The sequence below is a fragment of the Chlorocebus sabaeus genome, chromosome 16, assembly GCF_047675955.1.
Source record: "Chlorocebus sabaeus isolate Y175 chromosome 16, mChlSab1.0.hap1, whole genome shotgun sequence".
Classification (NCBI taxonomy): Eukaryota; Metazoa; Chordata; class Mammalia; order Primates; family Cercopithecidae; genus Chlorocebus; species Chlorocebus sabaeus.
The window spans coordinates 25,028,072-25,099,937 of record NC_132919.1 but is presented as its reverse complement, the minus strand read 5'-3'; the positions used below and the strand labels follow the sequence as shown (position 1 = coordinate 25,099,937).

The 71,866-nt window shown below is 46.1% G+C and overlaps 2 long non-coding RNA genes and 1 pseudogene across 2 annotated transcripts; 2 read left to right on the top strand and 1 right to left on the bottom strand.

The window, feature by feature from the left end:
- The window catches only part of LOC103242581 (TBC1 domain family member 3B-like), a 9,354-nt pseudogene extending 3,828 nt beyond the window's left edge, over window positions 1-5,526 (bottom strand).
- Window positions 5,527-22,851: 17,325 nt separating this feature from the next.
- Window positions 22,852-51,997, top strand: LOC140708757 (uncharacterized). The gene is made up of 3 exons (XR_012088969.1): window positions 22,852-23,087; window positions 51,683-51,745; window positions 51,931-51,997. It is a non-coding gene; the product is annotated as an uncharacterized lncRNA (long non-coding RNA).
- Window positions 51,998-60,334: 8,337 nt separating this feature from the next.
- Window positions 60,335-67,719, top strand: LOC140708756 (uncharacterized). The gene is made up of 2 exons (XR_012088968.1): window positions 60,335-60,490; window positions 67,659-67,719. It is a non-coding gene; the product is annotated as an uncharacterized lncRNA (long non-coding RNA).
- Window positions 67,720-71,866: the final 4,147 nt, after the last annotated feature.

Genomic DNA, 71,866 nt, shown 5'->3' with positions numbered 1-71,866 from the left:
CTGGGCTTGGTCGGCCCATTTGTGGGCACCAAGGGGAACTGGAGCCCGGGAGCTGGAGGGCAGGAGGACTCTCAGAGAGGAGACAGTCAGCTGCACAGAGAGCCGTAGGGCGTGGCAGCAGGACACAGAAGGTGGCCACGGGGAGGATGAGATGCCCTCCACTGATGGGGATGAAAGGCGTCTGACTTGGGCTTTGGGGGTCAGCCGCGAACTCCCATGGGACCCTCAGCAGAGACATCCTAAAGGCTCCCAACAAGCTGGCAACACAAGGAAGGTGCCTTGGCTGAAAGCTGAGATCATCTGGCCAGGGTGGCTGCCCCTGGGACTCACTGCATGAAGTCTTGGGGGCAGCTGTCCACCTACCCTGCAGGGAGTGCCTCTCCCTGGCCAGCAGCTGCACCAGTGCCCAGAATGCATCCTCCTCAGGCAGATAAAGGAGGAACAAGGCCGCGATGGGGCTCAGGTCCCTGCAGTAGCCCACCTCCTGCAAGAGCCAGAGTCACCGTGAAAGGACATCACCTGGGAGGACTGAGGTCACCTGGGAGGACTCATGTCATTGGAGAGGGCAGAGGTGACTGGGGAGGCTTCCTCTGAAGAAGAGGCTTCCTCGGGATGCAAATTCATTTCATGACAAGAGCCAAGTCCATCAGGCACTTCAGCACTTTGTCCAAAATGTCTCCTAAGGGCACCGTCCCACGTGTGACTCTGCCAAGCTCCTGGGCTTTGGGGCAGCCCCAGGAGGAGGGCATCATTTCTTGTTCTGAGAAGTGGTGGTCAGACCCAGGTGACACCAGGAGTCCAGGCCCCGACTCCTTTGTGTCTCAGCTTGACCCCTTGAGGCCACTCCCTTGCTTGGAGGTTTATGCCAGCAGTGAGCTGGAGTTCTACCTCCTATATCCTGGTGGGTCACAAATACTAACTTTAAAAGAAGCGACAGCACCCCACCAGACACTCACTCCTGTGAACAGGGAAATACTGCCCGGGAACATCACTGCCGGGAATACTCACCGGGTTATACTCCGAATATGCCAGGAGGATGTAGAATGGTTCCCGCTGCCTAGGAAACAGAGAAATGAGGCTTTTGTTTGTTTTGTGCAGATGCCGTTGGTTTCACTTTGTCCACAAAGCCTAACAACAAACCCCATTTCAGGTTCAGATGATTCACCAGATAAGCAGTGAGCTCTTTAGGTCCTTTGAGGAAATGTTTCAGTAAAATCCACATCTGTGACATGCAGATAGCCCAGTTGTACAGTGACTTGCCTGATCCTTTTCACTCTGAATGATTTTCTTTATTTGTTTTCAGTTTGCACACACGCCAGTTCAGTCTTTGGATGTACAGTTCCTCCACGGTTCTAAACCAATGGACAGAGTCTCCTGGCCACCGGTTCAGCCCCTCCTGGAGTGACTCCTTCATCTTCCAAGTCTCCAGGGTGGCCCCTATGCACCCGGCCTCTCCCCGATCTGTCAGCACCTAGCCACCCAGACTGCTTCTCAGTCTCTATGGTTTGGCCTTTTCCAGAATGACCCAGGAATGGGAATCCTACGTGGTAGCTTATTGTGTCTGGCTCCTTTCCCTCAGCAAAATGCATTTGGGATCCACCCATGTTCGTCCGACCATAACTGGCTCGTTCCCTTTTCTCACTGGGTCTTCCGTTTGGAGGGAGGACCAGCCTTGCTCTCCCCATTCCCGTGTTGAAGGCCATCCCTGAAGTCTCCGTGCATGAGTGACGATGAATTAAGTAGTGAACATCTTATTTGGATGTCAGTTTTCAAATCAGTGGGTTCAATATCTGAGACACTTTGGGGACACGTGATTGAAGTCCATTGAGCTTTGTGAGCCACTGCCCAACTGGCTGCCAAAGTGGCTGTGCCATGTCACGTTCCCAGCAGACAAGGATGACAGTTTCCAGGACCCCTAATTGCCCCAGCATTTGGTGATGTCAGTGTTACCTCGGGAGGCTCTAGGGCCCTCTGTCCTGCCACCCTCCCGTGAGTCCTACCGTGGGTCCCCGTGGGTCAGGGAGAGCACCTTTCACCATTGTGCATGATTTTGTTTGCTGCCTTCTGTCTCCTCAGGATCCTCCTGGGTTCTGGCCCTACATGTTCCAGTCTGGCCCAGGGCTTGGAATCAGGGAGGTGCTTATTTCATGGTGCCAGCTGCTCTCTGGGCCAGGAGAGCTCTTGGCAGCTCTGTCATCCCTCCTAGGTGACCCTGGCTTCTGCTCTGGGGAAGGCCCCATCCCTTTCATTCACTCCATGTCTGCTGTGATCCTGTGGCCCCCATAGGCTTACTTGGCTCCGTAGTGATCCCTGAAGAAGATGTGAGTCCTTAGTGTCGCGCTCATGTCCAGGTCGATCTGGTGGATGTGTTCAGATGACCTCTTGCCCTTCTCCTTCATGACCTGTAGGGCAGGGCCAAAAGGAGGAAGCAGCCTCAGAACAGATGGAAGACTCCCGGCCCCTAATGGCAGTCGGCCCACAGTCAGCACTCCGGGAAGGAAGGAAAGCAGGAAGGTTTCCTTCTGCACAAAGCTGCTTTTTAGCTTGTTACTAAAGCCGGGGAGGGTCACCGGAGCCGAGTTTGTCTGTGGTGACTATGTCACCGTCCGTGCCCAGGATGTGCATTTGACCATCCCACCCACCCCCCAGCCTGGGCTTGATGCTCCCTCCAGCTGGAGACCTGGGCTCCGGACACAACCTGTCCTGTTTGTTGTGCTCTGGCTGAATGTACCTTGTATGTTCTGGGATTTTTCGACTTGACTTCCTGTATGTTCAGGAGGACTGACCACACTTGGCCCCGGATGTTCATGGGAATGCCCTTATATACTCGATCTATCAGCTGTGGGCAGAAAACAACCTGGTGTCACAGGCCACGGGGCGACCCCAGTGAGGACCAGAGCCCGAGGATTCTGGAAATGGTTGGTTTTGACGCCTTGATTCCTCGTTAGAGGTGACATTAAGCTGGGACAGGGTCTCCCTTCCCAGGATTGAAAAAGTGGATGGACACTCAGAGTCGGGACTCTGATCTGAACACTTTCCTTCCTTTGGGTCACCAGGGCATCTCTAGCCTTGAGCTCTGGGTGGTCCCAGCCCTAGATTCAGATTCCCTCCCAGCAAGGTGATGCTTGCACGAATAGGCAGGCAAACCACCGACCAGGCCTGCAGTCCTCTGGGTGAGGACAGTGTGCCAACCGCCCTCTGAGAGGCTGATGGCGCCAGGCCACAGCCGTGGGTGCCCATCCCCTGTCTCTGCAGAGAGTGGTTCCAGGGGCCTCTCCCTCCACACATTACTTTTTTACTGTTCTTGTATGTCTCCCATTGTCGCAGCATTTCCATCCACTTGCTCTTTCATGTTATCTCCCGCCGCATTTGCTGTCAAATGAGAAATGTCAGATGAGAAATGTTGGCATTAGGGGAGCTGCCAGGCTTCCCAGAGCCGCCCATGAGTGCTGGGTCTTGGGCTCTGGAGCCCTGGTGGACCCAGGTGGAGGGAACCAGGGAAGGGCAGACCCTAAGGGCTGAGAGCCTTTGAGCAAATGAGCGCCAGTGGGCTGGCTTTGGGACCCCGGGACGTGCCATCCTCAGGCCACAGACACACCAGTCTTAGGTCAGGTCCCAGCCTCTGGGTGGGGTCCTGGCCACCCCCAGGCCACAACTGTGGTTCTCACTTTGGAATGTTATCAAACTGCCCAAGTTACCGCAACTTGGGGTCAGATCCAGCAGGGACTGCTGACACTCCCAGTGATAGCATGTTGTCCTCACCGGCCACCGCCCTGGCCAGCTGCCTCCTCTGCCTCACCGACCACCCACCCAGTCCCCACACACCTGAACCAGCCCCTCCATGCATCAGGTTCTTACCTTCACCTCCTGAGCAGTGGCAGGAGGCAGCTCTGTCTCACTGTAAGGCAACCCAGGCAGAACTGAGGACCTGCACAGGGCCTGGAGCTGCCCCAGACTGGGAGCCAACCCCCAGAAAGGACAGGCTCTGTCCCTATCCAGCTCAGGGCTCAGCCCAGGAGAAGACACAGGGAAGGGAGGACAAGGGCCTTCCTGTGGGGCTGACTCCCAGGAGGGGCAGGACCCGGGAGAAGAAGGAGTGCGGGGCCAGCCTGGCCGGGGTTACTGGGGCCCCTGGCGTGGGGGGCGGTCAGGCTGCACAATGGGGCTGCCCGTCCTGGACTGGAGGTGGTGCTTTCTGCTGGAGCTGAGAAAGGTCAGGCCTGAGATGGGATGGGGGCCGCCCAGGGTAGGTGACTGGGCCCTCACAGGAGTCCCTCAGGGAGTGACTGCATCACCCCACCGGGGTCAAGGGAGTCTGCCGTGAGACCTGCCCAGTGTACTCCTGGTGCACCAGGGGCCAATCCCACTTGACAGCCCCAAGGCCCTTGCAAGTTCTGACTCCCAGCATCCACCTGCCTCTCCCTGCACCTGACCCACACACCCTGAGTTTCAGAAGTGGCACGGCTCATCAGCTCCCACCCTACCTCCCCCCGGGATCCTCTGTCTCTCCATCCTATGATCCCTAAGGGATGGTCTCCTGGCTGGGCTCCTCTTACCTGGCCCCAGATCCCTTCCTAGCACCAGAACCAGGGTCTTTAGCCACAAGCCCTGCTGCCTCCCTGGCCTTAACATGAGATGCCCAGAACGGGGCCCTGCCCATCTTCTCCCCCATTCCCCTAGGGCCATAGCCCCCACTGTCTCCATGCCTTTCCATCTTCCTGATGGGGATGCTGAGGGCTCTAGCTCTAGGGAAATGAGGGAGGACAGGGGCAGGTGGGCCCTCAGAGACCTGCTGGACAACAGCCCTGAGGCTAGGCCAGGCGTCCCCTCACCCTGTGGCCACAACACATGGATCTCACTGGGGTTGTCTCCAAGTAGACATGGCCAGACCCTCAGGCTGCCCCGCTCCTCTTGTGCTGACTTGGGGACAGAACTGCTGAGAGTCCAGGGGCCTGACCTAGCCCAGTCTCCATTCCCACCCACTCCCTAGATGGGCCCCGCACCTCTGGCCTAACAACAACCTCGGGCTAGACCTGCAGGTGAGCCAGGGAGGAGTTCTGACCCTGGAAAGGAGGTTGACCCGACCCGGTGAGACAGTCCTGCCTCAGAAAGGCCTTTCTAAAAGCAAACCCATCCCTGAGCTGAGACGTGTGCTTTAGGGGTGAGGGGAGCACAGAGGACTCACTGCACAATCCCAAAGCGATCAATGCTGCTGTAGATTCCAACAGGCTCAGGCCCTATGTCCTCTGGCAGCCCAGCTCGGTGTCCCTGTAACCCAGAGGGAGGCTTGGTGAGAGGTCCAAGGTAAAGAGTGCAAGAGCCTGGGGGTAGTGGCCACCCATGCCCACCCTGTGCTCCTAGGGAGCCCAGGACCCTTTGACCAGGGTGCACTGGAAGAGGCCTCCCTCCAAGGAGCAGACCGACCTGTACCTTCTCATAGTTCATAATGATGTTCTCTCGCTCCTGTGCCCGCAAACTATCTGCATCCTCTGCGATTTCCATCCTGTGAGCCAAAAATCATCTAAAAGTTACATTGTACCCGAGAGCTTCAGAGAAAACCTGAACCACTCCCACCGGGCTCCCAGAAGCTGGCTGGCTGCGTAACCCCCATTCCACCACCACCCCCAGGTAAAAAGGGGCCAGACTCAGTGGGCCACACCTGCATGAGTCTCTGGAGTCTCAAGCCCCAAGCAAGGGTGGGCATCATCCCAAGGTCTTGAGGACAGTGCGACCTGGACAGAGAGTCCAGTTGTCCCCAAATGCCATGAAATGGGGATACACCTGCCCCAGCAGGTTGAATAGTGTCCACCTGCCAAGGGTGAAGGGCCGATGGTGGGCTATTCCAGGGATGTGGAGGCAGACTGGGGTCAGCGATCAGAGGTCTCTGTACAGTTGGCCTCCTGAGATGCTCAGGGACCACAGAGATGCCCAGTTTCCTACAGGGATCAAGATCTCTCCTGACTGCTCTGTTCTCCGCTCATCACTTTGGCTCCTGTGGCCCTTCAGTCTGAACTGTGAAGCCACTTTAGGAATAATGCCAGTTGAGCAGGAGGGTGTTTGGTTTGGGGGATGAAAATGATCTATTGTGCTAGGGGAAACCCTCACTTGGGGAGGGACTGTGGACTCCACCATTCTGAGCTGTCCCTACAGGAGGGGGCTTTATTTTCCTGGGTTACTGAGGAAGGACCGTGGGTCCTTGATCCTGGAGAACACCTAGATGGACAGTTCCTCCTGGGAACACTCGGGGCAAAAGGAGGGCGAGGCCTCGAGAGGACCAGACAGAGCAAGAAATACTTGGAGAGAACCCCAATGCCTGGATCCCTTTGAACAGAAGGGAAGATGGTCTCCCCCCAGCCAGTCCTCCAGGGTTCCTTCATTTTCCACAGCTGCCCAAGGGCAGAAGGTTCCTCCGAACAAGGGACCTTGTGTGTTCAGTGGGGCCCACAGCCACCATCAGGACCCAACTTAGAGCACAGAGGTGTTCTGAGGACCCTCCTATCTACCACACCTACAGTGGATCCATCCCAGTGACTCTGCCAGGACCAGGCTCTGCCCCGTCGGGATGGGAAAACTGGGAAGACTTGGGATCTAGGGCAGGGAGGTCACAGAGTTCAGGCCTGAATTCCAGCACAGTACACAGCAAGGGTGAGAGCAAAACCCAGGTTCATATCTGGATTCCCAGGCCGGTTACCGCCTCTCTGTCCCCAGACATCTCACCTGTCGAATGGGTACACTATGGAATGGCACTCACTCTATGAAGCCACCATGAGGACGAAAGAGCCAATCGTCTACACTGGTGAGTGCTCAGGGATGACCCTCCTCGGTAGCTGCCTGGAGGCCAACACTGCCCACAGCATAGCCACTGTCCCCAAGTCAGCCTGGAGGGAAGAGAGCAGGTCACACTCACCTGATTCTGATGAATCAGCTGGCCTGCGTTATGCCTCTCAGGTACAAAACCTTCGAGTCCACAAAACTGTTCCCAGATACCACTGTGCGTGTGTAGCTGATACCACTGTGCACGTGTAACTGCTGTGGAACACAGAGGCAGGCCTGAGAGTGGATTGGTACTAAGCACCAGCGACACTCTGAGGTGATGGCACGCATCACAGTGGGGCCTTGCCCGGGTCAGCAGGGCCCAGAGACAGGGTCCTCCGCTGCCTGAGGTGGCCACATGCCTGCCTGCAATGTGTTTGTGTGCACACGTGCACAAGTGTACATGGGTAAACACATCTGTACACGTGTGTGTGCCTTCTCTGGCCAGGCCTGGCTGCCCCACTCATGTGTGCACCCAGTTCCTCATCACTGTCATCCCCGAGGTCCAGGACCAGTATCAGAGCATCCACGGGTGTTCACTAACCTCAGCCCTCCTCGCCCAGGGTGGTGTGGGATACACATAAGGGTGGAGGGAAGTGACCACTACTGTTGAATCTCAGAATACAAATGCTAATACTATTACCTAATGGTCTTTTGCATGTCTCTAATGGTATCTCTTTTTTAATTTCTGATATTTTAACTGAGTATTTCTCTCCATGACCCTTGAATGTTCTAGCTAGAGGATCCTGTGGGGAAAGTACCAGGCACACAGTAGGGCCTCACTCTATTCCAGACATGTTATCTAAAATCTGGTTCATCTGTCCTTCCTGCCAGGGCCTAGGGGATGCCAAATTCCAGGGTCCAGAAAGAGCTTGGGATAAAATGAAGCTTCAAGGGGTGAACTTTGACCTGGGCTGAGTCTGCCTGTGCCATCCAAATGGAGTCTCAAGTCCCAAGATAGGGCGTCCAGATGCCCCAATGCAGGGACCTCTGATCGACACCTGCTCCCCTGTACTCATTAGCAATCTCATCCACCCTACTCTCAAAGCACACTTGGCCATCATAACCGCAAGCTCTGCATCTGTGGATTCAGCAACAGCAGATGGAAAATATTCAGAAAAGAAATTGGATGGTTATGTCTCTACTGAACATGTGCAGACTTTGTTCTTGTCATCATTCCCTAAAGAATACAGTATCACAACCGTTTATGTAGCATCTGCATTGTGTTACAGATCATAAATAATCTAGTAATGGCCTAACGTCTATGGGAGGATGTGCATAGCTTTTATGTAAATACTAGGCCATGTTATATCAGAGATTTGAGCATCCATGGATTTTGGCATCCCCGGGACCCTAGAACTAATCCTCCATGGATACCAAGGGATGACTATATAAACTCACTCAGGAAGGCTTCTTACTGGAGGAAGGACCCAGGTCAGTACAGGCGGGGACATCGTCCTTGGACTACTGTCCATCTGTTCATCCATTTATCCAGTGGCACTACCCTCTAGGACTGTCCCAGTGACAGCCCTAGCAAGTGGAGACATTAAAAAAGACTGACTCACGTTGTCCAGCTTTGAGGTCTTGGAAGAAGTTGCACCAGTGTGAGAATAGGGGGTCAGTTTCCTCCAGGATCCAAAGAGCATATCAGGGCCCCTCGGGGTGAGGAAAGGAGCGCGGCCTCTCCAGCAGCCACACGGGCTGCAGTAGGATGGGACTGGGGCTGGCCATGTGGATCACCTGGGCCTCATGAGGGCAAAAGAAAGACCAGGGGGTAGAACAGGAGCATGGGGTAGCTGGATGCCTAAGGAGAAGGCGCCTCAGGGAAGGGGTACTAGTTTGTTTTCACACTTCTGTAAATACTCAAGACTGGGTAATTTATAAAGGAAAGAGGTTTAATTGAGCTGCACTTTAGGGAACTTACAATCATGGCAGAAGGTAAAGGGGAAACAGGCACCTTCTTCACAAGGCGGCAGGAGGGAGTGAGTGGAGATCGAGGATGTGCCACACTTTGAAACCATCAGCTCTCCTGAGAATTCCCTCACTCTCAGGGGAGTAGCACGGGGGAAACTGTCCCCAGATCCAATCCCCTCCCACCAGGTTCCCCCCTTGACCTGGATTACAGGAGGATTACAATTCCAGATGAGTTTTGGGTGGGGACACAGAGCCAAACCTATCCGGGTCTCAGCCTGTCTTGCAGCTCCCAGGGCTGAGGCTGAGTACAGATCTGCTGGCCCTGCTCTACAGCACTGGGGGCTCTGCCTGTGCGCCCCCATCTGCTGCTTCCTGGGGGTGGTGGCTGCTTCCTCAAGAGGAGGTTGGATCTGCTCTCCTGCCCACCCCTCTCCAGGACCTTGTGGAGCCCTGGCCATGTCCTCCCAGGGTAAGGGCAGGAAACTGGGCTCCTTGCCCTTCTTGTTGCTTGGGTGACAATCCTGGGGTCTTTCTTAGGCCCCGTCACTCTTCCTGCTTCTAAATAGAGAGTATTTTGGCAAATCTTCCTGGCAGAGGCTGGGGGCTCATCCCTGTTATTTGTTCTATCTTGGTAAAGCCAGGTGAAGACATCTGGACAAGCAGATAGTAGAGTGGCCCCCAGGAAGGGTGGGGCGAGGGTGCTGGCCTTTGGGCTTGCCTGGACCCGGCTGGGAGGGGGCAAGGTTACTAGGAAGCAGGGTTGTGAGGGGTAAAATCAGGAGGCGGGAATAATGCTGGTGGAGGATGGGAGTGTGTCCTGGCTTGGGGTGGCGCATGAGAGCCAAGTTTTATCAGCGCACAGAGGAGTGGCTGACTCATGGACTAGAGGGTGTGGAACCCAGTGATTGCCCTTAGTTCCCGGATCCTGGGAGACCTCTGGAGCCTGGGTCTGGGGCAGCCTAGGGGTGGAGGTGGTGGGAGACAGGGGTAGGGGTGGGACAGGCCTTGCATGGTAGAGTGAAGGATAGGAAACCAGCCAGGGGCCAGTTTGCATTGGCGGTTCCCATCCCCACCCCCAACCCCAAGCCCACCCCTACCCCCACCCTGCTGCAGAGACCTGCCTGGGCTGCTATCCTCTGCTTTGGCCTCAGCAGATGGCACGATGGAAGCTGGCAGCCCCATGGGTGCGCCACTCAAGCCAGCTGTGACTTGCAGTTTCTGCTTCCTGGAGTGTGGGACACCCACCCAGGAGAGCACGGGCACACCCCATACCCCTCGTTTTGAGGATGCTGGGAGGTGGGGGACCAAGGGCCTGCAGCCCTGTGCTTGCGCTGTGACGGGTAGGCTAGGAGTCCTGTGTCCGCCCATCCACGGGGGTCCCCAGGAGCCTGAACAGTGGCAGGCAGAGAGATGAGGAGGGAGAGAGAAGTGGAAAAGAAGGAGAGAGAAAGAGAGACGGGAAGAAGGGAGTGAGAGAGAGAGAAAGGAAGAGAGATAGGGAGAGAGACAGAGGAGGTTGAGAGGAAAAGGAGCAAGAGAGATAGGGAGAGAGACACAAAAGGCAGAGAGACAGGGAGAGACGAGCATGAGTAGGGGGTCAGGTCACTGTTGATCTCAGTTCCCAGTGAAAACTGTAGCTCGCCGTCACCTCACTGCGCATGCAATGAAGTCTTCTGCCTGCTGCTTATAGCCCGAGAACCCCTTCTCCGGGAGAATAAAATCTTTGACCCTTGCCCTTTCTCACTGGAGTTTGCTTGTGTCTTCTGACGAACTGTGATGTCTCACCTATCGCCTTCCTGGGCTCAAGGATCCAGGAAAAGCTGACACCTCTTTTAGGGAGGCTGTGCAGCGCCTTCATCTCACGAGGCTCCCCAGGAAGTTTGCGAACTTGGCTTGAGCCCAAGCAACCGAGTATGTGCCGGGCCTCTGCTTCTGTCTTTCAGTAAGAGGGAGAACCAAGAAAGACACTGAAGCATGGTCTGCAGAGAAGGCACTTGTGCAAACACCAGGAGAATGAGGGGCCTGAGTTGTCTTCATTTCTCCTAAAAACACGCATTCCCTCCCTGGCCACCCTAGTGAGGGCATGAAGCACAGTGTGCGTGTGTGTCTGTGTGTGTGTGTGTCTGTGTGTGTGTGTGCGTGCGCGTGCATGCAGGTATATGCATGTGTATGTATGTTCGTGTGTGTGTGTGCAGGTATGTACATGTGAATATACTTATGTATGTGCATCTGTGTCTGTGCGTGCGTGTGTGTGCCTGTGTGTGTTTGTGTGTGTGTGCAGGTATGTACATGTGAATGTACTTATGTATGTACATCTGTGTGTGCGTGTGTGTGTGCAGGTATGTACATTTGAATGTATTTATGTATGTACCTCTGTGTGTGTGTGTGTGTGTGTGCAGGTATGTACATTTGAATGTATTTATGTATGTGCATCTGTGTGCATGTGTGTGGGGGGCACGTGTGTGTGTGTTGCAGGACTTTACAGTGGACAGGATGTGGGAGGACAGCTGCAGCTCCAAGCAGCAAGTCTTTCTGATAGAATGGTTAAGATTCCCTGGACCACAGAAAGAGTGTTTTCATTTGCACCCATTTTTATTAGTATTTAAACGTGTATTTTTTGTAGCATGTAAAGCTTAAGTTGCTTAACTATTCTTAGAAACATTTACACCAGTGGTCCCAAAACTTTTTGGCACCAGAAACCAGTTATCTTGAAGACAACTCTTCCACGGACCTGGGAGAAGGGGAAGGGATAATGCGGAGGTGATTCAAGCCCATTATATTTATTGTGTGCTTTATTTCTATTATTATTTCACTGTAATATACAATGAAATAATTACATGACTGGCCATAATATAGAATCAGTGGGAGCCCTGAACTTGTTTTCCTTTAACTACATGGTCCCATCTGGAGGTGATGGGAGACAATCACAGATCATCAGGCATTAGGTTCTCATAAGGAGCACGCAGTCTAGATCCCTGGCATGTGCAGTTCACAGTAGGGTTCATGCTCCTATGAGAATATAACGGCACTGATCATCTCACACGAGGCAGAGCTCATGGGGTAATGCGAGGGATGGGAAGCAGCTGTTTCTACAGATGAAGCTTTGATCACTGGCTGACTGCTCACCTCCTGCTATGTAGCCTGGTTCCTAACAGGTCAGGACCCCTGATTTACCCAGCAAGACACACATATTTTTATGTCAATTGAAATTATTCATCCTGCACCACCCAAAATTATCTTGCATACCTACACCCACCCAAGGGTCCCATAGTGCACTTTGGAAGCTGTAGACAGTAAGCCTGGAGCTCCGTTGCACGTTCCATCCCTTTACCATCTGTGGGCTAACAGGCTGTGTTAGTTTCCTAGGGCTGTTTTACAGGACCACAGACTGGGCACTCTCAACAACAGAATCTTATTGTCTCACAGTCCTGGAGGCCATGAGTCCGAGATCAAGCAGGATGGGTCCCTCTGAGGCTGTGCAGGAAGGCTCTGTTCCAGGCCTGTCTCTTGGCATGTGGGTGGCCGTCTTCTCCCTGTGACTCTTGGTTAAGGGTGACTCTGGCCAGGGCTCAGAAGAGGAGAGCTGGAGAGAATGTCGGTAGCATATGGAGGTGTTCGTGCGTAGTGTCTCATGCCTGGAATCTTAGCACTTTGGGAGGCCAAGATGGGAGGATCGCTTGAGGATGAGGCTTCAAGACCAACCTGGCCAACATAGGGAGACTCACTCTCTTAAAAAAATAAAAATATGAAAGGGAAAAGTCATTCACATGAAGTCTCAGATGGCAATGAAGAACATGTTATTGGAAACTGGAGGAAAGGTGATGCTTGTCATAAAGTGACAAAGAACTTGGCTGCATTGTGCTCCTAGTGTTTTCTGGAAGGCAGAGCTTGCGAACGGTGAACCTGAAATTTGGCAGAAGAAATATCTAAGCAAAGTATTGAAGGAGCAGCTTCATTCTCTTGAATGTTTCTAGGAAAATGAAAGAAAAGAGGAATGATTTAGAGACAGAACTTATAATCAAAAGAGAAGCAGAACTTAAACATTTGGGAAATTTTTAGCCTTCTCAGCCTGTCCATATTGAACAGATAAGGAAGTGTGTTTGGGAGAGAACACGAGGGTGTGGGTCAGGAGGCCTGCATGGATCAGGGCTGTGCTCTTCACCAGGACAATGGAAGAGAGACCCTGAAGGCAGTTTGTAGATCTCAGGCTGCACTCTCATCACAGGCCCGTGGTGCCAGGGCAGTGACAGCAGTACAGTTTCCAAGGAAGGCCCTGGGGCGCCCTGAGGACCTTGGGACTTGCTGCCGAGCACTCCCTGATGTCACTGGTCCCCACATTCTGGTGTGGCACTCCTTGACTGCTCCAAGTGTTGCTTAATGGGCTCCTGTCCAGGGGAGACATGATGTCACCCCTGCAGAGGACACAGGCAGAAAACTCTTTGGCAGCATCCATGTGGTGCTAATTCTGCAGGTGTACAGATTTTGCTTCTCCCTTATAGAAATGGTGGAGTCAATGAAGAAAGTAGCAGGGATGGATGTGGAGCTGACAGCTGAAGAAAGAAACCTCCTCTCTGTTACATGTAAGAATGTGATTGGAGCTAGAAGATCCTCCTGGAGAAGAATCAGCAGCCTTGAACAGAAAGAGGGAAACAAGGGAAGAGAAGACAAGCTAAAAATGATTCGGAAATACCGGCAAATGGTGAGACTGTTGTATAATAGTCCCTCCTTATCCGCAGTTTTAGTTACCAGTGGTACAGCACAATAAGATATTTTGAGAGAAAAAGAGACTATGTTCATATAACCTCTATTAGAGTATGTTATATTTGTTCTGGTATTCATCTTTCACTGTGCCTAATTTATAAATTAAACTTTACCATGAGTATGTATGTATAGAACAGAATATAGTATATATAAGGTTTGCTATTATCCATGGTTTCAGCATATTTACTCGGGGTCTCAGAATGGATCCCTCTCAGGTAAAAGGGAACTATTGTATTTTCAAGAAAAATGATGAGTGTTTTTGGTTAAATTTGTCTCGTTCTTTTTTGATTAAAAGACTCAAGTTTCTTTAATCCAATGTCATAGTTTTTAATCTTTGGGTTTTATGCAACAGAAATTATCTGGGGGAAGGAGGTTGTTGTTTCCTGAATATGTCCTAATTTTTGCCTTTTATTTTTATGGTTCTAGAAAATGTCTCTGAAAAGGGAGGCTTGTTTGAGTGTCTGGCTTAGTTGTCAGGCTTATGTCTGTTAGTAATTTGGCCATAGTCGTTGGCATTTGAGGTCACAGTCTAGTGCTCAGATGACTGTATATATAGTACACATTTTACATCTTGGTAGATTTTTGTCTTTTGCTCACGTGGATTAGGCTATAGAATATTTCAGGGCAGAGATGTGTAACTTTTTCTCCTGGAAGCTGCAGTAGTGGGCAAAAAAGTGAGACCCTGTCTCTAAAAGTAAAGTTGTAAGCTGGGATTGATGTTACCACTACCATGAAATATGTTGGGTCAAAGAATTTCGATGACCAATAGACAAGTTTTGTGTCCCAGTGGAATGAGGAAGTGAGAAAGTTGACAAAGCTGAAGAAAGAAGTCCATGAGTTACACTGTGAGACTTGGGCTAGCTAGGAAAGGGAAGCAGGAAGCAAAGACAGCAACTGATACGTTGGGAGAAGATGTGAAAAGTTCGAGTCTGCATGTGTTACATGAGATACATGCATAAAGAAGGAAGGAAGGAAGGACAGAAGGAAGGAAGGAAGGAAGCAAGGAAAAGGAAAAGATAAAGAAAAAGGAAGGAAGGGAGAGAGAAAGAAAAAGAAAGAGAGAAAGAAAGAAAAAAGCAAAAAAGAAAGAAAGAGTGTAGATGTCTTGATCAGTTCCTAAATAGAAACAACAAGAGAAAAGGAACTAAAAGAGGAAGCCATGGCCAAGAGTGGAGCATTACAATGTAAGACTTCTAGTATGGAGCAGCACAGTTAGGGGTATGGACAAGTGCAAGTCTTGGAGTAGAAAGCAAAGAACTCTGTTGACGGGAACGTGGCCACACCATACTTTGGTGTGATCTCAGGTATAGGATAGTTTGCCTGTAGATAGTCAATGAATGTGGGAGAAGGGCCTAGAGATCTATTGATGACAGAAACGGAGAAGTGGAATGTAGAATATCGGCTTTTGAGGAAGAAGGGTTTGGAGAAACAGGAGAGCAGTCATTGAGTATGTGAGGAGCTAGGAGAACATGGAAACCTTTCGTCTCCTACAGCAGTCTCTATTTGAAAAGCTATCAGGGAGATAGTTGATTCAGAAAACAGTTTTGCTTAGCTAAGATAAGGATGCAATTAGGGAAAAAAGACTGAGAGAATGTTTTACAGTGGAAAGGAGGTGCCAAGGACATGAGAGGAACCTAGAAAGGTTCAACAGTGGTGCCATGAGTTCATAGAAAATAGAAAGCAAGGGGCCGGGCATGGTGGCTCATGCCTGTAATCCCAGGACTTTGGGAGGCTGAGGCGGGCAGATCACAGGGACAGGAGATCGAGACAATCCTGGCTAACATGGTGAAACCCCGTCTCTACTAAAAATACAAAAAAAAAAAAAAAAAGGGAAAAAAAGCCGGGAATGCTGGTGGGCGCCTGTAGTCCTGGGTCCAGAATTGGTGGGTTCTTGGTCTCGCTGACTTCAAGAACAAAGCCGCAGACCCTCGCAGTGAGTGTTACAGTTCTTAAAGATGGTGTGTCCAGAGTTTGTGCCTTCCGATGTTTGGACGTGTTCGGAGTTTCTTCCTTTCGGTGGGTTAGTGGTCTCGCTGGCTTCAGGAGAAAAGCTAAGCTGCAGACCTTCCTGGTGACTGTTACAGCTCTTAAGGTGGCACATCTGGAGTTGTTCATTCCTTCTGGTGGGTTTGTGGTCTCGCTGGCCTCAGGAGTGAAGTTGCAGACCTTCAAGGTGAGTGTTACAGCTCATAGTGGACCCAGAATGGGCAGCAGCAAGATTTATTATAAAGAGCAAAATACAAAACTCGCACACTGCAAAACAGCACCCAAGAGGATTGCCATTGCGGGCGCTGGCAGCCTGCGTTTATTCCTGTATCTGGCCCCACCCACATTCTGCTGATTGTTCTATTTTACAGAGAGCTGATGGACCATTTTGACAGAGTGCTGATTGGTGCGTTTACAATCCTTTAGCTAGACACACAGTGCTAGACAGAAGTGTTCTCCAGTACCTATTGGTGTATTTACAAACCTTGAGCTAGACAGAGTACTCATCAGTGTATTTACAAACCCTGAGCTAGACACACAGTGCTAAGAGTGCTAGACAGAAAAGTTCTCCAAGTCCCCCTAGGTTAGCTAGATACAGAGTACTGATTGGTGTATTTACAAACCTTGAGCTAGACACAGAGCATTTACAATCCCTCAGCTAGACATAAAGGTTCTCCATGTCCCCACTAGACTCAGGAGCCCAGCTGGCTTCACCTAGTGGATCCCTCACTGGGGCTGCAAGCAGAGCGACCTGCCAGTCCCGCAGTGCACCTGCACTCCTCAGTCCTTGGGCAGTCCATGGGACCAAGCGGTGCGGCGCAGTGGGCAGCGCTCCTCTGGGAGGCTCGGGTCGCGCAGAAGCCCACGGAGGGGTGCAGGGAGGCTCGGGCATGGCAGGCTGCAGGTCCGGAGCCCCTGCCCCGTCGGGAGGCAGCTGAGGCCCGGAGAGAATTCAAGGGCAGCGCCGGCGGTCCGGCACTGCAGGGACCTGGTGCACCCTCTGCAGCTGTTGGCCCAGGTACTAAGCCCCTCACTGCCCGGTGCCGAGTGTGGGCACCGCCGAACCCACGCCCACAGGGAACTCGCGCTGGCCCGCGAGTGCCGGGCGCAGCCCCGGTTCCCGCCCGCGCCTGTCCCTCCACACCTCCCTGTAAGCAGAGGGAGCCGGCTCTGGCCTCGACCAGCCCAGAGTAGCTCCCACAGTGCAGTGGCAGGCTGAAGGGCTTCTCAAGCGCCACCAGAGTGGACGCCGAGGCCGAGGAGGCGCAGAGAGCGAGGGCTGCTAGCAGGTTGTCACCTCTCAGTCCCAGCTACTGGGCAGGCTGAGGCAGGAGAATGGCGTGAACCCTGGAGGTGGAGGTTGCAGTGAGCTGAGATTGCGCCATTGCACTCCAGCCTGAGGGACAAAGTGAGGCTCTGTCTCAAAAAAAAAAAAAAAAAAAAAGAAAAAAAAGAAAAGAAAAAAAAAAAATAGGAAGCACACTGAGAATGTGCATTTAGAGGTGGTGTACATTTTCAGCATTATAAATGAATTGAGATGAGTAGCAATGGTTTCTTTGGTCCATAGATTTTTGGTATCTTAACTAGTTTTGGATCTCTTCCACTAAAGAGATTGCCTGTTGAACGTTGTTAGGAATGTAAGTATTGAAGGCAAACTGCTTGGGTTTGAATTTTGTTCTGTCCCTTGCACCCTGCCTGGGTTCAAATCCTAGCTCTGCTTAGTAAGTTCTTTTAAGGGGGTGATCTTCGAGCAAATGTCTTAGCTCCTGTTTTCCCAAGTAAATGGACACAACAGTTGCTACCTTGTGAAAGATTCACGTAATTGACCAGCATTTACTAAGTAGCATCAGTGTTTAGTTTTAGTCATTGGTGATTCTGGATTTGGAGTGTGAGGCGGTGCTGGGGTGGGGGGTGGTGTGTGTGTGTGTAGCACTTAATTGCATGCGGAAAGGAAAAGATACTTTTGACGGCGGAGAGGCAGCTTTTCTCTGCTTTTGTATCAAAAGGGAGGAAGGGAGTTTGGAGACGGAAAGGAATTCTGTTCAATACTAAGCTCTCTTCCTCAAAATCAGAGGTACATAGAATGTATAATAATTTACAGAATTTCTAGACTTCAGCAATCTGATTTTTTTAAATTTATTTTTATTTTTTCAGGTCGAGACTGAACTGAAGTTAATCTGTGGCGACGTGCTGGATGTACGTGACAAACACCTCATTCCAGCAGCTACCACTGGCAAGTCCAAGGTTTTCTATTATGAAATATAGGTTCTATACTAGAAAGGAAAATGTAAGATTAAAAGTTGGCCTTTTTAGAATCATGACTTTCTATTATGTTGGTTTCCAATTTTTATTTAAAAATAATTGTTTAATGTTAGAAGGATAGTTGATGTTGGAATAAAAAGATGGTTAGGCTATTATAAAAACGAATTAGCTTTTGCTTTAGTTATTTATATTCTTTTGCTTTCATGGGACCTATCTCATTTCCCTCCCCCAAACGGCCACACATTGCACAGTCCTGGCTGAATGTTTCGTGTAGAAATTTTATGTTATGATTCATACACTTGTGGCATTTCTTGGAACCACTTGCTTGTTTAATTCTAGTCTATCGAGTGATAATTTTATTGATACTTGGAAGCTCCTCAGTTAATTTCTGTGGGATTTTTGGTTATATTTAATAAGAAAAATAATAGGAAATATCTAAGAAAAAAAGAAACAAAGCCAATTATTCTTGAGAGTGTTTAAAATTTTGAAGTACACTTGTTAGTTCTTAGTATACAACCTACATTTCATAATAGAAAACCTTGGACTTGCCAGTGGTAGCTGCTGGAATGAGGTGTTTGTCCAGTGCATCCAGAATGTCGCCACAGATTAACTGTAGCTCAGTCTAAACCTGAAAAAATAAAAATAAATTTTAAAAAATCAAATTGTTGAAGTCAAGAAATTCTGCAAGTTATTACACATTCTATGTACCTCTGATTTTGAGGAAGAGAGCTTAATATTGAACAGAATTCGTATGCCTTTCCAAAACTCCCTTCTTCCCTTTTGACACAAAAGCAGAGAAAAGTGGCCTCTCCCTTATCAAAAGTATCTTTTCCTTTCTGCATGCAATTAAGTGCTAAACACACACACACCATCCCCCACCCCAAACCTCTCACAGTCCAAATACAGAATCACCAATGACTAAAACTGAACACTGATGTTACTTGGTAAATGCTGGTCAATTACATGAATCCTTCCACAAGGTAGCAACTGTTGTGTCCATTTACTTGGGAAAACAGGAGCTAAGACATTTGCTCAAAGATCATCACCTTAAAAGAACTTACTAAGCAGAGCTAGGATTTGAACCCAGGCAGGGTGCAAGGGACAGAACAAAATTCAAACCCAGGCAGTTTGCCTTCAGTGCTAACATTCCTAACAACGTTCAACAGGCAATCTCTTCAGTGGAAGAGATCTAAAACTAGTTAAGATACCAAAAATCTATGGACCCAAGTAACTATTGCCACTCATTTCTGTTCATTTATAATGCTGGAAATGTACACACCACTTCTAAAGGCATATACCCAGTTTGTTGCTTTTTTTTTTTTTTTGAGAGGGAGTCTCACTCTATTGCCCAGGCTGGAGTGCAGTGGCAGGACCTTGGCTCACTGCAAGCTCCACCTCCCGGGTTCACACCATTCTCCTGCCTCAGCCTCCAGAATAGCTGGGACTACAGGCACCCGCCACCATGCCCTGCTCATTTTTTGTTTTTTTAGTAGAGATGGGGTTTCAACGTGTTAGCCAGAATCATCTCAATATCCTGACCTCATGATCTCGGCCTCCCAAAGTGATGGGATTACAGGCGTGAGCCACCGCGGCCTGCCTTTGTTTTGTTTTGTTTTCGTTTTGTTTCGTTTCCCCGTTATTATTATTATTTTTTTGAGACGGAGTCTTGCACTGTTGCCCAGGCTGGAGTGCACCATCCCCACTCACTGCAAGCTCCGCCTCCTGGGTTGAGGCTACTATCTTGCCTCAGCCTCTATAGTAGTTGGGACTATAGGCACCTGCCACCATATCCCGCTAATTTTTTTTTTTTTTTTTGTATTTTTAGTACAGACAGGGTTTCTCTTCACCTCGTGATCCGCCCGCCTCGACCACCAAAAGTACTGGAATTACGGGCATGCGCCACCACACCTTGCCAATAGACTCTATTTTTTTTTTTTAATTATTTTTTGTAGAGATGAGGTCTTACTTCGTTGCTTAGGCTGGTCTTGAACTCCTGACCTTAAGTGGTCCTTCCATTTTGGCCTCCCAAAGTGCTGTGATTATATGTGTGAGGCACTGCACCCGGCCTCAGTAGGCTTTTATGGCTTATGCCTTCTGTCCTTTTAAAACTATTTCAACTTAATTTTCTACTCTAATTGTTTGTTGTAGTTTTTATATATATGTAAGTGTATATATATTTGTAGGGTGTGTAAATGTAGTGTGCGTATATATGTAGTATCTGTGTGTATGTGTGTGTGTGTATATAATGTGTGTGTGTGTGTGTATATATATACCTATATATATATATACCTGTGTGTATATATATACCTATATATATATATACCTATATATATACACACACACACACAGACACACACATTTTTTGTTTTTTTGAGATAGGGTCCATTCTGTCACCCAGGCTGGAGTGCAGTGGTACAATCATGGCTCACTGCAACGTTGACCTTCTGGGCTCAATTGATCTGCCCGCCTCAGCCTGCTGAACAGCTGGGAGAACAGGTGTGCCACCACCACATCCAACTAATTTTTTTTTTTTTTTTTTTTTTGTAGAGGTGGGATTTTGTCATATTGCCCAGGCTGGTCTTGAACCCCTTGGCTCAAGCGATCTGCCTACCTCAGCCTCCCAAAGTGTTAATATTACAGGTGTGATCCGCTGTGCCCGGCCTATATTACTATGTCGTATGCTGCAGAACCTCTTTTGGAAATAAACTGGGATATAAATAATACTCAAGTGCGACTTTCAGGAACTTATTCTTCATAGTAAGACAATGCCATTGAAACTTACTGTGTTTCATAAGAAGGGGTAGTACTGGCTCTACATTTATTTTTGCTTTTACATTCTGAGAATGGGAGGGAGAGGGATCCACAATAAATTTTGAGTACCATTGCTTTTGAACAATAATAGCTGATTAGCCTAATTCCTTTCAGAAGGGAAATCAGCATGCATGACATCATTTCTTGCCACTTAAATTAAAATTCTAAATTCGTGAGTTTGGCTCTTTAAGAGAAACCAGACCTACTTGACTGCAGTCATCCTAGCTGGCCATAAGACAGGAAGTAAAGGGCCAGGCGCGGTGACTCACGCCTGTAATCCCAGCACTCTGGGAGGCTGAGGCGGGCAAATCACAAGGTCAGGAAAACGAGACCATCCTGGCTAACAAGGTGAAACCCCGTCTCTACTAAAAATCCAAAAGACTTAGCCGGGCGTGGTGGCGGGCACCTGTAATCCCAGCTACTAAGGAGACTGAGGCAGGAGAATGAACCCAGGAGGCGGAGCTTGCAGTGAGCCGAGATCGCCCCACTGTGCTCCAGCCTGGGCAACAGAGCGAGACTCCACCTCAAAAAAAAAAAAAAGGACAGGAAGTAAACAGGTACAGGCAGATGTTAAAAGCTTTGCTTCATTCTTGTGTTGAGAGGACCTTTTTGATTTTTTCTCCCTCTCCCCAGGTTAATAATCCCAGCATCTTTGTGTTTTCATTCATGTAAGATTTTAAAAATTGTGGCAGGAGTTTTTTGTTTTGTTTTGTTTTGTTTCTTTTAGGTGGAGTTTCGTTCTTGTTGCCCAGACTGGGGTGCAATGGCACGATCTTGGTTTACCACAACCTCTGCCTCCTGAGTTCAAGTAATTCTCCTGCCTCAGCCTCCCCAGTAGCTGGGATTACAGGCATGCGCCGCCACTCCTGGCTAATTTTTTACTTTTAGTAGAGATGGGGTTTCTCCATGTTGGTCAGGCTGGTGTCAAACTCCTGACCTCAGGTAATCTACCCGCCTCGGCCTCCCAGAGTTCTGGGATTACAGGCATGAGCCACCATGCCTGGCCCGTGGCAGGAGTTTAAAAGTTAAAATGTACTTTATTTATTTGTTTATTTTATTTTATTTTTTTTGAGATGGAGTCTGGCTCTGTTGCCCAATTTCAACTCACTGCAAGCTCCGCCTCCCGGGTTGTCACCGTTCTCCCACCTCAGCCTCCCGAGGAGCTGGGACTACAGTTGCCCGCCACCATGCCCGGCTAATTTTTTGTATTATTTTAGTAGAGACGGGGTTTCACCATGTTAGCCAGGAGGGTCTTGATCTCCTGACCTCGTTATCCGCCTGCCTTGGCCTCCCAAAGTGCTGGGATTACAGGTGTGAGCCACTGTGCCTGGCCACAAGTATCTATTTCTACCAAACACAGTTCAGTTCTCTGAGAAAGATTTCACAGTAACGTGTAACATGGAACAGAAAAGTGCAGAATGTAGCCACTTTTTTGTGACTATTGCCGTTGGAAAAACTTTTTTTTTTTGAAGATGGACTTTCGCTCTTCTCGCCCAGGCTGGAGTACAGAGGTGTAATTTCAGCTCACCGCAACCTCTGCCTCCCAGGTTCAAGCGATTCTCCTGCCTTAGCCTCCCATTTAGCTGGGACAACAGGTATGTACCACCACACCAGGGTATTGTTTTGTATTTTTAGTAGAGCTGGGCTTTCACCGTGTTGGCCAGGCTGGTCTTGAACTCCTGACCTCAGGTGATCTGCCCGCCTTGGCCTTCTAAAGTGCTGGTATTACAGTTGTGAGCCACTGTGCCTGCCCGTAAAAACTTTATTTTGACATAATTTCATACTTAAACAGTTTCAAGAGTAGTATAAAGAATTCCTATGCCAGGCTCAGTGGCTCATGCCTATAATCTCAGCACTTTGGGAGACCAAGGTGCGTGGATCATGAATGAGGTCAAGAGTTTGAGACCAGTCTGGCCAACATAGTGAAACCCCGTCTCTACTAAAAATAGAAAAATTAGCCGAGCATGGTGGTGTGCTCCTGTAATCCCAGCTACTCAGGAGTCCTTATTTTATAAATGGAGAAACTGAAGCATAAAATCACATAGCTCACTTGTTATCACACAACAAGTTAATGGTGGAAACACAGGCTTCCTTCCAGGACACTGCTACTTCCTCTGTCCTGTTGCTTAAAAACTGCACTTCTGCCAGGCACAGTGGTGCATGCCTGTAGCCCAAGCTACTCAGGAGGCTGAGGTGGAAGGATCATTGGAGCCAAGGATTATTAATAGAATCTAGCCTTGACAACATAGTGAGACCCTGTCTGTAAAACAAAATGAAGGTCTTTAGCAGTTAGCCTATTTCACAGCATACATTTCTGATCTCCATGCATAACTAATTCAGGAAATAGATAATACTGTTATTTAAAATTTGTTTCTTATATGCTAATATTTTTCACTCCCTGCTAATATCTTTCACTTGTCTTCTACTCTTAGCCCCCACTCACTGGGGAGAATAGAAAGAAAACAACTGACAACATCCTCAGATGTAAACTCAATTTGCCTCCCTACCTCACACAAGAAGCCAGAGATCTGCTTAAAAAGGTAAGGTTCTTAAATGGTCACCAACACTATAAGATTCAATGACTAGGATTTAACTAGATAGAATTTAATGTATATTTTGAATAATACATATTGAACAAAAAAAGTCTTCAGTTTTTGAAGGCGAAGTACAGATTTATCTAACGACTTTCTTTTCATATTGGTTTTTATAATTCTTTTTTTTTTTTTCTTTTTCTTTTGCGACAGAGTCTCACTCTGTCACCCAGGCTGGAGTGCAGTGGCGCGATCTTGGCTCACTGCAACCTCAGCCCCCCAGGTTCAAGCGATTCTCCTGCCTCAGCCTCTCAAGTAGCTGGGATTACAGGCGCCCGCCAGCATGCCTGGCTAATTTTTGTATTTTTAATAGAGACAGGGTTCCACCATATTGGTCAGACTGGTCTGGAATTCCTGACCACAGGTGATCCACCTGCCTTGGCCTCCCAAAGTGCTGGGATTACAGACCCTTAAACAACTATTCAGTAGTAATTAGTAAACTATATTTTCTTTTCTTTCTGAGACAGAGTCTTGCCCTGTCATCCAGGCTGGAGTGCAATGGCATGATCTTGGCTCACTGCAACCTCCGCCTCCCAGGTTCCAGTGATTGTCCTGCCTCAGTCTCCCTAGTAACTGGGATTACAGGTGTGCACCACCATGCCGGGCTAATTTTTGTATTTTTAGTAGAGAAGGGGTTTCACCATGTTGGCCAGGCTGGTCTCGAACTCCCAACCTCAGGTGAACCAACTGCCTCAGCCTCCCAAAGTGCTGGGATTACAGGCATGAGCCACCGTGCCCGGCCAATAAACTATATTTTCTCAAGACAAACTAGACAAGCAAAGTCTAAAAAGGAAAAAAATCAGTTTGACTAAGGTTCTTTATCCAGGTTTTTTTTTCCTCTTTCAAGCTGCTTCTCGTCTGGGAGCTGGGCCTGGGGACTCTGGAGAAGTTCAAGTAGGGATTGACATGTTTGGTGTTTTGTGGGGAAGATAGTGCTAGTTTTATGTATTTCTCAGGGTTATATGTAGTTGCTTATAAGTTTAGCTTATTTTGTGACTTGTAACTTCAAAAAGGTGATTAATTTCTCAATCCAGCAAAGTCTATTCCCCTCAACTTTTCGTTCCGCTTTTTTTCCCCTAGGCTCATCCATTCTTTAGACACATTAACTGGGAAGAACTTCTGGCTGGAAAGGTGGAGCCCCCGCTTTAAACCTCTGTTGGTAAGTATACATGAAAGCATATAATTGGGTGCAGGGGCTCATACCTGTAATCCCAAAACTTTAAAGGGCCCAGGTGGGAGGATTGTTTGACGCCAGGAGTTCAAGACCAGCATGGGCAACATAACAAGACTCCATCTCTACAAAACATTTAAAAGTTAGCTGGGCCGGGCACGGTGGCTCACGCCTGTAATCCCAGCACTTTGGGAGGCCGAGGCGGGCGGATCACGAGGTCAGGAGATCAAGACAATCCTGGCAAACACTGTGAAACCCAGTCTCTATTAAAAATACAAAAAATTAGCCGGGCGTGGTGGCAGGCGCCTATAGTCCCAGCTACTCGGGAGACTGAGGCAGGAGAATGGCATGAACCGGCGAGGCGGAGCTTGCAGTAAGCGGAGATCGGGCCACTGCACTCCAGCCTGGGCGACAGAGCGAGACTCCGTCTCAAAAAAAAAAAAAGTTAGCTGGGTGTGGTGGCATGTGCCTGTGAGTCCCAGCTACTTGAGAGGCTGAGGCAGGAGGATCGCTTGAGACTTTTTTAGAATAAGAAAAATCGCGGCCGGGCGAGGTGGCTCACGCCTGTAATCCCGGCACTTTGGGAGGCCGAGGCGGGCAGATCACAAGGTCAGGAGATCGAGACCATTCTGGCTAACATGGTGAAACCCCGAATCTACTAAAAATACAAAAAATTAGCCGAGTTTGGTGGCGGGCACCTGTAGTCCCAGCTACTCGGGAGACTGAGGCAGGAGAATGGCGTGAACCCGGGAGGCGGAGCTTGTAGTGAGCTGAGATCAGGCCACTGCACTCCAGCCTGGGCGACAGAGGGAAACTCCGTCTCAAAAAAAAAAAAAAAAAAAAAGAAAAAAAAGAAAAAAAAGGAAAAATCTCAGAGCAGACAGAAACATTATTTTCATTAGCAGCTCAGAGATCTCTGGTTTATCCTCTCTTCAGCATCTTTTCTTTTATTTTTTATTTATTTTATTTTATTTTGAGAAGGGGTCTCACTCTGTCACCCAGGAACCCAGCATGGAGTGCAGTAGCACGATCACAGTTCAACGCAGCCTTGACCTCCCCAGAATCAGGTGATTCTCTCACCTTAGCTTCCGGAATAGCTGCAACTACAGACACCTGTCACCATGCCTGGCTAATTTTTTGCAGAAACAGGGTTTCACCATGTCACCCAACTCCTGGACTGAAGTGATCCACCCACCTCAGCCTCTCAAAGTGCTGGGATTACAGGTGTGAGCTTCTGCACCCAGCCAAGCATCTTTTATTTTTGTACTGTTTTTTAAAGAACTAAAGCCAGTGGCAGTTGACTGTACGAGCTATTTTTAAGTCAGTTTCCTAAGACAATTAAGTATTTCAGGTAGTTGGGACTTTTCTTTTTTTGGTTTATTTTATTTTGCTTAATTTAACCATTTTAAATATGATTTTCTGGTAATTCTTTCTTCAAACTATAGAATATATGTGAATTCGTTTGCTAGGCTTGCTGCAACAAAGTACCACAAACTGGGTGGCTGAGACAACAGAAATTTATTATCTCATAGATCTGGAGACTAGAAATTCTACATCATGTTGTCAGAGTTGGTTTCTTTGACGACTGTGAGGAACTGTATGTTCCTTGCCTCTCCCCTGGCTTCTGGTGGTTTGCTGGTAATCTTTTTCAATCTTTGGCTTGTAGGTGCATCTCCCGGATCTCTGTCTTCATGTTCACATGGTGTTCTACCTGTGTGCATATCTGTGGCCAAATTTTCCCTTTTTGTAAGGATACCAGGCATACTGGATTAGGGTTTCTTTCTACTCCAGTAGAACCTCATCTTCACTAATTCCGTCTGCAATAACCCTTTCCAAATAAGGTCACATTCTGAGGAGCTAGAGGTTAGAATTTCAACATAGGAAATTTTTTGGGGGGTGGGTAAGGCACACGCTTCAACCCATAGCAATATGTTTATGAGTAAATGAGTTAGTGTGTTATTGTCTTTCTCCCACCTCAGAATCTGAGAAAATACAGTTTCTTTTTCCATTCCTTGGGATGTAGGTGGAGAAGGAGGAGGATGATGATGGTGATTATTTTTTGGTCATGGAGCATAATGTGACCCACTTTAAAAAGCAACAGACTATTGTAAGGAGGATAACTGTCATACACCTACCGCCCAGCTTAAAAAATGATTAGGTCATCTTGTTTAAACATAACTGCCGTCCCAGCATCACACCTCAGAAGTTGACAGTTTGCCCAGGTATTTTTTTTTTTCTATTTTTGAGATAGGATATTTCTCTGTTGCCCAGGCTGGAGTGCGGTGGCATGATCATGGCTCATGGCAGCCTCAACCTCCCAGGCTCAAGGGATCCTCCCGCATAGCTGGGACCACCGGGGTGTGTCACCACACCCAGCTAGTTTTTTGAATTTTTCTAGAGATGAGGTTTCTCTGTGTTGCCCCACCTAATTTTGTTGTTGTTGTTCCATTCTTTTTTTTTGTCCTGTTTGTAAGGATTTAATCAAGGTCTGTATATAACTTGGTTACTATGTCTCTTAGGTCTCTTGTCATTTACAGATTCCCCTTGTGATTTACTGATGAAACCGGGTCATTTGTCCTGTAGAATTCTCAAATTTTGATTTTGCTGATATTATCCCCATAGTTTCACTGACCATGTTCATCTGTTCCCTGAATTTCCAAAAACTGATAGTTACATTTAGGTGGTTGATCTGATTCAGATTAAACTCTCAGTATTACATGCTTTGATCAGGAGGCATAATGTGTAGTTGTGTGTGTGTGTGTCTGTGTGTGTGTGATGTTAGTGGTCACTGATCATTGCCTGTGTCAGCATTTCACTACCAGGGTAATTTGGTAATGTCTGGAGACACACTGATTGTCACAGTGTGGGGGAGTGAACGCCATAGGTACCTTCAGGGGTAAGAGTCGGCACAGCACAGCCCCCTACAGCAAAGTATTAATAGGCCTAAAAAGTCAGTAGCACTGAGGTTGAGAAACTCTGGCCTACTTTTATAATTTCATCAGGTGTTTATGAAATGGTCTTATTCTAACTGTTATTTCTTCTTTCTTTGTTAGCTGGAATTCTTTCATAAAGAGAAAGTCTTTGATTAGTTAGTTACTCAAGGTGTACTTCATACAGGAAAGGCAGGATGTATGTTTGATTCTTTCCTAGTTTTCAAAATAATGAATTAGTTCCCTAGCATCTCCCAAAATTGACCAATGAACTTTGTGTGTGTGATTTTTTCTTTTTTAGTACATTATAAACTTACACGTTTCAACATATTTGTGTTTCATTTCATTGCAGTTGTTTTTACTTTATTTTTATTTATTCATTTATTGTTTTGAGGCAGGGTCTTACTCTGTCACCCAAGCTGTAGTGCAGTGGTATAATCTCTGCCCGCTGCAGCCTTGACTTCCCGGCCTCCAGCAATCCTCCCACCTCAGCCTCTTGAGTAGCGGGGACCACAGGTACACCACCATGCCCAGCTAATTTTTGTGTTTCTGGTAGAGACGGTGTTTTGGCATGTTCACCAGGCTGGTCTTCAACTCCTGAGCTCAAGAGCAGTCCACCTGCCTCTGCCTCCCAAAGTGCTGGGATGATGGGCGTGAGCCCCCGCACCTGGCAGTTGTCTTTATTGATGCTCAGTTTTTCCCTTTGTTGAATGCTGGCTGCAGTGAACGCTGGGTGCGTCTTCATGTTGGTTTCTGAGTTTTTTGACATGAGCACATGGGCTGGTGTTGTACCAGAGAGCAAAATAAGGAAACTGGTGTTCTATGCTTATCTTGTGCGTTTCCCCACACCTGGAATCAGCCGTTCCTCCAGGTAGTGCAGGTTCACAGTCTGGGCTCTGAGAGAATTATAAGGTCAGTGTGGTCACCTTTTAGTATGAAGTCAGATGTTCTAAATTATTATATACTTCCTACATTTGGACCAAGAGTCTAACCACATATTTTGGGAAAGAGAGAAGGAATTAAATAAATCAATCTCATGGTTAGCACTGAAGTGATAACTACACTTTCACAGGGAAATACAACTTATAACCCATGCAGAATAGAGAATTATTTTTGCTCCTTTAGATTTCTAAAGGAATGAAATAATCTGTGGGAAGAAACTTTAACTGGAGCATCTTACCAGTTAAACACATGAATTAAAAAATTTGTGTTTTAACTCTGCTTCAGTAGTTTTTCAGGTTTATTACAAACATGCAGTAGCCAACTGAACTAATTATCTCTACACAGGGATTTAGCCAGTGGACTAGGCACACTGAAGCTTTGTGAGAGGGGAAATTGGTATTGACATTTTTTCCAGCTTGTTTTGAGTTCCATATATTCACTTCTTTTTTTAATTGAGACAGACTCTCACACTGTCGCCTGGGCTGGTGTGCAGTGGCACAATCTGTGCTTGCTGCAACCTCTGTCTCTCAGGTTCAGGCAATTCTCCTGCCTCAGCCTGCCGAGTAGCTAGAATTACAGGCGCCCACCACCATTTTGTATTTTTAGTAGAGCTGGGGTTTCGCTATATAGGCCGGGCTGGTCTCGAACTCCTGACCTTGTGATCTGCCCGCCTCAGCCTCCCAGAGTGCTGGGATTACAGGCATGAGCCACCATGTCCAGTTGATATATTCACATTTTTAATAGGAAGAACTGTATACTAAAATCTATTCGAGTGCATGTTTAAGATTTGAAGATGTAATTTGACTCAGTACTTTCCACCTGCATTGTTTTCTTCATTCTGTGCCTGCTAAGACTAGTCTAATACTTCATTGTAGTTAACCCCTGTGAAAAGAGCTCCCAGAGCTTACGGTGCATTTGATTGATGTCATATGGACTATTTATTATTTTCTAAATTATTTTGTTTGTATAAAGCAATCTGAAGAGGATGTAAGTCAGTTTGATTCTGAGTCTACACATCAGACACCTGTCGACAGCCCAGATGATTCAACTCTCTGTGAAAGTGCCAATCAGGTCTTTCTGGTAAGTGAAAGAATTCCCATGTAGTCATGGGAAATTTTAAGTATGAGGATGGGCTCTTGGATAAGAAAATTCAGTTTGCGGCCGGGCACGGTGGCTCAAGCCTGTAATCCCAGCACTTTGGGATCACGAGGTTAGGAGATCGAGACCATCCTGGCTAACACGGTGAAACCCCGCCTCTACTAAAAAAAAATACAAAAAACTAACCGGGCGAGGTGGTGGGCGCCTGTAGTCCCAGCTACTCAGGAGGCTGAGGCAGGAGAATGGCGTAAACGTGGGAGGCGGAGCTTGCAGTGAGCTAAGATCCGACCACTGCACTCCAGCCTGGGCGACAGATCGAGACTCCGTCTCAAAAAAAAAAAAAAAAGAAAATTCAGTTTGCTTGCTTTGCAGTTCATGTAGGTAACCTGGCCCACTATTTTTTTTTTTTTTTAATAAGCCATGCTTTTGTAACTCATTGATACCTACAGAATTGATTTTCATAAGGCAACATTTTATTTTAGCAATTAGAGTGGAAGGTACAATTTTTGTAGAGTATGATTCCCTTTTTAGGTTGGGCCACAGACTTAAAATGGTGTTTGGCTTAGCGTCTCAACCAAAAATTAGTTATAGCAGTGGGGGAGAAAAACCTCACTAACTGCATGTGTTTTATTCCCGAAACGGCTATAGATTTTTGGTACTTCTTTTTTTTGAGACAGGGTCTCACCTTGTAGCCCAGGCTGGGTGTAGGGTGTAGTGGTGTGATCACAGTTCTCTGCAGCCTTGACCTCCCAGGCTCAAGTGACCCACCCATTTCAGCCTCGTGAGTACCTGGACTACAGGTGTGTGCCACATCCAGCTAAGTTTTTATTATTTTGTAGAGACAGAGTCTCACTATTTTACTCCTGGACTCAAGCTATCTTCCCGCCTCGGCTTCCCCAAGTGCCAAAATTATAGGGATGAGCCATCATTCCTGGCCGTAGTTTTGGTACTCTTAACATAAGTAGGGGATTTTTTTTTTTTTTTTTTTGATACAGAGTCTCGCTGTGTCACCAGGCTGGAGTGCAGTGGCATGATCTTAGCCCACTGCAACCTCTACCTCCTGGGTTCAAGTGATTCTTCTGCCTCAGCCTCCTGAGTAGCTGGGACTACAGACACGTGCCACCACGCCTAGTTAATTTTTGTATTTTTCGTAGAGGCGGGGGTTTCACCGTGTTGGCCAGGATGGTCTCGATATCTTGACCTCGTGATCCTCCCACCTTGGCCTCCCAAAGTGCTGGCATTACAGTCATAAGCCACCACACCCAGCCTATAGATTATTGTCTTTTAAGACTCTAGGTTTGGGGCAATTGGTTTCATTACAAGATTAACTGATACCCTAACTGACCAAGTATATGGGGCAGGTAAGAGGAATAGTCTAAGACAAACCTTCATTTTTCAGCATGGATAGATGGATAAATCAACATTGGGAAGCTATATTAGAATAAGTAACTTGATGGCATTACCAGAGGAATAGGGAATTTTTTTGAAAGACCAAGTTTAGACAGATATCAATAATTTGGGCTTGGAAATACTGAGTCTTAGGAGTTCCTGGGAAACATACAGGTGAAGATATCCAGTTGGCAATTTGATATAAGGATCTGGAGATAGAAGATTTGATGTAAAAGCTGTGGCTTTGAATAACATTGCTCATTTATGCGTTTTCAGAACCTTTTTTTGTAGATTCTTTGTAGACAGTGTTGTCTACAAATAGAAACAGCTTCTTCCTTTCTGATGCCTATGCCTTTTATTTCTTGCTTGATTGTATTAACTGTAACTGCCAATATGATGTTATTAATAAATTAAATGGGAATGGTGGCAGTAGACATCTGTGCCGTGTTCCTGATTTTAAGGGGAATACATTCAACCATTTACCATTAAGTATGTCAGCTCATTTGTTTGTTTCCTTTTTTTTTTCTTTTGTGAGATGGAGTCTGACTCTTGTCGTCCAGGCTGGAGTGCAGTGGTGCCATCTCAGCTCAATGCAACCTTTGCAACCTTCGTCCCCAGGGTTCTAGCAATTCTCCTGCCTCAGCCTCCCGAGTAGCTGGGAATACAGGCAGCTGCCACCACGCCCTGCTAATTTTTTTGTATTTTTAGTAGAGACGGGTTTCTGCATGTTGGCCAGGCTGGTCTCGAACTCCTGACCCCAGGTGATCCACCCGCCTTGGCCTCCCAAAGTGCTGGGATTACAGGCATGAGCCATTGTACCTGGGCTGTTTGTTTCCTTTTTTTTTAATTTTTTGAGATGGAGTCTCACTCTCTCATCCAGGCTAGAGTGCATTGGTGTGATCTTGGCTCACTGCAATTTCCACATCCCAGTTTCAAGCGATTCTCCTGCCTCAACCTCCCCAGTAGCTGGGATTACAGGTGTCTGCAAGCACACCTGGCTAATTTTGTATTTTTAGTAGAGATGGGGTTTCGCCCTGTTGGCCAGGTTGGCTGGTCTCGAACTCCTGAACTTGTGATCTGCCTGCTTTGGCCTCCCAAAGTGCTGGAATTACAGGCATGAGCCCCGCGCCCAGCCACACCTGAGTTTTTAAAAAGACCCGGGTGTTTATCCGGGATGTGAGCCCGTTTCCTTTTACTGTTTTTAACGTGACTGCTAAAAATTTTAAACTACACATATGGCTCACGTTATATTTCCACTGGACCTCACTGCTCTGAACTAACAGATGAGGACCATAACACTGGCTTTAAAAATTATGTAATATGGCCTGGCACAAGCCTATAAACCCAGAAATTTAGGGGAACTTGGCTGGGCACTGTGGCTCATGCCTGTAATCCCAGTACTTTGGAAGGCCGAGGCAGGCGGATCACTTGAGGTCAGGAGTTTGAAACCAGCCTGGCCAACATAGGGAAACCCCGTCTCTACTAAAAATGCAAAACAATTAGCCGGACCTGGTGGTGGACGCCTGTAATCCCAGCTACTTGGGAGGCTGAGGCAGGAGAATCGCCTGAACCTGGGAGGTGGAGATTGCAGGGATCCGAGATCGCGCCACTGCACTCCAGCCTGGGCAACAGAGCAAGACACTCCATCTCAAAATATAGATAGATAGATAGATAGATAGATAGATAGATAGATAGATAGATAGATAGATACATAGATAGATAGATAGATACATAGATAGATACATAGATAGATAGATAAAAAGGGGAACTTGGAATGGGAGCCATGCGGGAGTAGTGCTGGGTATGAGGCCTGTGTATCTTGTTCCAGGGCTGTCTTGAGTCATGGTCCACCCACATGGGCTGCTGTCATCTCATCAATGGCCAGGTTGTAGATTAACTGCCTTGAGGTAATCTCTGGAACTTAGCAGTTGGGTCTTCATGTCTCATGTGTTCCAAAATTAGCCCCATGAATTTCTAAATAAGTGCATAATTATCTAAGCGAGCACTGTGCACAAGAATGTCTATCTGGTGGGAAGGGAAACAAAGAGCTTTATTTATTTATTTATTTATTTATTTATTTATTTATTTATTTTCGAGACAGAGTCTCACTCTGTTGCCCAGGCTGGATTGCGACAGCATGAGCTCTGCTAATTTTTGTATATTTAGTAGAGATGGGGTTTCACCATGTTGGCCAGGCTGGTCTCAAACTCCTGACCTCAAATGATCCACCTGCCTCAGCCTCCCAAAGTTCTGGGATTACAGCCACCATGCCCCACCTAATATATCTTGAGTTGATTTTTGTATATGGTGTAAGGAAGCGTTCCAGTTTCAGTTTTCTTTACATGGCTAGCCAGTTCTCCCAGCACCACTTATTAAATAGAGAATACTCTCCTCATTGCTTGTTTCAGTCAGGTTTGTCAAAAATCAGATAGTTGGCTGGGCATGGTGGTTTATGCCTGTAATCCCAGCACTTTGGGAGGCTGAAGGGGGTGGATCACGAGTTCAGGAGATCGAGACCATCCTGGCTAACACGGTGAAACCCCATCTCCTGGGTTCAAATGATTCTCCTGCCTCAGCCTCCTGAGTAGCTGGAACTACAGGTGCCCACCACCATACCCAGCTAATTTTTGTATTTGTAGTAGAGACGGGGTTTCGCCATGTTGGCCAGGCTGGTCTTGGACTTCTGACATCAGGTGGTCTGTCACCTCGGCCTCCCAGTGTGCTGGGATTACATATGTGAGCCACCGCGCCTGGCCCAGGGCAGCTCTGAAGGACTCTCCAACCTATAGACGGTGCCATAGACTCAGTGGAAGCCTCTCCTCCAACTGCTTATAGTTTAACGTCTCCCCTTCATGAGCTTGCCTTCCTCACTTCTCATAGGTGTTGTTCTTTAGACAGAAGTTGCCAGATTTGACAAATATAAACACCAAACGCCCAGTGAAATTTGAATTTCAGATAAGTAAGAATAACTTTTAATATAAACATGTCCCACATATTGCGCTCTTCGTTTATCTGAAGTGCAAACTTAACGGGGCATGCTATAGTTTATCTGGCAACCCTATTCCTAAAGCACTCCCAAAGACATTTCCTACATGACTCAGAGTAAATCTCAGTCTCAGAGTCAGTTTCCCAGGGAACCTAATTTATGACAGTTGGTATCAGGAGTTCTCATGAGAAGCAGATGATGGGATTATGGAGCTGTTTCACACAACAGCTGACTTACAATAAACACCTGATCAAACCCGTGGCAAGAGGTTGTGGTGTGATTATTAAAACCTCCAGCCAGGTGCAGTAGCCCATGCCTGTAATCCCAGCACTTTAGGCGGGCAAGGCAGATGGATTGCTTGTGCTCAGGAGTTCAAGACCAGCCTGGGCAACATAGCAAAACCACATCTCTACCAAAAAAAAAAAAAAAAACTTGCCAGGCACAGTGGCTCATGCCCAGCATGATTATTAAAACCTCCAGCCAGGTGCAGTAGCCCATGTCTGTAATCCCAGCACTTTGGAAGGTCGAGGCGGGTGGATCACAAGGTTGGGAGTTCGAGAGCAGACTGACCAACATAGTGAAACCCCGTCTCTACTAAAACTATAAAAATTAGCCAGGTATGGTGGCACATACCTGTAATCTCAGGAGGCTGAGGCAGGAGAATCACTTGAATCCAGCGGGTGGAGGTTGCAGTGAGCCAAGATAACACCCCTTCACTCCAGCCTGGGCAAAAGAACAAGATTTCATCTCAAAAAAAAAAAAAAAAGAAAGAAAAGAAAAGAAAAAAAAAAAGGAATGCGTTGGCCAGATTAATGGCTAATAATAGCTACACAGCTGAAGCCATGTTAATCTGCTCTAACAAAAATACCATCGGTTGAAACCGGAAGGTGGAGGTTGCAGTGAGCCAAGATCGCACCACTGCACTCCAATCTGGGCAACAAGAGCAAAACTCTGTCTCAAAAAAAAAAAAAAAAAAAAAATTAGCCAGACATGGTGCCACACACCTGTAGTCCCAGCTACTCGGGAGGCTGAGGTGGATCACTTGAGCTTGGGAAGCAGAGGTTGCAGTGAGCCGAGATGATGCCACTGTACTCCAGCCTGGACAACAGAGCAAGACTGTCTCAGAGAAACAAGAAAACCAAACCAAACCAAAACAACAACAACAACAACAAACCTCCCAGCAGCAGGGAACTGGAATGGGAAACTGATGGCAGAGAATAGACTGGAGAGGAATTTGAGAGTTTCAAGGGCAACAGTAATTATATTAATATAAAGACTTGAGAATTGGATGGTTGTTTCTTCTGGCTCTTGCTGCATTGGAGGAAGACATGAAAGGCTGAGGGTGATTAATCGCCTGTAAGCTGAAGTGTGAAAACCAGAGGCCCTCCTTGGCAGCATGTAAAGAGACTCATCACCTGCAACGGGAGAGCAGAAAAGGCTGAGGAACAGGACCAGGCCTTCATTATAAGAGCAGCATAGTTCCAAAGAAGGCTGTGTTCTCTATCACGTTCAGGTCCAGTATACGCCAAAGGAGCTGCAGGACCTAGATCACAGATTCCAGCAGAAGCCAGGAAAGTACATCTGGCACTGTATCTTGAGGGTGGTGGATCAAGGAGCACTGAATAGATTTGGATAACAGAGTTTATCAATGTGGGACCAATAGCCCGTGATACAAAATTTAACAACTATTGAAGATCCCAGGAGATGGTGCTATTAAGCTGCCCGGTTGCCTCTCAAAGTTTGGGAAAAGCAACGGTCCATTGTAAGTGAGATAGAAATGCTAGAACTATCATGGACTATGGTGGAGGAAGGGATCAAAAGACTGAGTGCGGTGGGTACATTAGAGTGGATATTCTGCATAATGCCAGCCTACCATGGCATGGGAGGGTCTAGAGGGCACTCTGTTTACAAAGCAATAAGGAAAGCACTGACTGAGGGGCACTGGCATTGTTGGGAAACTCGCTGAGGCTGTTACATATGGGTCAGTGTTCATGGTAGCAAATGCTGCCACAGAACGGGCAGGATCCTGTCAGGGACTAGCATTTAACCCTCAGATGCAAGCTGGGCACACTTAGCACAATGAGTGACACCAGGGAGGATCAGATTCAAGGAGAGCTATGGAGAAAATTAATAAGAATATGAATTTTTGACTGGGCATGGTGGCTCACGCCTGTAATCCCAGCACTCTGGGAGACCAAAGTGGGCAGATCATGAGGTCAGGAGATCGAGACCATCCAGGCCAACATGGTGAAACCCTGTCTCTACTAAAAATACAGAAATTAGCTGGGTGTGGTGGCGCATGCCTGTAATCCAGCTACTCAAGAGGCTACGGTAAGAGAATCACTTGAACCTGGGAGGCAAAGGCTGCAGTGAGTCGAGATTGCATCACTGCACTCCATCCTGGCAACAGTGAGAATCCATCTCAAAAAAAATAATAAATTAATTAATTTTTAGCATTTAACAAAAATGCCATTTCAAATCAGTGGGGAAAAGATGTACTATTCAATAAAAGAAAAAATCCAGTGATGGAATCAGGTGATGGTGGAGCAATTGGAATGCCATCAGGATGTAAACTGGAGCCATGGTTCATATCACACTCCCAAATCACTCCAATGAATCAAACAGAAAAAGTGAAACAATAAAAGTGCCAGACGGAAACAAAAAAGAACATTATGTTCCCAGAGTAAGATCGATGGAGCAGCCAAAAAGCCAATTGTTCAATCTGCACAACCAGAAGAAATCAAAGATGGGTGATTAGGAGTTTGAGGGTAGTCATCCCAATAACCCAGAACCCAGAACCTGACTGAAGCAGAGAGTAGGTTTCCAGGAAGAAGTGCCACAGCAAATGTATATGATCGTGATTCCCCCAATCCTTCTCCAAAGAAACCAATGGCCATCTCCTCAGGAAAGGGTAATTCCCAGCCTTTTTGAGAGCTATTGGATATAAGGCCTGAGTTCACACTGATGCCTGGAGACCCAAAGCTTCATTGTGGTCTCCCTGTTAAAGTGGGAGCATATTTGGGCTAGGTAATAAATGGAGCCTTTGACCCAGGTCTGGTTCACAGGGGGTCCAAAGACCCACCTGATTTTCTGTCTCCAGATGTATAATGCCAATGTAATATGACATGGAAATACGTGGGCGTTGGAAGAACCGCCTCTGCTCCCCATCATTGCTGTCAGGGACTAGGATTTTGCCCTCCTTAAAAGCCATTAGTCTGTTATCGTTTCATGTTTGCTGTTGAATACAAGACTTTTGCGTCAGAGAGAAAGGACTTTATCAGACCACAGCAAGCAGTATCAGTGTCATGTCTGTATCTGTTCACCTTGCCCCCAGTTCCCACAGAGGCGATGCAGAGGATCCAGATTGATGCGTATACATAAAGTGGGTTGTGTTACAGGGGAAAAATCACTGAGTTTAGGGAATCCACCATTTTTTTTTCCTTCAACTTTTGTTTTAAGTTCCAGGGTACATGTGCAGGATGTGCAGGTTTGTTACAAAGGGAAACGCGTGCCATGGTTGTTTGCTGCCCAGATCTACCTGTCACCTAGGTATGAAGCCCAGCATCCATTAGTTGTTTTTCCTGATCCTCTCCCTCCCCAAAACCTCTCCAACAAGCCCCAGTGTGTGTGGTTCCCCACCATGTTTCCTGTGTTCTCATTATTCAACTTCCACTTAGGAATGAGAGCGTGCTATGTTTGGTTTTATGTTCCTGTGTTAGTTTTCTGAGGACAACAGTTTCCAGCTCCATCCATGTCCCTGCAAAGGACATGATTGCATTCCTTTTTATGGGAATCCACTGTTTCTTTTTCTTTCCCCTCCCTCCTTCACTTCCTTCTCTCTCTCTCTCTCTCTCTCTCTCTCTCTCTCTCTCTCTCTCTCTCTCTCTCTCTCTCTCTTTCTTTCTTTTCTTTCTTTCTTTTGAGACAGAGTCTCACTCTGTCACCCGGGCTGGAGTGCAGTGGCTCAATCTCAGCTCACTGCAACCTCTGCCTCCCAGGTTCAAGCGATTCTCCTGCCTCAGCCTCCTGAGTAGCTGGGATTACAGACACCCACCACCACACCCAGCTAATTTTTGTATTTTCGGTAGAGACGGGGTTTCACCATGTTGGTCAGGCTGGTCTCAAACTGCTAAACTCATGATCTGCCTGCCTCGGCCTCCCAAAGCACTGAGATTACAGGCATGAGCCACCGTGCCTGGCCGGCAATCCACTATTTTTATAAGCAGTATGCAAGTCTACTCTTTGTCCTGGAAGGAGATGTTAGCTCATCTCTCAAGGTTCATTGCTGTGTGTACAACCCTGAGAAATCTCCTAAGTAGAGAGAGGCAAGGTCTTGTCTTCCCAGCATATTAGTAAGAATGTGCCGGGATACTCAGAATCCAGGGTAGATGGCTTCTCCCAATAATTTCTTCTTTAGACTGTAAAATTGGGGCCATCATAGTGGAGAAGGCCAAGTAGAAACCTCTGAAACTACTCCCTCCTCCTCTATCCAAGACAGTAAATAAAAGACAGTATTACACTCCAGGGAACACAGCAGAGATTAAAGCCACCTTTGAAGACTTCACGAATGCAGGAGTAATGTTTTCCCCACTTAATTCTGACCTTAACCAGAACGCAATGGTCCATTGTAAGTGAAGTAGAAATGGTTGAAATGCAGGAACTTCAGTTCCTGAAGGATGTGGCAAACTCATCCTAGGAATAGCCCCAGTTGTGCTTGCTGGGTTACAAATGGTATTTTCATTAGAGCAGATTAACATGGCTTTAGGTGTGTGCCATTGTTAGCCATTAATCTGGCCAATGCATTTTTTTTTTTTTTTTTTTTGAGATGGAGTCTTGCTCTTTTGCCCAGACTGGAGTGAAGGGGGTGTGATCTTGGCTCACTACAACCTCTACCCTGCAGGTTCAAGTGATTCTCCTGCCTCAGCCTCCTGAGTAGGTGGGATTATAGGTGCCTGCTACCATGCCTCATCAATTTTTGTATTTTTACTAGAGACAGGGTGTTGCAGGAAGTCAGAGACCCCGAACAGAGGGACCTGCTGAAGCCGTGACAGTAGGACATTCATTGTGATGATCTCATGGACATTTATCACTTTCCCAATCAATACTCTTATAACGTCCTGTGCCTGTCTTTAATCTCTTAATCCCATCATCTTCATAAGCTGAGGATGTATGTCACTTCAGGACCCTGTGATGATTGTGTTAACTGCACAAATTGTTCATAAAGCATGTGTGTTTGAACAATATGAAATCTGGGCCCCTTGCAAAAAGAACAGGGAACAAGGGAGATAACCATTAGGTCTGATTGCCTGGGAGCCAGACGGAACAGAGCCATGTTTCTGTTATTACTGATAACGGGTAAGAGAAATATTGCTGAATTATTTTCCCAGTAAGGAATATTAATAATTAGCAGCCCTGGGAAAAGAATGCATTCCCAAGGCGGGTCTCTAAAATGGCCACCCTAGGAGTGTCTGCCTTATGCAGCTGTAGACAGGGATGAAACACGCCCTAGTCTCCTGCAGCGCCCCCAGGCTTGCTAGGATTAGGAAATTCCAGCCTGGCGAATTCTATTCAGACCGGTTCTCTGCTCTTGAACCCTGTTAAGATGTTTATCAATGACAATGCGTGCACAGCAGGATATGGAAGTTCATTAATGATTCTAGTTTCGCCTTGACCTTGTGATCTCGCCCTGACCTTCTGCCTTGTGATCTTCTGTTGCCCTTGAAGCGTGTGATCTCTGTGACCCACACCCTATTCGTACACTCCCTCCTCTTTGAAAATTGCTAATAAAAACTTGATGGTTTTACAGTTCAGGGGGCAACACAGAACCTGCCAACATGTGATGTCTCCCCTGGACAGCCAGCTTTAAAATTTCTCTCTTTTGTACTCTTTCCCTTTATTTCTCAGACCAGCTGGCACTTAGGGAAAATAGAAAGGAACTTACATTGAAATATTGGAGGCTGGATTCCCCTGATAATGGGGTTTTGTCATGTTGGCCAGGTTGGTCTTGAACTCCTGACCTCAGGCAATCGACCCACCTCAGCCTCCCAAATTGCTAGGATTATAGGCATGAGCCACCGCACCTGGCTGCATTCTTATCCATTCCTAACTGGAAGAAGTTTACATTCATGTGGGATGCACAACAGTACAGATTTACAGTCCTGCCCTGGGGTTGTGTTAACTCTCTTGCATTCTGTAGAAATACATTCTGAAAGGACCTTGACCATCTGAACACCCTGGAATATGACACTGGCCCACTATATCAATGACATGATGTTATTTGGACCAGATGAGCAAGAAATACAAATACTTGTTGGAGGCCTGGGTAAGACATGTGTTCCAGAGGGTTCTACAAAGATCCAGGGGCCTGCCACACTAGTGAAGTTTTAGTGGCTTCAGGCATAGTGGGGATATCTCCTTCCAAAGGAAAGGTCAAATTATTCCATCTTGCACTTCCCACCACTAAGAAGCAAGCATAATGCCTACCAGGCCTCTTTGGGCTCTGGTGGCAGCATATTCCCCACTTAGGAACACTGCTTTAAACCTGACCAAGTGACAAGGAAATCTACCAGCATTGTGTGAGGCCTAGGACAGGAAAGGGCTACATAGTGGTTTCAGGTTACAGTAGAAGCAGTCCTGCTTCTTGGGCCATGCAACCCATTCTATCATATGGTTTTAGAGGCGAGATCAGCCTGGCCAACATAGCGAAACCTCGTCTGTACTGAAAATACAAAAATTAGCCGGGTGTAGTGGCACACACTTTAATCTTAGCTACTTGGGAGGCTGAGACAGAATGGTTTGAACCCTGGAGGCGGAGGTTGCGGTGAGCTGAGATGGTGCCACTGCACTCCAGCCTGGGTGACAGAGCAAGACTCTGTCTCCAAAAAAAAAAAAAGAAAAAGAAAATGCATTGACCAGGCACAGTGGCTCACACCTGTAATCCCAGCACTTTGGGAGGCTGAGGCAGGTGGATCACAAGGTCAGGAGGTCGAGACCATCCTTGCTAACACAGTGAAACCCCGTCTCTACTAAATATGCAAAAAAAATAAGCCAGATTTTGTGGTGGGCGCCTGTAGTCCCAGCTGCTTGGGAAGCTGAGGCAGGAGAATGCCGTGAACCCAGGAGGCGGAGCTTGCAGTGAGCCAAGATCATGCCACTGCACTCCAGCCTAGGCAACAGAGCAAGACTCCATCTCAAAACAACAAAAAAAAGGAAGCAAACTGGGTATGTGCCTTTAGAGGTGATGTGTACGTTTTCAGCATTATAAATGAATAGAGATGAATGGCAAAAGTTTCTTTGGTCTATAGATTTGTGGTATCTTACCTAGTTTTGGATCTCTTCCACTAAAGGGATTGCCTGTTGAACGTTGTTAGGAATCTAAGCACTGAAAGCAAACTGCATGGGTTTGAATTTTGTTCTGTCCCTTGCACCCTGCCTGGGTTCAAATCCTAGCTCCTAGTAAGTGCTTTTAAGGGGATGATCTTTGAGAAAATGTCTTAGCTCCTATTTTCCCATGTAAATGGACACAATAGTTGCTACCTTGTGAAGGATTCATGTAATTGACCAGCGTTTACCAAGTAGCATCAGTGTTCAGTGGTTAGTCATTGGTGATTCTGGATTTGGACTGTGAGGGGGTGTTGGGGTGGGGGGTGGTGTGTGTGTGTTTAGCACATAATTGCATGCGGAAAGGAAAAATACTTTTGAAAACCAAGAGGCAGCTTTTCTCTGCTTTTGTGTCAAAAGGGAAGAAGGGAGTTGGGAGAGGGAAAGGAATTCTGTTCAATACTAAGCTCCCTTCCTCAAAATCAGAGGTAGATAGAATGTGTAATAATTTACAGAATTTCTAGACTTCAATAATCTGATTTTTTAAGTTTTATTTTTTATGTTTTCAGGTTGAGACTGAGGTAAAGTTAATCTGAGGCGACATTCTGGATGTACTGAACAGACACCTCATTCCAGCAGCTACCACTGGCAAGTCCAAGGTTTTCTATTATGAAATGTAGGTTCTACACTAACAATTAACAAATGTACTTCAATAATTTTAGAAACTCTCAGGAATAATTGACTTTGTTTCTTTTTTATTTCTGAGACATTTCATATTATTTTCCTTATTAAATATAACCAAAAATCCCACTGAAATTAAGTGAGGAGCCTCTAAATATCGACAAAATTATCACTTGATAGACTAGAATTAAACAAGCAAGGTGGTTCCAAGAAATGCCACAAGTGTATTAATCGTAAAATAAACTTTCTATATGAAACATTCAGTCAGCACTGTGCAATGTGTGGCCGTTAGGGGGAGGGGAATGAGATAGGTCCCATGAAAGCAAAACAATATAAGTAAAGCAAAAGCTAATGCATTTTTATAACAGCCTGATCATCTTTTTTATTCCAACATCAACCACCCTTCTAACATTAAACAATTATTTTTAAATAAAAGTTGGAAACCTATATAGAAGAAAGTCGTGATTCTAAAAAGGCCAACTTTTAATCTTATATTTTCCTTTCTACTATAGAACCTACATTTCGCAATAGAAAACCTTGCTGCTGGAGTGAGGTGTCTGGCCAGTGCATCCAAAACATCGCCACAGATTAACTTTAGCTGTCTCAACCTGAAAAAATAAATTGTAAAAAATCAGATTGCTGAAGTCTAGAAATTCTGTAAATTATTACACATTCTATCTACCTCTGGTTTTGTGGAAGAGAGCTTAGTATTCAAGAGAATTCCTATCCTTGCCCAAACTCCCTTCTTCTCTTTTGACACAAAAGCAGAGAAAAGCTCCCTCTGGGTTATCAAAAGTATCTTTTCTTTTCTGCCTGCAATTAAGTGCTACAGGCACACACCACCTCTCACCCCAGCACCGCCTCACACTCCAACTACAGAATCACCAAGGACTAAAACTGAACACTGATGCTACTTGGTAAATGCTGGTCAATTACATGAATCCTTCACAAGGTAGCAACTATTGTGTCCATTGACTTGGGAAAACAGGAGCTCAACATTTGCTCAAAGATCATCCCCTTAAAAGAACTTAATAAGCAGAGCTAGGATTAGAACTCAGGCAGGCTGAGAAGGCTAAAAATTTCCCAAAGTTTTAAGTTCTACTTCCCTTTTGATTATAAGTTCTGTCTCTAAATCATTCCTCTTTTCTTTCATTTTCCTAGAAACATTCAAGAGAATGAAGGTACTCCTTCAATACTTTGCTTAGATATTTCTTCTGCTAAATTTCAGGTTCATCGCTCACAAGCTCTGCCTTCCAGAAAACACTAGGAGCACAATGCAGCCAAGTTCTTTGTCACTTTATGACAAGCATCACTTTTCCTCCAGTTTCCAATAACATGTTCTTCATTGCCATCTGAGACTTCATCTGAATGATTTTTCCCATCCATATTTTTATTTTTTTAAGAGAGTGAGTCTCCCTATGTTGGCCAGGTTGGTCGTAAAGTCTCATCTTCAACCGATCCTCCTGTCTAGGCCTCCCAAAGTGCTAAGATTCCAGGCATGAGACACCAGGCCCGACCCCCTCCATATGCAACCAACATTCTGTCAGGCTCTCCTGAGCCCTCACCAGAGTCACCCTTAACCAAGAGTCACAGGGAGAAGACGGCCACCCACATGCCAAGAGACAGGCCTGGAACAGAGCCTTCCTGCACTGCCTCAGAGGGACCCACCCTGCTGACACCTTGATGGTGGACTCATGGCCTCCAGGATTGTGAGACAGTAACATTCTGTTGTTGAGGGTGCCCAGTCTGTGGTCCTGTAAAACAGCCCTAGGAAACTAACGCAGCCTGTTAGCCCACAGATAGATAGTGGAGAGATGGAATGAAATAATAATAGAAATATGTGTGAAATAATAATAGAAATAAAGCACACAATAAATGTAATGGCCTTGAATCATCTCCGCATCATCGCTTCCCCTTCTCCCGGATCCATGGAAGAGTTGTCTTCAAGAAACCTGGTCTCTGGTGCCAAAAAGTTTGGGGACCGCTGGTGTAAATGTTTCTAAAAATAGTTAAGCAACATAAGGTTTACCTGCTACAAATAATGCAGATTTAAATGCTAATAAAAATGGGTGCAAATGAAAACACTCTTTCTGTGGTCCAGGGAATCTTAACCATTCTATCAGAAAGACTTGTAGCTTGGAACTGCAGCTGCCTTCCCACATCCTGTCCACTGTAAAGCCCTGCAACACACACACACCACACACGCACACACACACACACACACACACATATGCACACACATGCACACAGATACACATAAATACATTCACATGCACAAACCTGTGCACACACATGCACATACATACATACGCATGCATATACCTACACACACACACAGACACACACACACCCTGTGCTTCCTGCCCTCACCAGGGTGTCCTGGGAGAGAATGCATGTTTTTAGGAGAAATGAAGACAACTCAGGCCCCTCATTCTCCTGGTGATTGCGCAAGTGCTTTCTCTGCAGACCATGATTCAGTGCCTTTCTTGGTTTTCCCTCTTACTGAAAGAGAGAAGCAGAGACCCCTACGGCGTCACCCACCACCTCCACCCCTAGGCTGCCCCAAGCCCAGGTTCCAGAAGTCTCCCAGGATCCAGGAACTAAGGGCAACCACTGGGTTCCACAGCCACTAGTCCATGGGTCAGGCGCGTCTCTGTGAGCTGACAAACCTTGGCTCTCATGCCCCACACGAAGCCAGCCACACCGCCATCCCCCCACCAGCATTATTACTGTCTCTTGATGTTAGCCCTGACAACCCTACTTGCTGATAATCTTGGCCCCTCACACGCTGGTCCAGGCAAGCCCAAAGGCTAGCACCCTCCACCCACCCTTCCTGGGGGCCACTCTACTTTCTGCTTGCCCAGATGTCTTCACCTGGCTTTACCAAGCTAGAACAGATAACAGGGATGAGTCCCCGGCCTCTACCGGGAAGATTTGCCAAAATGCTCTCCATTTAGAAGGAGGAACAGTGATGGGGCCTACGAATGACCCCAGGATTGTCACCCAAGCAACAAGAAGGGCAAGGAGCCCAGTTTCCTGCCCTTACCCTGGGAGGACGTGGCCAGGGCACCACAAGGCCCTGGAGAGGGGTGGGTAGGAGAGCAGATCCAACCTCCTCTTGAGCTAGCAGCCACCACCCCAGGAAGCAGCAGATGGGGGCGCACAGGCAGAGCCCCCAGTGCTGTAGAGAAGGGCCAGCAGCTCTGTACTCAGCCTCAGCCCCAGGGAGCTACAAGACAGGCTGAGACCCTGATAGGTTTGGCTCTGTGTCCCCACCCAAAACTCATCCCTCCTGTGTCAAGGGAGGAACCTGGTGGGAGGGGATTGGATCTGGAGACAGTTTCCCCCGTGCTGCTGCCCTGAGAGTGAGGGAGTCCTCAGGAGAGCTGATGGTTTCAAAGTGTGGCACTTCCTCATTCTCCACTCACTCCTTCCTGCCGCCTTGTGAAGAAGGTGCCTGCTTCCCCTTCACCTTCTGCCATAATTGTAAGTTCCCTGAACTGTGAGTCAATTAAACCTCTTTCCTTTATAAACTACTCAGTCTCAAGTATTTATTTATTTATTATTATTATTATTTTAACAGAGTTTCAATCTTGTCACCAAGGCCAGAGTGCAAAGGCACCTTCTAGGCTCACTGCAACCTCTGCCACCCAGGTTCAAGGGATTCTCCTGCCTCAGCCTCCCGAAGTAGGTGGGATGACAGGCGCCCGCCACCACGCCCAGCTAACTTTTTTTGTATTTTTAGTTGAGACAGGGTTTCACCATGCTGGCCAGGCTGGTCTTGAACTCGTGACCTCAGGTGATCCACCCGCCTCGGCCTCCCAAAGTACTGAGATTACAGGTGTGAACCACCACGCCCGGCCTCAAGTATTTCTTTACAGCAGTGTGAAAACAAACTAAAACCCCTTCCCTGAGGTGCCTTCTGCTTAGGCAACCAGCTGCCCCATGCTCCTCCTATGCCCCCTGGTCTTTCTGTTCCCCTGATGAGGGCCAAGTGATAAACAGGGCCAGCCCCAGCCCCATCCTACTGCAGCCTGTGTGGCTGCTGGAGAGGCCGCGCTCCTTTCCTCACCCCAAGGGGGCCTGATATGCTCTTTGGATCCTGGAGGAAACAGATCCCCTATTCTCACACTGGTGCAACTTCTTCCAAGACCTCAAAGCTGGACAACGTGAGCTGGTCTTTTTAAATGTCTCCACTTACTAGAGCTGTCACTGGGACAGCACTAGAGGGTGGTGCCAATGGATGAATGGATGGATGGATGGATGGACAGTAGTCCAGGGATGATGTCCCTGTCTGTACTGAACTGGGCCCTTCCTCCAATGAGCAGCCTTCCTGAGTGAGTTTATACAATTGTCCCTTGGTATCCATGGAGGATTTGTTCTAGGGTCCCGGGGATACCAAAATCCATGGATGCTCAAGTCCCTGATATAACATGGCCTAGTATTTACATAAAAGCTATGCACATCCTCCAGTAGACATTAGACCATTACTAGATCATTTATGATATGTAATACAATTCAGATGCTACATAAATGGTTGTGATACTGTATTCTTTAGGGAATGATGACAAGAAGAAAGTCTGCACATGTTCAGTAGAGACATAACCATCCAATTTATTTTCTGAATATTTTCCATCTGCTGTTGCTGAATCCACAGATGCAGAGCTCCCAGATATGATGGACAAGTGTGCTTTGAGAGTAGGGTGGATGAGCTTGCTAATGAGTACAGGGGAGCGGGTGTCGATCAGAGGTCCCTTCATTGAGACATCTGGACGCCCTATCTTGGGACTTGAGACTCCGTTTGAGTGGCACAGGCAGACTCAGTCCAGGTCAAAGTTCACCCCTTGAAGCTTCATTGTATCCCAAGCTCTTTCTGGACCCTGGAATTTGGCATCGCCTAGGCACTGGCACGAAGGACAGAAGAACCAGATTTTAGATAACATGTCTGGAATGGAGTGAGGCCCTACTGTGTGCCTGGCACTTTCCCCACAGGATCCTCTATTTAGAACATTCAAGGGTCATGGTGAGAAATACCCAGTTAAAATATCAGAAATTTTTAAAAAAGATACGATTAGAGACACGAAAATACCATTAAGTAATAGTAGTAGCATTTGTATTCTGAGATTCAACAGTAGTGGTCACTTCCCTCCATCCTTATGTGTATCCCACACCACCCTGGGCGAGGAGGGCTGAGGTTAGGGAACACCCGTGGATGCTCTGATACTGGTCCTGGGCCTCGGGGATGACAGTGATGAGGAACTGGGTGCACACATGAATGGGACAGCCAGGCCTGGCCAGAAAAGGCACACACACGTGCACAGATGTGTTTACCCATGTACAGGTGTGCACACATGCACACAAACACATTGCAGGCAGGCATGTGGCTGCCTCAGGCAGCGGAGGACCCTGACTCTGGGCCCTGCTGACCTGGGCAAGGCCCCACTGTGATGCGTGCCATGACCTCAGAATGTCACTGGTGCTTAGCACCAATCTGCTCTCCGGCCTGCCTCTGTGTTCTATGGCAGTTACACACGCACAGTGGTATCAGCTACACACGCACAGTGGTATCTGGGAACAGTTTTGTGGACTCAAAGGTTTTCTACCTGAAAGGCATAACGTAGGCCAAGTGATTCATCAGAATCAGGTGAGTGCGACCTGCTCTCTTCCCTCCAGGCTGACTTGGGGACAGTGGCTATGGTGTGGGCGGTGTTGGCCTCTGGGCAGCTACCGAGGAGGGTCATCCCAGAGCACTCACCAGGCGCCTGTTCTACACTGCCAGTGTAGACGATTGGCTCTTTCGTCCTCATGGTGGCTTCATAGAGTGAATGCTGTTCCCTAGTGTACCCATTCGACAGGTGAGACATCTGGGGTCAGAGAGGCGGTTACCGGCCTAGGAATCCAGACTGGACCCTGGGTTTTGCTCTCAGCCTTGCTGTACGCTGTGCTGGAATTCAGGCCTGAACCCCGTGACCTCCCTGCCCTAGATCCCAAGTCTTCCCAGGTTTCCCATCCCGATGGGGCAGAGCCTGGCCCTGGCAGAGCCACTGGGATAGATCCACTGTGGGTGGGGGGAATAGGAGGGTCCTCAGAACACCTCTGTGCCCTAAGCTGGGTCCTGATGGTAGCTGTGGGCCTCACTGAACACACATGGTCCCTTGTCCTGGGGAACCTTCTGTCCTTGGGTAGCTGTGGAAAATGAAGGAGCCCTGGAGGGCTGGCTGGGGGGAGACCATCTTCCCTTCTGTTCAAAGGGGTCCAGGCACTGAGGTTCTCTCCACGTATTTCTTGCTCTGTCTGGTCCTTTCGAGGCCTCGCCCTCCTTTTGCCCCAAGTGTTCCCAGGAGGGACGGTCCATCCAGGTGTTCTCTGGGACCAAGGACCCACTGTCCTTCCTCAGCAACCTGGGAAAATGAAGCCCCTCCTGTAGGGACAGCTCAGAATGGTGGAGTCCAGTCCCTCCCCAGGTGAAGGTTTCCCCTAGCACAATAGATCATTTTCATCCCCTAAACCGAACACCCTCCTGCTCAACTGGCATTATTCCTAAAGTGGCTTCACTGTTCAGACTCAACGGCCACGGGAGCCAAAGTGATGAGTGGAGTAGAACAGAGCAGTCAGGAGAGATATTGTTCCCTGTGGGAAACTGGACATCTCTGTGGTCCCTGAGCATCCCAGGAGGCCGATTGTACAGCGACCTCTGGTCGCTGACCTCAGTCTCCCTCCACATCCCTGGACTAGCCCATCATGGGCCCTTCACCCTTGGCAGGTGGACACTATTCAACCTGCTGGGGCAGGTGTGTCCCCATTTCATGGCAATTGGGGACGACGGGATTCTCTGTCCAGGTCCCACTGTCCTCAAGTCCTTGGGATGATGCCCACCCCTGCTTGGGACTGGAGACTCCAGAGACTCATGCAGGTGTGGGACACTAGGTCTGGCGCCTTTTTACCCGGGGGCGGTGGTAGAATGGGGGTTACGCAGCCAGCTAGCATCTGGGAGCCTGGCGGGAACGGTTCAGGTGTTCTCCGAAGCTGTCAAGTACACAGGATGGTAATCATAGAGGATGCAGATAGTTTGCGGGCACAGGAGCGAGAGGATATCATCATGAACTATGAGAAGGTACAGGTTGGTCTGCTCCTTGGAGGGAGGCCTTTTCCAGTGCACCCTGGTAAAAGGGTCCTGGGCTCCCTAGGAGCACAGAGTGGGCACGGGTGGCCACTACCCCCAGGCCCTTGCACCCTTTGCCCTGGACCCCTCACCAAGCCTCCCTCTGGGTTACAGGGACACCGAGCTGGGCTGCTAGAGGACATGGGGCCTGAGCCTGTTGGAATCTACAACAACATTGATCGCTTTGGGATTGTGCAGTGAGTCTTCTGTGCTCCCCTCACCCCTGAAGCACCTGTCTCAGCTCAGGGATGGGTTTGCTTTCAGAAAGGCCTTTCTGAGGCAGGACTGCCTCGCCAGGTCAGGCCAACCTCCTTTCCAGGGTCAGAACTCCTCCCTAGCTCACCTTCAGGTCCAGCCCGAGGTTGTTGTTAGGCTAGAGGTGCGGGGACCATCTAGGGAGCAGGTGGGAATGGAGACTGGGCTAGGTCAGGCCCCTGGACTCTCAGCAGTTCTGTCCCCAAGTCAGCACAAGAGGAGCAGGGCAGCCTGAGGATCTGGCCATGTCTACTTGGAAACAACCCCAGTGAAATCCAAGGGTGGTGGCTACAGGGTGAGGGGACGCCTGGCCTAGCCTCAGGGCTATTGTCCAGGAGGTCTCTGAGGGCCCACCTGCCCCTGTCCTCCCTCATTTCCCTAGAGCTACTGCCCTCACTGTCCCCATGGGGAAGGGGGAAAGGCGTGGGAATGATGGGAGTGGTGGCCCTAGGAGAATGGGGGAGAGGATGGGTAGGGCCCCGTTCTGGGTATTTCATGGTGAGGCCAGGGAGGCAGCAGGGCTTGTGGCTAGAGGTCCTGGGTCTGGTGCTGGGAAAGGACCTGGGGCCATGTAAGAGGAGCCCAGCCAGGAGTCCATCCCTTAGGGTTCATAGGATGGAGAGACAGAGGATCCCGGGGGAGGTAGGGTGGGAGCGAGCTGATGAGCCATGCCACTTCTGAAACGCAGGGTGTGTGGGGTCAGGTGCAGGGAGAGGCAGGTGGATGCTGGGAGTCAGAACCTGAAAGGGCCTTGGGGCTGTCAAGTGGGATGGGCCCCTGGTACACCAGGAGTACACCGGGCAGGTTTCAGGGCAGGCTCCCTTGACCCTGGTAGTGTGATGTGGTCTCTCCCTGAGGGACTCCTGTCAGGGCCCAGTTGCCCACTCTGGGCGGCCCCCATCCCATCTCAAGGCTGACCTTTCTCAGCTCCAGCAGAAAGCACCACCTCCAGTCCAGGACAGGCAGCCCCATTGTGCAGCCTGACCGCCCCCCACACCAGGAGCCCCAGTAACCCCGGCCAGGCAGGCCCCACACTCCTTCGTCTCCCAGGTCCTGCCCCTCCTGGGAGTCAGCCCCACAGGAAGGCTCTTGTCCTCCCTTCCCTGTGTCTTTTTCTGGACTGAGCCTTGAGCTAGATAGGGATATAGCCTGTCCTATCTGGGGGTTGGGTCCCAGTCTCGGGGAGCTCCAGGCCCTGTGCAGGTCCTCAGTTCTGCCTGGGTTGCCTTACAGTGAGACAGAGCTGCCTCCTGCCACTGCTCGGGAGGTGAAGGTAAGAGCCTGATGCATGGGGAGGGGGCTGAACCAGGGATGTGGGGACTGGGCAGGTGGTCGGTGAGGCAGAGGAGGCAGCTGGCCTGGGTAGTGGTGGGTGAGGGCAACACGATGTCCCTGGGAGGGGCAGCACTCCCTACTGGAACTGACCCCAGGTTGCTGTAACTTTGGCAGCTTGATAAGATTCCAAAGTGAGAACCACAGTTGTGGCTTGGGGGTGGCTGCCTGCCTGTGTCAGGACCCCACCTAGAGGCTGGGACCTGACCTAAGACTGGTGTGTCTGTGGCCTGAGGATGGCACGTCCCGGGGTCCCAAAGCCAGCCCACTGGCGCTCATTTGCTCAAAGGCTCTCAGCCCTTAGGGTCTATTAAATGAATATGGATGTCTTATGTGTGAGGCAGACTCCAAACGCTCTCAGTCTCATTTGGTAGATTTAAGGTAGCAGCTCACTCACCAGATCTGATTGGTCACGTCATCGACCAAAGGCAACAGGCTTGATGACCTTTGAAAACATTTCAATTGTGTAAGGGAGAAAGGCTCTTTTAGAAAATTCTTACAGGGGAAGTCTGTAAAAATCACAGTTGGCAAATAATGCTTAGACAAAGCTTCGTACCTACTGGGAACTCAAAAAGTATGTATGAATGAGAGCGAGCAGGGAACTGATGGTTTCTATAGACAGAGGAGCCAACATTCTACAGGCTACCTGCACTGTCTGCCAAGGACACAGTCAGATGCTCGGTTTCCTGTGGTTAGTAAAGGCCTCCTTGAAGAGAATCACTATCTAGGCCTGTGGAAAGCAGCCCCAGGCTGTGCACATGCAGCCCACGATTTTTTTTTTTTTTTTTTTTTTTTTTTTGAGGACAGTCTTGCTGTGTCCCCCAGGCTGGAGTACAGTGGCGCCATCTCAGCTCACTGCAACTTCCACCTCCTGGGTTCAAGCAATTCACTGCCTCAGCCTCCCAAGTGGGTAGGATTACAGGTGTCCGCCACCACACCCAGTTAATTTTAGTATTTTTAGTAGGGACTGGGTTTCATCATCTTGGCCAGGCTGCCCTTGAACTCCTGACCTCATGATCCACCCCCCTCTGTCTCCCAAAGTGCTGGGATTGCAAGTGTGAACCACCACACCCGGCCCGACATGGGTTTTCAAGTCAGTCAGCCATGTGCAGCCCTCATCCATATCTGTACACTATCTGTACACCAAGTAAAGTTACCGGACACAGTCAGACTTAAGGATTTTTTTTTTTTTTTTTTTTTTTTTTTGAGATGGAGTCCCTCTCTGTCCCCCAGGCTGGAGTGCAGTGGCTTTTAAAATTTTTTTTTACCACTTCCAAGCTGCTGAAAACAAATGCTGCTTCTCGTCTGGGAGCTGGTCCTGGGGACGCTGGAGAAGTTCAGGTAGGGACTGGCATCTTTGGTGTTTTGTGGGGAAGATAATGCTAGTTTTATGTATTTCTGAGGTTTTTATGTAATTGCTTATAAATTTAGCTTATTTTGTGACTTGTAACTTCAAAAAGGTGATTAATTTATCAATCCAGCAAAGTCTATTCCCCTCAACTTTTCTTTATGTTTTTTTTTCCAAGGCTCATCCATTCTTTAGACACATTAACTAGGAAGAACTTCTGGTTCGAAAGATGGAGCCACCCTTTAAACATCTGTTGGTAAGTATACTTGAAAGTGCACTTTGGGTGCAGTGGCTCACGCCTGTAATCCCAAAACTTTAAAGGGCCGAGGTGGGAGGATTGTTTGAAGCCAGGAGTTCAGGACCAGTATGGGCAACATAACAAGACTCCGTCTCTACAAAACTGGGTGTGGTGCCATGTACCTGTAAGTCCCAGCTACTTCCGAGACTGAGGCAGGAAGATCGCTTGAGATTTTTTTAGAATAAGAAAAATCTGAGCAGACAGAAACATTATTTTTATTAGCAGTTCAAAGACCTCTGGTTTATCCTCTCCAGCATCTTTGTTTGTTTGTTTGTTTGTTTGTTTGTTTGTTTTGAGACGGAGTCTCGCTTTGTCGCCCAGGCTGGAGTGCAGTGGCCGGATCTCAGTTCACTGCAAGCTCCGCTTCCTGGGTTTACGCCATTCTCCTGCCTCAGCCTCCGGAGTAGCTGGGACTACAGGCGCCCACCACCTCGCCCGGCTAGTTTTTTGTATTTTTAGTAGAGACGGGGTTTCACGTGTTAGCCAGGATGGTCTCAATCTCCCGACCTCGTGATCCACCCGCCTCGGCCTCCCAAAGTGCTGGAATTACAGGGGTGAGCCACCGCGCCCGGCCAGCATCTTTGTTTTTATTATTTATTTATTTTATTTTATTTTGAGACGGGGTCTCACTCTGTCACCCAGGATGGAGTGCAGTAGCACGATCACAGTTCAATGCAGCCTTGACCTCCCCAGGCTCAGGTGATTCTCCCACCTCAGCTTCCGGAATAGCGGCAACTACAGACACGTGTCACCATGCCTGGCTAACTTTTTGTAGAAACAGGGTTTCTCCATGTCGCCCAGGCTGGTCTTGAACTCCTGGGCTCAAGTGATCCACCAGCCTCAGCCTCTCAAAGTGCTGGGATTGCAGGTGTGAGCTTCTGCACCCAGCCAAGCATCTTTTATTTTTGTACTATCTTTTAAAGAACTAAAGCCAGTGGCAGTTGACTGTATTAGCTATTTAGGTCAGTTTCCTTAGACAATTAAATATTTCAGGTAGTTGGGACTTTTCTTTTTTTGGTTTGTTTTATTTTCCTTAATTTAACTATTTTATTTTATTTTATTTTATTTTATTTTTTTGAGACGGAGTCTTGCTCTGTGCCCCAGGCTGGAGTGCAGTGGCGCGATCTCGGCTCACTGCAAGCTCCGCCCCCCCCGGGTTCCCGCCATTCTCCTGCCTCAGCCTCCCGAGTAGCTGGGACTACAGGCGCCCGCCACCTCGCCCGGCTAATTTTCTTGTATTTTTAGTAGAGACGGGGTTTCACCGTGTTAGCCAGGATGGTCTCGATCTCCTGACCTCGTGATCCGCCCGTCTCGGCCTCCCAATTTAACTATTTTAAATATGATTCTCTGGGAATTTTTTCTTCAAACTATAGAATATATGTGCATTCGTTTACTTGGGCTTGCTGCAACAAAGTACCACAAACCGGGTGGCTGAGACAACAGAAGTGTATTATCTCTTAGATCCGGAGACTAGAAGTTCTACATCACGTTGTTAGAGTTGGTTTCTTTGATGACTGTGAGGAACTGTATGTTCCATACCTCTCCCCTGGCTTCTGTAAAAGTAAAAGGTATACCAACCTGAGATTTTTCTCCTTTAAAAAGCTGTAAACGAATATTAGAAACCTTTTTTTTTTTTTTTTAAATAAGAAAGAAAAGACTACACATTATTTCAGTGGCTTTTTAAAAATGCATTCCCAGGCAGGGCGCGGTGGCTCAAGCCTGTAATCCTGGCACTTTGGGAGGCCGAGACAGGCGGATCCCGAGGTGAGGAGATCGAGACCATCCTGGCTAACACGGTGAAACCCCGTCTCTACTAAAAAAAACAAAAACAAAAACAAAAAAAAAACTAGCTGGGCGAGGTGTCGGGCGCCTGTAGTCCCAGCTACTCCGGAGGCTGAGGCAGGAGAATGGCGTAAACCCAGGAAGCGGAGCTTGCAGTGAACTGAGATCCGGCCACTGCACTCCAGCCTGGGCGACAGAGGGAGACTCCGTCTCAAAAAAAAAAAAAAAAAAAAAAAGGGGTTCCCACTAGAGGGCATCCTTTTCTCCTTAAAATTTTAGTTCATAGCTTTCGTTTGTTTTCCAGAACTTCTAAATATACAAAACAATGAGAAAGGATGGGGGATTACAAATATAACACCTTAACCTTATAATGTAGCTTGTCCAAGTTACCATTTTACAAACTAGTGATGTCTCAACTTCTTTATGACACAGTATGACTAAGCTAGATTTTTTTTTTTTTTTTTTTTTTTTTTTTTTTTTGGAGACGGAGTGCCGCTCTGTTACCAGGCTGGAGTCTCAGCTCACTGCAACCTCTGCCTCCCGGGTTCAAGCGATTCTTTTTCCTCAGCCTCCCCAGTACTGGGATTACAGGCACGCACCACCAGGCCCGGCTAATTTTTTTTTATTTAGTAGAGATGGGGTTTCGCCGGGTTGGCCAGGCTGGTCAGGATCTCCTGACCTCAGGTGATCTGCCCTCTTCGGCTTCCCAAAGCCCTGGGATTACAGGCGTAAGCCTCTGTGCCCAGCCGTGACTAAGCTAGATTATTTAGTGATGGGTTGCAGATGTTATTATTTGGTTAACTCAGTTTTTGCAGAATATATGTAATGTAAGGTAAATGAAACCTAAATGTTTTTTAATGTAATGGATATCAGTGCTATCTAGACAACTAGTGGTTATTCAGCTTTGCCTCTCAAGGCATTATTTTACAATATTTGAACTCTTGTTTCTGTTATAATACTTTTCAGAACTTTGATTTGATTTTTTTTTTTAAACGGAGTCTTGCTCTGTCACCCAGGCCAGAGTGCAGTGGCGTGATCTTGGCTCACTGCAACCTCCACCTCCCAGCTAATTTTTGTATTTTTAGTAGAGATGGGGTTTCATCATGCTGACCAGGCTGGTCTTGAACTCCTGACCTCAGGTGATCCACCCGCCTCGGCCTCCCAAAGTTCTGGGATTACAGGCGTGAGCCACCACATCCAGCCAGAACTTTGATTTTTTAATATCTTAAATACAGTGTACTGATACCTCATCAGAAGCAACTTCATTCTTCCTGTGAAGGAATTGATAGTTTTACGTATGCCATGTATCTGTTCTGTTTCAGATTTCTCCGACTTCATGTGATGAAACCCTCTCTCTACTAAAAGTACAAAAATTAGCTGGGCATGGTGGTGGGCGCCTGTAGTCCCAGCTACTTGGGAGGCTGAGGCAGGAGAATGGCGTGAACCCGGGAGGCGGAGCTTGCAGTGAGCCGAGATCGTGCCACTGCACTCCAGCCTGGGCGACAGAGCGAGACTCTGTCTCAAAAAAAAAATCTTACTGCATCTGAATAAGTTAATATTACCACTTTAGAATTTAGGACTTTCATATCTTTTTTTCCTCATTTGATTCTCATAGCAAACTTCATAGATGAAGAAAGCTTGAGCAGAGAACATTAAGTGATTTGTCTAAGTGGTTATTGTTATTGGCTAAGTAATAACAGGGAATTCCTTTTTTTTTGTTTCGTTTTTTTTGGTGGTTGTTTTTGTTTTTGTTTTAGAAGAAGTCTCACTCTTGTGCCCCAGGCTGGAGTGCAATAGTGCGATCTTGGCTCACTGCAACCTCTGCCTCTCGGGTTCAAGCAATTCTCCTGCCTCAGCCTCCCGAGTAGCTGGGATGTGGCTGCCACCACGCCCAGCTAATTTTAGTATTTTTAGTAGAGATGGGGTTTCACCATGTTGGCCAGGCTGATCTTGAACTCCTGACCTTGTGATCCACCTGTCTCAGCCTCCCAAAGTGCTGGGATTACAGACGTGAGCCACGGTGCCTGGCCTGATTTTTTTTTTTTTTTTTTTTTTTTTTTTGGTGTTTTTTGTTTTTTAATAAAAACATTCAACAAACATTAAGAATCTACAACCTAGGCCAGTCTCAGTGGCTCATGCCTGTAATCCTAATACTTTGGGAGGCTGACACAGGCAGATTGCTTGAGTCCAGGAGTTCGAGACTATCCTGACAAAAATTATGCGGGCATGGTGGCACACACCAGTGGTCTCAGCTACTCAGGAGGCTGAGGTAGAAGGATTGCTTAAACCCAGGAGGTCGAGGCTGTAGTGAGCCGAGACTATGCAACTGCATTCCAGGCAGGGTGACAGTGAGACCTTGTCTCAAAAAAAAATCTACAGTCTGCCAGAACTATGTTAGTTTTCCAGTTTTCCACCTTGAACTGATAGCCCAAAGGTTGTTGTAAACGATTCCAGCTTTGCTTTATGTTTTTGTTTTTTGTTTTTTTGTTTGTTTGGAAGGAAGGAAGGAAGGAAAGAACTTTTAAAAGTAAAATATTGGTTGGATATATGAGAATTTTCATAAAATAAATGCAAAGGAGAAGAATGGTACTACAGATCCTCTTGGCCAGATGTAAAAATGTTACATTTCAAGATCCCTAAAAGCTTCACACACTCATCTCCTCATCCCCTTAATCCCCAGAGAGAACCACTGACCAAAATTTTATCATTCCCTCATTTTCCTTTTATAGTTTTACTACATGTTTGATTTCCTAAACAAGATACTGGTTTTCAACTTTATACTATATGTATTCTTTGAGACTTTCTTTCATTCATCTGAGGCAGATGTTCTTACCTGTTGCTTTGATTCATTCTTTTTCCAATTCACTCTGTGCATATTGAACCATTGAGCTTTTGAATCTGAATAGTCTTTTTCTTTTTTCTTTTCTTTTTTTTTTTTTTTGAGACAGAGTCTCGCACTTTTCGCTCAGGCTGGAGTGCAGTGGTGTGATCTTGGCTCACTGCAAGTTCTGCCTCCTAGATTCATGCCTTTCTCCTGCCTCAGCCTCCCCAGTAGCTGGGACTACAGGCACCCGCCACCATGCCCAGCTAATTTTTCTTTGTATTTTTAGTAGAAACGAGGTTTCACCATGTTGGCCAGGATGGTCTCGATCTCCTGAACTCATGATCCACCCGTCTCGGCCTCCCAAAGTGCTGGGATTACAGGCGTGAGCTACCGCGCCTGGTCCCTGAATCGCCTTTTTAAAATTCGGTTACAAAAACTGCCGTCAACATTCTTCTACATTCTCTAGGTGCACACAGACAAAAGATTCCTCCTGGGAACGTATTTAAGAGTGAAATTACGGTATCATAGGAGGTATATGTGTTTAACTTGACTAAAATATGAACAAATTTTTCAAAGTGGTTGTGCTGACGTACACTCCCACCAGCAGGATATAAGCACTTCTGCTGCCCTTTATCTTCAGTAACACTTGACATCATGAAACTTGTAGTTTCTTACCAGTTTGGTAAATGTAAAATGCTAGCTCACGGATGTTAATCATGCACGTCTTTGATGACTAATGAGACTGAGCGTCTTTTCATATGTTTACTGGCCATTTATGTTTGTTGTTCTTTGAGTGCCCTTTGACAGGTTTCTCCATTTTTCTATTGAGCGTTCATCATTTACTTACTGATATGTAAGAGTTCATAATGCATTCTGAATACCAAACTTTTGTCTGTCATGTACATATCACCAGTTTCTGAGCCTTGTATTTTCAATCAGTGTAGGCTGTTAAAAGACGAAGAAAAAGTCTTAACATAGTTGGATTTATCTCTTACTTTTTGATTTGGAGTGTGTGTGTGTGTGTGTTTGAGAAAGAGAAAGAAAGATTTAAGAAATTGTTTTCTACTTTAGGCTGATAAAAATATTCGATATGGTCTTCTAGAGATATTTTTCATTGTTCTTTTGAATCTGTCTTGAAACCATGTGGAATTGATTTTTTGTGTGTATGGGATATGGGGAAGAGATCTAATTCTGTTTTCCCCACATGTAGATAATCACCTGTTCAGCACTATTTATTGTCCACTCCCTTCTTTTCTCAGTGTTCTTTAGTGACCTTGCTGTTGCAAAACAGATTTCAACCTCTGTCTCTGGGCTTTCCATTCTATTCCATAGTCCAGTTTGTCTCTACGCTGGTGCCATTCCTTCTTATTATAGCTTTATAATTTGTTATTATATTACTTATTATTTATTAGTGTAGCTCTATATATATATAAAACAAGTCTCTCTATCTCATTTTTCTTGGGAGCATCTTGACTGTCCTTGGCCCTTTTTGTAACTTGTATCAGCGTTTGAGTCAGCTTACCGTGTCCCACAAAAAAAATTCTTTTTAAATTTTGGTTATAATTGTATTGAATCTACAAATCAGTTGACATTTTATTATGAACCTTCCAGTCCATGAAGTTGGTATCTGTATTTTTTAAAGTCCTTTAGTGTCTTTGAATACATTTTTACTCATTTGCTTCATAAAAGGCTACTTATCTTTGGTTAGATTTATTCAGAGGCACTTTTAAAAAATGCTGTTGCAAATGGCATATTTTTTTATTACAGTAAAATATACATAGCATAAAATTTATTTTAAGCCCTTTTAGGTGTACAATTCAGTAGCATTAAGTATATTCACATTCTTGGAACCATCAGCACTGTCCATCTCCAGAATTCTTCCATTATCCCAGACTTCAAAGCTCCCTACCCGCTAAACTGTGACTCCCCATTCTCCCTTTCCTCCAGCTTCTGGTCACTAGGGCTACAGGCACAGGCCACAATGTCCAGCTCATTTTTAAATGTTTTTGTAGACAGGATCTCTCTATGTTGCCCAGGCTGGTCTTGAACTCCTGGCCTCAAGCCATCCCTCGGCCTTGCCTTGCCAAAGTGCTTGGGATTACAGGTGTTAGGCACAATACCCAGTTATTTCTTTTAACAGGTTAAGAATAATTTGATATCCAGTTCTGATACGAACTCATGACTGATTCTGCTGCTCCTGCTAGTCCTTTCTGATGGTGCTTTGCTTTTTTGTATTTTATGATTTAAATTATGAACTTATTCCTTGGATGTTAATATATGCCAGATGCTTGCTGTCAATTTTAATTTAATACCACTTAAAATTCTTGACCCAAGGTCTTTGGAACCATTTGATAGAATTTGGACTATCAACCCATGAGGACTGGTTTGTGGTTATGGCTTTTGGTTGTTATTTTGTGCCCCCAGGGCAGGGGGCTTTCACTAGGGTAATTTTTGTAATCCCCTAGGGAGGATTTCTAGCCCACCCATGCATTGTGAGAGTATATTAGGAGCTTGGTTTTATGAGGAATCTTCTGTTAATTATCCTACCTTCAGTAGGCCTTTGTCCTGTAATGCTGTGGAACTTAAACTTAGATTTTTACCTGCTTTGGCAAATACCCTCATTGTGAAAAGCCCTCTTTAGTGCTTCCAGTCAGTCACCAGTCCCTCTTCATCTTGGTTTTTACCTTCTTGCTGGCTTATCAAGGCTTTTTTTTTTTTTTTTTTTTTTTTTGAGGTGCAGTCTCACTCTGTCGCCCAGGCTGGAGTGCAGTGGTTTGGTCTCGGCTCACTGCAACCTCCGCCTCCTGGGTTCAAGCAATTCTCCTCCCTCAACCTCTGGAGTAGCTAGGATTACAGGTGTTTGCCACCAAGCCCGGCTACTTTTTTATATATATATATATTTTAGTAGAGATGGGGTTTCACCGTGTTATCCAGGATGGTCTCCATCTCCTGACCTCGTGATCCGCCCACCTCGGCCTCCCAAAGTCCTGGAATTATAGGCCTGAGCCACCATGCCTAGCCTATATCAAGGCATTTTTTAAGGGGGAAAAAGGGTGATTACATTGTGTCAGTCATTTTACTTTATTTAATTTTAAGGGGTTTTTTGTTTGTTTTTAGTTTTGGTTTTGGTTTTCGCTTTTTGTTTTGGATACAAAGTCTTGCTCTGTTGCCCAGGCTGGAGTGCAGTGGCGCGATCTCAGCTCACTGCAACCCCACCTCCTGGGTTTAAGCAATTCTTGTGCCTCAGCCTCCCAAGTAGTTGGGATTACAGGCACCCGCCAGCAAACCCAGCTAATTTTTGCATTTTTAGTAGAGACGGGGTTTCAACATGTTGACCACGGCTGGTCTTGGAATTCTGACCCCAAGTGATCCACCCGCCTTGGCCAGCCAAAGTACTGGGATTACAGGCGTGAGCCACCGCACCCAGCCTGTATCAGTCATTTTAAATTATTTTCATCTGGAGTATATAAATCTCCAGTATATAAATCTGGAGTATATAAATGAATCCAGCACATGGCTAAAAATTCCCATATCATTTTACTAAGTCATTTCTAGTCATTTTGGAAAGGATATGTAGGAATAAATGAGCACCTGACACATTCATAAAAATGAAATCAAGAGTGGCCTTTATAACTGGTAACGAAAGATATTTCTTTTTTTTATAGGTGTCAGCTGTGATGCATGTTTAAAAGGAAATTTTCAAGGTCGCAGATAATAAGTGCTTAATTTGCTACGATTACGATCTTTGTGCATCTTGTTATGAAAGTGGTGCAACAACAACAAGGCATACAACTGACCACCCAATGCAGTGCATATTAACAAGGGTAGATTTTGGTAAGTAATTAAAAATTTAATGAATTACATCATTTAGAATTGTATGCACGTGTGAAGAAGGAAAGGCGAAGTGTTCTAAAACTCCCCAGCAGAATACCATGAGGCCCCAGATTCATTAAACATGAAATAAATCTTACTTTTTTTTTTTGGGAGATGGAGTCTCACTCTGTCACCCTGGCTGGAATACAGTGGCGCAACCTTGGCTCACTGCAACCTCCACCTCCCTGGTTCAAGCAATTCCCCTGCCTCAGCCACCCAAGTAGCTGGGATTACAGGCGCACACCACCACGCCTGGCTAATTTGTTTGTATTTTAGTAGAGACAGAGTTTCACCATGTTAAACAGACTGGTCTCGAACTTCTGGCCTTAGGCAGTCCACCTGCCTCAACCTCTCAAAGTGCTGGGATTACAGGCGTGAGCCACCATGCCCGGCTTTTTTTTTTGAGATGAAGTCTTGCTTTGTCGCCTAGGCTGGAGTGCAATGGCGCTACCTCAGCTCACTGCAACGTCCACCTCCCAGGTTCAAGCGATTCTCCTGCCTCAGCCTCCCGAGGACCTAGGATTATAGGCGTGCACCACCTTGCCCGGCTAATTTTTTGTATCTTTTTTTTTTTTTTTTTTTTTTTTGGAGACGAGTCTCGCTCTGTCGCCCAGGCTGGAGTGCAGTGGCCGGATCTCAGCTCACTGCAAGCTCCGCCTCCCGGGTTCACGCCATTCTCCTGCCTCAGCCTCCCGAGTAGCTGGGACTACAGGCGCCCGCCACCTCACCCGGCTAGTTTTTTGTATTTTTTTTTTTAGTAGAGACGGGGTTTCACCGTGTTAGCCAGGATGGTCTCGATCTCCTGACCTCGTGATCCGCCCGTCTCGGCCTCCCAAAGTGCTGGGATTACAGGCTTGAGCCACCGCGCCCGGCCAATTTTTTGTATCTTTAATAGAGATGGGGTTTCACCATGTTAGCCACGCTGGTCTTGAACTCCTAACCTCATGATCCACCTGCCTCGGCCTCCAAAGTGCTAGGATTACAGGCATAAGCCACTGCACCCAGCCTTACTTTTATATACCAAGTAATTCTGTCTGTTCGTCTTAATCATAGTTTACTTGTTTAAAAAAACCATTCAGAAATACACACCACTGACAAGGTATGAAATAGAAGAGTGCTTCAGTAAAGAAGAAATATGGTCTGTCTTTTGTTCTTGCTATTAACACACAAATAATAGCTTTTTTTTTTTTTTTTAAAGTCAGAGTCTCACTTTGTCACCTAGGCTGAAATACAGTGGCCAGATCTCAGCTCAATGCAACATCTGCCTCCTGGGTTCAAGCAATTCTCGTGCCTCAGCCTCTTGAGCAGCTCAGACTACAGGTGTGTGCCACCGTGCCCAGCTAATTGTTTTGTATTTTTAGTAGAGGTGAAGTTTCACCTTGTTGGCCAGGCTGGTCTTGAACTCCTGACCTCAAGTTATCCACCTGCCTTGGCTTCCCAAAGTGCTGGGATTATAGATGTGAGCCACCATGCCTGGCAGTAATACCTTTTGTAATGACCAGAAAGCAGATTGTTGGCTGGGTGTGGTGGCTCACACCTGTAATCCCAACACTTTGGGAGGCTTAGATGGGCAGATCACTTGAGTCCAGGAGTTTGAGACGAGCCTGGGCAACGTGGCGAAAACTCTGTCTCTGCACCCGCCCCTCAAAAATACAATAAATTAGCTGGATGTAGTGGCACACTAGCTACATGGGAGGCTGCGATGGGAGGATCACTTGAGCCCAGGTGATCGAGGCTGCAGTGAACCCTGATTGTGCCACTACACTCCAGCCTGGGCAATAAAGCAAGACGCTATCTCAAAAAAAAAAAAAAAAAAGAAAGATTGTTTCCACAGTTGATTAGAAGACATTGTAAGAAAATATATAAATGTTTCATGCTATACTTTTTAAAAATTTATTTATTTTTTGAGACAAAGTTTCACTCTTCTCGCCTAGGCTGGAGTGCAATGGCGCTATCTCGGCTTACTGCAACCTTCACCTCCTGGGTTCAAGCGATTCTCATGCCTCAGCCTCCTGAGTAGCTGGGATTACAGGTGCCTGCCACCATGCCCAGAAAATTTTTGTATTTTTGGTAGAGACAGGGTTTCACCATGTTGGCCAGGCTGGTCTTGAACTCCTGATCTCAGGTGATCCACTTGCGGGCCTCCCAGGGTGCTGAGATAACAGACATGAGCCACCACACCTGGCTTCATACTATAATTTCTTACCTAGCCCCACACTCTTTGTCCTTTTTATTTCAGCCATCCTAGTAGGTGTAAAGTAGTATCTCAGGTGGTTTTGATTTATATTTATCTGAAATATAAATTATGAGCATATTTTCTTGTGCTTATGGGCCATTTGTATATCTACTGTGAAGAAATACCTAGATCCTTTGCCCATTTTTTAATTGGATAATATGTCTTTGTTATTGAATTGTAATCATTTTTTATTCCATAGATAAGTGTTTTTATCTGATAGATGATTTGCAAAAATGTTCTCCCATTCTGTGGGTTGTGTTATCACTTTCTTGGTGGTGTGCTTTGAAGCACAAAAGTTCTATTTCTGATAATGTCCCATTTATGTAGTTTTTCATTTGTTGTGCATTTGGTGCTGTCTCTAGAAAATCACTGCCTAATTCAAAGTCATGAAGATTTAAACCTATGTGTTGTTCTAAGAGTTTTATAGTTTTAGCTCTTATATTTAGATATATGACCCATTTAGAATTAATTTTTATATATGGAATGAGGTAAAGCGCCAACTTTATTCTTTTGCATGTGAATATTCAGTTGTCCCAATATCTTTTGTTGGAAAGACTATTCTTTATCGAATGCATTGTCTTGGCACTCTTGTTAAAGATAGGTTGACTGTAAATGAGGGTTTATTTCTAGACTCTCAGTCTATTCCATTGATCTATATGCCTGGTGTTTTTGTCTGTATTTTGACACAGAGTCTCACTCTGTCACCCAGGCTGGAGTGCAGTGGTGTGATCTTGGCTCACTGCATCCTCTGCTTCCCAGGCTCAGGCAATTCTCCACCCTCAGCCTTCCAAGTAATTGGGATCACAGGTGGAAGCCACCACGCCTAGCTGATTTTTTAATTTTTTGTGGAAATGGGGTTTCGCCACATTGCCCAGGCTGGTGTCAAACTCCTGAGCTCAATGTGATCTGCCCACCTCAGCCTCCCAAAGTGCTGAGATTACAGGCGTGAGCCACTGTGCCAAGCCTATATGTCTGTCTTTATGCCAGTACTACACTGTCTTGATTTCTGTAGCTTCATAGTAAGCTTTGAAATCAAGAAGACTAAGTCTTCCACCTTTGTTCTTTTTCAAGATTATTTTGGGTATTTTGTGTCTCTTTCATTTCTGTATTTTAGATTCAGCTTGTCAGTTTCTGCAAAGAAGCCAACTAGGATTTTGAATGGAATTATGTCGAATCTGTAGATTAGTTTGGAGAGTATTGCCATCTTAATAATACTAAATCTGCTGATCCATGAACATGGGATATGTTTCCATTTATGTAGGTCTTTAATTTCTTTTGACACACTTCTGCAGTTATCACAGTATGAGTTTTGCACTTCCATTGAATTTATTCCTAAGAATAGATGGTCCCCAGTTTATGATGGTTCAGCTTATGATTTTTTTATCTTATAGTAGTGCAAAAGCAATATATGTTCAGTAGAAACAGAACTTTAAATACATACAACCATGCTGTTTTCATTTTCAGTGCAGTCTTCAATAAATTCATAAAATAGGCTTCATTTTAGGTGATTTTGCCCAACTGTAGGCTTACATGAGTGTTCTGAGCACATTTAATGTAGACTAGGCTAAACTATGACATTTGGTAGGTTAGGTGTATTAAATACATTTTCAACTTAAAATAGGTTCATCAAGTTTTAGGATATAACCCCATTGTAAGTCAAGGAGCATCTGTATTCTTTTACTGTCTTAAATGGATATTTTAGCTTATGTATTTATTTTGAAATGGGTTCTCATTGTGTCACCCAGGCTGGAGTGCAGTGGTGCCATCATGGCTCATTGCAGCCTCAATCTCTCAGGCTCCAGTGATCTTCCCATCTCAGCCTTCCGAGTAGCTGGGATCACATGCACATGCCACCACAACAGACTGAATTTTTAATTTTTTGTAGAGGTGAAGCCTTGTTACGTTGCAAAGGCTTGTCTCAAACTCCTGGGCTCAAGTGGTTCCTGCCTCCACCTCCAAAAGCATTGGGATGACAGGCATGAGCCACCATGCTCGGCTGTTTTTTTAATTTTATTTTTGAATTGGTCATTGTAACCATATAGACAAACAATTGATTTTTTTCATATAGATCTCGTATCCCACAGTGCTGCTGAACTTCTTTATTCGTTCCAAGAGGGTTTTGTTTGTTTGTTTGTTTGTTTGTTTTCTTTGAGACGGAGTCTCCCTCTGTTGCCCAGGCTGGAGTGCAGTGGTGCCATCTCGGCTCACTGCAACTTCCACCTCCTGGATTCAAGCGATTCTCCTGCCTCAGCCTCCTAAGTAGCTGAGATCACAGGCATGCACCACGATGTCTGGCTAATTTTTGTATTTTTACTTTATTTTATTTTGAGACAGAGTTTCACTCTTGTCCCCCAGGCTGGAGTGTAGTGTCGCGATCTCAGCTCACTGCAACCTCCACCTCCTGGGTTCAAGTGATTTTCCTGCCTCAGCCTCCTGAGTAGCTGAGACTTCAGGTGTGCGCCACCACGCCCAGCTAATTTTTGTATTTTTAGTAGAGACGGGGTTTCACCATGTTGGCCAGGCTGGTCATGAGCTCCCGACCTCAGGTGATCCGCCGCCTTGGTCTCCCAAAGTGCTGGGATTACAGACATGAGCCCCCACGCCCAGCCTAATTTTTGTATTTTCAATAGAGATGGGGTTTTCCTAGTTGGCCAGGCTGGTCTCGAACTCCTGACCTGAAGTGATTCACCTGCTTCGTCTCCCAAAGTGCTACGATTATAGGCATGAGCCACAGCACCCGGTGCCAAGAAGTTTTTTTTTAGTGGATTCCTTAGGACTTTCTGTACACAAGGTCATGTCATCTGCAAATAAAAATCATTTTACTTCTTCCTATCTGGATACCTATCATTTACTCTGGATAGATCCTCCAGTAAAATACTAAATAGAAGTGGCAAGAGTGGACACACTTGTCTTGTTCTGACCTTAGGGGAAAGCATCCAGTCTTTCACCAGTAAATGATGTTTGCTGAGTTTCTGGTAGATGCCCTTTATCAGATGAGGAAGTTCTGTTCTTCTTAATGTATTTATCCCCACTTACTCCAAATCCACCTGCCAAGTCTTGTACATCTAATAAATGGTCAATATATACATAATACCTAAAACTTTTATGATCATTTAAATCTCCCTAAAAATGAATATGAACAAATCTGTCATGTAATGAACACTTTCTTCCATTTTCTTTTCTTACAAAAGCTCTCTTAAATTTGGTGTTTGTTTTATACTAAATAATTAAATAATTCCTTGTGGTGGCATAACATACTGAATATACTTCCATCTTACTTGATGTTTCTGTCTCTCTGTTTTCTCTTAGTATAAGAAAATCCTTGAAATTAGATAATTTCTAAAGGAAAGGGGTCTATTTAGCTCACAATTCTGGAGGCTAACGGGGCCAAGATGGTTCATCTGCATCTGGTGGACTTCGGGTGAGGGCTCAGCGGTGTCATAACATGGCAGAGAAGCAGAAGGGGAAGTGGGCGTATGTAAAGAGACCAAACAGTTGTAAGTGACAGACAGCCTCACTTTAAAATAACTCACTCTCAAGGGAACTAATTCAGTCCTGAGAGAGCAAGAATTCACTCCTGAGAAAGGCATTAATACCTCTTAACAACCTTATCATCTCCTAAAGACACCACCTTCCAACACCACCACATTGGAGACGAAGCCACAGCATGAGCTTTGGCGGGGACAAACTATATTCAAACCATAGCAATTACCTAATGGAAAAAATAGACTTATTCCTTGAGATAAACTTATGAGGTGAACAAATTATTCCCACAGACTACTGGTTAGTTTTCCAGTAAACCAGTTGGGCAAAATATCTTGTGACAGGCCAGGCATGGTGGCTCATGCCTGTAGTCCCAGCACTTTGGGAGGCGGAGGTGGGAGGCCTGGGAGTTCAAAACCAGCCTAGGCAACATGGTGGGACCCCATCTCTATGAAAAAAAAATTTTTTTTAATTAACCAGGCGTGATGGCACACACCTGTAGTTCAGTTATGTCGGAGGCTGAGGCAGGAGGATCGTTTGAGCCCAGATACTGAGTCTGCAGTGAGCTGTGATCATGCCACTGTGCTCCAGCCTGGGCGACAGAGTAAGACCTTGTCTCAAAAAAAACCTTTTTCATGTTGTTGGTAGTATCTTAAGTTAGCATTATCCTCCATGTTCTGAGAGCAGCGTGTTCTATAGACAGCTAACTACGTCTGGCAGTTCTCGTATTGATCATGGTTATCTGTCTTTCCCTCTGAGCACATTTCTCCTTGTTTCTTGGTAGACCCTTCTGATTTTTTCTGTTGATATCAGTGTTGCCACAGTGTATACAGATAAGGAAAAAATAAATTACGATAAAATTAGAGCCAGATGTAAAATGACCAATGTTTCAAATAAGTGAAGGAGGATGGAGTTGTTTGCTTCGTTCTCTCTTAAGGCTATATATATAGTAGCTATCTGGGGAAGGAATTTTGGAGGAATAACATGGAGTCCTCATGGGAATAAGGATATTACAAATGTAAATAGGTACCTAAGCATTCCTTGACCACGTGAGGTTGTCGAATATTTTAGGCACACTTTCTTTTGGCGTGCAATGGCACGATCTTGGCTCACTGCAACCTCCGCCTTCCAAGTTCAAGCAATTCTCCTGGCTCAGCCTCCAGACCAGTTGAGATTACAGGCATCTGCCACCATGCCTGGCTAAGTTTTGTATTTTTAGTAGACACGAGGTTTTACCATGTTGGCCAGGCTGGTCTCGAACTTCTGACCTCAAGTGATACACCTGCCTTGTCCTTCCAACGTGCTGGGATTACAGGCAGGAACCACTGCTCCTGGCCCACGCTTTCTTTATTACATTTTTATGTGTTTAAAGACTAATATTCCTCAATGCAATTCTACTTTATTTTTCAGATTTATACTATGGTGGGGAAGCTTTCTCTGTAGAGCAGCCACAGTCTTTTACTTGTCCCTATTGTGGAAAAATGGGCTATACGGAGACATCTCTTCAAGAACTTGTTACTTCTGAACATGCAGAAACATCAACAGAAGTGGTAAGTGAAGCAGCAGCCTTATGACTAAAATGATGTTGTAAAGTGCATTATTTCTAACATGAATAAAGCTAGGTCACTGTCATCTACTTCCTGCTCAGTGTAATGATACCATTTGCGTAGTTATTAAAATCATCTTTTAACAGCAAATTTTATACATCATGGGAGGCTGCATTTTTGCAAAGTAGTACCCCTTACTGTTCACACTGGGTTTCTTAACCTGTAGCTAAAACCACAGCATGGAGTCTTGACCAAATTCAGGAGCCCTTTATTCAATGCATTGTGAAAGGTTAAAAGGACGGCAACCTGCAGTGCATCTCTTGCTATAGTATCCTTGCTATCTGCTTAACTTTTCTTCTACAAGAAACTTCACAAGGAAATTTAAAAACCTTTGGTAGTATCGTAATAATCCATTGTCACATCTCATTGTAGCATATCACTGATCTTACCTGGTTTTCATCAGATCACATCTCTTGCCTCCTAGGTCAAGCTCTGGGGTCCCTAGAAGCTCTTCCTATCCTGATCTTTCCAGTGGCTAAAGGCCATGGACCCAGAATAATACACAAAGAAAGTCTTACCTTGAAAGCTTGTTGGCTTTTTTACTTGACATCTGAGTCAGCATGCATCCACCTTCAAGAAACGATAAAGTACACCTAAGAGTCTCTTCCCCACCTCTTTACCATTGATAATAATAGGTAAAGTGAAGGCTTTATATGGAACTATAGATGCTGAATTGGGAGAATTTTGGCACAAGTAATTGCATATTGCATCCACTAATAAACCCCTAAATGTACTCAAAACAAATTAATTGAAACCCAGAGAAATAAAGTAGCATGCTCAAGGACATTCAGCTTAGTAAGGGGCAGGGGTAGGGGCAGGTGTTTGGACTCAGCTAGTGTCCCTCTGGGTTCCAGAGTCTCTACTTAACTCTGCTACAGCTATGCATATAATATAGGGTTACTTTTATTCCCATTGACACTGCTAGTTTGATGCTTGAAGTTGTTATAACATGTATCAAGCAGTAGGTAAATTTATTTTGTATAGACATCAAGCCAAATTTTACCATCTTAACAGCTCAGAAATGCTCTGATCTTGCACCTAGGAGAGCCTCAGACTACTGTTGTCACATTTTATTACTATTCTTAGTTTGTTCTTTTTATTCTGTAAAGTGACTTTGCTTCCTTTTGGTACAGTCCCACATACCAGTATGAAGAATCCTGACTCAGTTGCATCTCCATGCTGGTTGTGGAAAACTTGGAATCATTTTTCTTTGATTTAATTTCTGTTTAGTTTGGGTCCTTTACCTAAATACAATAAGATAAACATGGAGTTCTTATTGTAAATTAGGCATCCTTAAAATCATTATCAGACTGTGCACAGTGACTCATGCCTGTAATCCCAACACTGGGGAGGCCGAGGCGGGAGCATTGCTTGAGCCCAGAAGTTTGAGATTGGCCTGAGCAACAAAGTGGGGCCTTGTCTCCACAAAATTTAAAAATTAGCTGGACGTGGTGGCACATGCCTGTGGTCCCATCTACTTGGGAGGCTGAGGTGGGAGAATTGCTTAAGCTCAGGAGGTTGAGGCTGCCGTGAGCCACGATTGTGCCACTGCGTTGCACTGTAGCCTGGGTGACAGAACAAGACCCTGTCTCCAAAAAGAAATTATGTATTATTATATATATTATATGTAATATATAAATAGCATTATATTATCATTAATAAATATATATAATGATATATAACAAGTAATAATATATATTATTATTATTATCAGCCAGTAGTCCCTAGTATAGTATTCTCATCTCCCCACAAGGGCAAGACAACCCAGTTTTCCATAACCTTGCCTCTGGTTGGTTTGCTCCCCAACCCCCACCCCCCGGGAAGGAAATACTCAAAATTTGTTGTTTACACTCTGGCATACCTGATACATAGTTTGAAAATTAAATACTCACCACCTGCAAATGGTTTCATGGTCTGTTTCTTGTGAGTTGTGTTTATGCCTTCATTCAGTTTCCAGGCTTTTGGTACATAGCCCAAGGCAGTTGTCACTCTATTTTCATATGGGCTTTTGTGGAATATTTTCAGGATTTATCTCTCCTCATTAGCCCTTAATCTTCGCATGAATACTATATCTACCTCTGTTCCCACCCATACACCCAGACATTTCAAAGTGAAAAATGGCAGGCAGATAAGAATCTTTAATATAAAAATACAAGATTTCTTCAGGTCATGTGGGTCAAGTCCTAGAGGCAGGGCTGGCATTCAGCAGGTGCAGTCAAGTGTAGCATGCTGACTAGTGTCCATTCTGAAGGATTGGTGCCTATGCCATACCAGTTGTTTAAGTGTTTTGAATGCCTCTCTGTATATATGTGAAACATATTATCAACTCCAGTGTGCTACAGTTACATGTAATTGTCCAGGTGATGATACTGTGTGTCCTCTCTCACCCCTCAATGTTTTGCATTTTTGAATTAGGGAATTCAAGAGTGATTTACATCATTTTGGTTTGGGGGATTATATCTACACAACAACTTGCTATATATCCTTTTCTATTCCTCTTAACACTCATGTTCCTTTCTGAGTGTTCTGTTTGCTGTCTTGCTTTGCCCCACGTTACCTGCATGTGTCCTCTAGACCAGGGTTCCCCAACCCCTGGGCCACAGATGGGACCAGACTAGTACCCGTCTATGACCTGTTTGGAACCAAGCCACAGAGCAGAACGTGAGCAGTGGGCCAGCGGGCATCACCGCCTGAACTTCACTTCCTGTCAGATCAACTACATCGTTAGATTCTCACAGGAGCGCAAGCCATTTTGTAAACTGCTTTCTGATTTCTTTGGAATTATTTTTCAGTATAGCTAAATTATATTAATACTATTTCAAGTTTTGTGAATTCCCAAGATGTCGTCATACACATAAATTTTTGTACAAGAACAATGTTTAAATGTAAAACATAATTGCTTTTTAGGACTTCCTAAATTACATGTAGATGCTGCTCTTTAGAAGCCAGTGACAAATCTAACTTCAGCATTATGGGAGAATGGAATTGAGAGGGAAAATAATTTAATATGAAGTAATTCACAATAGTAAGTTAATTTCAATTATAATTGAACACTTATTAACTGTTCACTGCAGCAGCAGAAAATTAGATTGTAATCTAGTTGAACAATGCGCTCACTCAACTCTTGAAAGGACCTTTATTTATTGGCAAAATGGATGGCCAAGGTGCAGATAGCTACAAGCTAGACGGTTCTACAAGGCCCAAAAGGAGTTTCTTGACCATGTAGCATAGATCATCCACTAGTCCTTTATGTATATTCTCCAAGCAAAACTTCAGTTTCTGTCTTGTATTCATTATATCTGCAGATTTTGTAGGATAAACTAATACTTTTAATTGGGAAGGAGATCCAAAAGCCTGAATTGTCATTGGCCGTGGCAGTTAGTTAGCTCAATAGAATGTCTTTCTTCTAATTTTTTTTTGTATAAGCACTAAAGTATAACACGTGTCAACAGGTTTTGTGTGTTGGCTTTAAATTCAGATGACTCTTTTTGGGTCATTACTCTTCTGTGGAGAAAGTGTTTTAAACCCCATTCCCCCCATTGCATTGCAGGTGATCAGAAAATCCCTTGGCATAATAAGCCTGGGTGTTTCTGTAGCTGAGTTCTAAGAGCTGCTCAAAAACAGAGACATGAATTGTACCCAAGTTGGAAGAAATAATGAAAAATCTACACCGATTTAAAAAAAAAAAAAATTTTTGGTAGAGACTGCATCTCACTGGGTGGCCCAGGCTGGTCTCAAACTCTTATCTGCAAGTGATCCCCCTGCCTCATTCTCCCAAAGTGTTAGGGTTACAAGTATAAGCCACTGTGCCCTGCCCCAATTTTGGCCCCACTTTTTAAAAAGAGATGAAATTCTTATGAACTTTTAATATTGGCAGGAACTATGCTCATTTCTTGATAATGTTTTAACCTAAAGGGTTAAGTTAGTTCTGATTTGGTACTCAGTAAATGCTTAATGGATTAGTCCATGGTAACAAAATTATACAATATAACAGTCAGAACTTTAACTTTA